We start from the raw sequence: 72,089 nt of genomic DNA on the forward strand, positions 1-72,089 counted from the left end.
AGATTCACTGACATTTCGTTCTGAATCGATTTCCGACGTTCGATTCGAGATCATTACACGTCGGAAAGCGATTAATACCGGAATGTCAGGGAACCTTGTTAATTTGTATCGATTCGAACAAAAGTGTATCGGTGATCACAAATTTTCATGTTTATGAACGTTCGGAAACGACATCACTCGATTGTAACTTATGATTTCAAATCGCACGTTGGAAAGCTGTTCTGTTCGAAATATCAGCGAATGTTGCTAAATTGTATCGATTCACACAAAAGTGTATCGGTGATCACCAATTTTTACGTTTATGAACGTTCGGAAACGACATCATTCGATTGTAATGTATGATCTCGGATCGCACGTCGAAAAGCTGTTCAGTTCGAAATGTCATTGAATCTTGTTAATTTTTATCGATTCACACAAAAGTGTATCGGTGATCACCAATTTTCATGTTTATGAACGTTCGGAAATGACATCACTCGATTGTAAGTTATGATCTCGGATCGCACGTCGGAAAGCTGTTCTGTTCGAAATGTCAGTGAATCTTCTTGATTTGTTGCGATTCTCACAAAATTGTATTGGTGAGCACCAAGTTTCACGTTTATGAACGTTCGGAAATGACATCACTCGATTGTAAGGTATGATCTCGAATCGCACGTCGGAAAGCTGTTCTGTTCGAAATGTGAGTGAATGTTGTTAAATTTATCGATTCACACAAAAGTTTATCGGTGATCACCAATTGTCAACTTTATGAACGTTCGGAAACGACATCACTCGATTGTAAGGTATGATCTCGAATCGCACGTCGGAAAGCTGTTCTGTTCGAAATGTCAGTGAATGTTTTAAATTGTATCGATTCACACAAAAGTGTATCGGTGATCACCAATAATCATGTTTATGAACGTTCGGAAACGACATCACTCGATTGTAACGTATGATCTCGAATCGCACGTCGGAAAGCTGTTCAGTTCGAAATGTCAGTGAATCTTGTTAATTTTTATCGATTCACACAAAAGTGTATCGGTGATCACCAATGTGCATCTTTATGCACGTTCGGAAACGACATCACTCGATTGTAAGGTATGATGTCGATTCGCACATCGGAAAGCGATTCAGAACGAAATGTCAGTGAATCTTGTTAATTTGTGTCGATTCACACAAAAGTGTATCGGTGATCACCAATTTTCATGTTTATGAACGTTCGGAAACGACATCACTCGATTGTATGGTATGATCTCGAATCGCACGTCGGAAAGCTGTTCTGTTCGAAATGTGAGTGAATGTTGTTAAATTGTATCGATTCACACAAAAGTTTATCGGTGATCACCAATTTTCACGTTTATGATGGTTCGGAAACGACATCACTCGATTGTAAGGTATGATGTCGATTCGCACATCGGAAAGCGCTTCAGAACGAAATGTCAGTGAATCTTGTTAATTTGTGTCGATTCACACAAAAGTGTATCGGTGATCACCAATTTTCATGTTTATGAACGTTCGGAAACGACATCACTCGATTGTAAGGTATGATCTCGAATCGCATGTCGGAAAGCTGTTCAGTTCGAAATGTCAGTAAATCTCGTTAATTTTTATCGATTTACACAAAAGTTTATCGGTGATCACCAATTTTCACGTTTATGATGGTTCGGAAACGACATCACTCGATTGTAATGTATGATCTCGATTTGCACATCGGAAAGCGATTCAGAACGAAATGTCAGTGAATCTTGTTAATTTGTGTCGATTCACACAAAAGTGTATCGGTGATCACCAATTTTCGTGTTTATGAACGTTCGGAAACGACATCACTCGATTGTAATTTATGATCTCGAATCGAAATGTCATTGAATATTGTTAATTTGTCATGAATTGAACAAAAATTTTATTGGTGATCAACAATCTTCATGTTTATGAACGTTCGGAAACGTTTTCATCGCTCGATTGTCAGTTCAGATCTCAAATGGCCCTTCGGATTGCGATACTAAATGTCTGTAAAATTGTTGATATGTGACGTTAATCGGTGAACGTTTCCAATCTTTCATAAACATGAAAATAGGTAATCAGCGATAATCTTTTGTGTTAATTGTTTCAAATCAACAATTTTTTCCGACATTGCTATCAGAATCGCAATCCGAAATGCGATTCGAGAGCGGAACTGACAATCGAACGATGTCGTTTCTGTACGTTTACAAATATGACAATTGGTGATCACAAATAAACTTTTGTGAGAATCGTTACAAATTATCAAGATTCACTGACAATTCGAACAGAATCGGTTTCCAACGTGCGATTCGAGATCATAACTAACAATCGAGTTATGTCGTATCCGAACGTTCATAAACGTGAAAATGACAAGATTCACTGACATTTCGTTCTGAATCGCTTTCCGATGTGCGAATCGAGATCATACATTACAGTCGAGTGATGTCGTTTCCGAACGTTCATAAACGTGAAAATTGGAGATCACCGATATACTTTTGTGTGAATCGACACAAATTAACCAGATTCACTGACATTTCGAACTGAACCGCTTTCCGACGTTCGATTCGAGATCATACCTTACAATCGAGTGATGTCGTTTCCGAACGTTCATAAAGTTGAAAATTGGTGATCACCGATAAACTTTTGTGTGAATCGATACAATTTAACAACATTCACTCACATTTCGAACAGAACAGCCTTCCGACGTGCGATTCGAGATCATACCTTACAATCGAGTGATGTCATTTCCGAACGTTCATAAACGTGAAACTTGGTGCTCACCGATATACTTTTGTGAGAATCGCAACAAATCAAGAAGATTCACTGACATTTCGAACAGAACAGCTTTCCGACGTGCGATCCGAGATCATAACTTACAATCGAGTGATGTCATTTCCGAACGTTCATAAACATGAAAATTGGTGATCACCAACACACTTTTGTGTGATTCGATAAAAATTAACAAGATTCACTGACAATTCGAACTGAACAGCTTTCCGACGTGCGATTCGAGATCATAACTTACAATCGAGTGATGTAGTTTGAGAACGTTCATAAACGTGAAAATTGGAGATCACCGATACATTTTTGTGTGAATCGACACAAATTAAAAAGATTCACTGACATTTCGTTCTGAAACGCTTTCCGATGTGCGAATCGCGATCACACCTTACAATCGAGTGATGTCGTTTCCGAACGTTCATAAACGTGAAAATTGGAGATCACCGATATACTTTTGTGTGAATCGACACAAATTAACCAGATTCACTGACATTTCGTTCTGAATCGCTTTCCGATGTGCGAATCGCGATCACACCTTACAATCGAGTGATGTCGTTTCCGAACGTGAATAAACATGAAAATTGGTGATCACCGATTCACTTTTGTGTGAATCGACACAAATTGACAAGATTCACTGACATTTCGTTGGAAATCGCTTTCCGATGTGCGAATCGCGATCACACCTTACAATCGAGTGATGTCGTTTCCGAACCATCATAAACATGAACATTGGTGATCACCGACACACTTTTGTGTGATTCGATACAAATTAACCAGATTCACTGACATTTCGTTCTGAAACGCTTTCCGATGTGCGAATCGCGATCACACCTTACAATCGAGTGATGTCGTTTCCGAACGTGAATAAACATGAAAATTGGTTATCACCGATTCACTTTGGTGTGAATCGACACAAATTGACAAGATTCACTGACATTTCGTTGGAAATCGCTTTCCGATGTGCGAATCGCGATCACACCTTACAATCGAGTGATGTCGTTTCCGAACCATCATAAACATGAACATTGGTGATCAACGATACACTTTTGTGTGAATCGACACAAATTGACAAGATTCACTGAAATTTCGTTCTGAATCGCTTTTCCGATGTGCGAATCGAGATCATCATACATTACAATCGAGTGATGTCGTTTCCGAACGTTCATAAACGTGAAAATTGGAGATCACCGATATACTTTTGTGTGAATCGACACAAATTAACCAGATTCACTGACATTTCGTTCTGAATCGCTTTCCGATGTGCGAATCGCGATCCTATCTTACAATCGAGTGATGTCGTTTCCGAACCATCATAAACGTGAAAATTGGTGATCACCGATACACTTTTGTGTGAATCGACACAAATTGACAAGATTCACTGACATTTCGTTCTGAATCGCTTTCCGATGTGCGAATCGAGATCATACATTACAATCGAGTGATGTCGTTTCCGAACGTTCATAAACGTGAAAATTGGAGATCACCGATATACTTTTGTGTGAATCGACACAAATTAACCAGATTCACTGACATTTCGTTCTGAATCGCTTTCCGATGTGCGAATCGCGATCACACCTTACAATCGAGTGATGTCGTTTCCGAACCATCATAAACGTGAAAATTGGTGATCACCGATAAACTTTTGTGCAAATCGATAAAAATTAACAAGATTTACTGACATTTCGAACAGAACAGCTTTTCGACGTGCAATCCGAGATCATAACTTACGATCGAGTAACGTCATTTCCGAACGTTCATAATCGTGAAAATTGGTGATCACCGATACACTTTTGTGTGAATCGACACAAATTAATCAGATTCACTGACATTTCGTTCTGAATCGATTTCCGACGTTCGATTCGAGATCATTACACGTCGGAAAGCGATTAAGACCGGAATGTCAGGGAACCTTGTTAATTTGTATCGATTCGAACAAAAGTGTATCGGTGATCACAAATTTTCATGTTTATGAACGTTCGGAAACGACATCACTCGATTGTAACTTATGATTTCAAATCGCACGTTGGAAAGCTGTTCTGTTCGAAATATCAGCGAATGTTGCTAAATTGTATCGATTCACACAAAAGTGTATCGGTGATCACCAATTTTTACGTTTATGAACGTTCGGAAACGACATCATTCGATTGTAATGTATGATCTCGGATCGCACGTCGAAAAGCTGTTCAGTTCGAAATGTCATTGAATCTTGTTAATTTTTATCGATTCACACAAAAGTGTATCGGTGATCACCAATTTTCATGTTTATGAACGTTCGGAAATGACATCACTCGATTGTAAGTTATGATCTCGGATCGCACGTCGGAAAGCTGTTCTGTTCGAAATGTCAGTGAATCTTCTTGATTTGTTGCGATTCTCACAAAAGTGTATTGGTGAGCACCAAGTTTCACGTTTATGAACGTTCGGAAATGACATCACTCGATTGTAAGGTATGATCTCGAATCGCACGTCGGAAAGCTGTTCTGTTCGAAATGTGAGTGAATGTTGTTAAATTGTATCGATTCACACAAAAGTTTATCGGTGATCACCAATTTTCACGTTTATGATGGTTCGGAAACGACATCACTCGATTGTAAGGTATGATGTCGATTCGCACATCGGAAAGCGCTACAGAACGAAATGTCAGTGAATCTTGTTAATTTGTGTCGATTCACACAAAAGTGTATCGGTGATCACCAATTTTCATGTTTATGAACGTTCGGAAACGACATCACTCGATTGTAAGGTATGATCTCGAATCGCATGTCGGAAAGCTGTTCAGTTCGAAATGTCAGTAAATCTCGTTAATTTTTATCGATTTACACAAAAGTTTATCGGTGATCACCAATTTTCACGTTTATGATGGTTCGGAAACGACATCACTCGATTGTAATGTATGATCTCGATTTGCACATCGGAAAGCGATTCAGAACGAAATGTCAGTGAATCTTGTTAATTTGTGTCGATTCACACAAAAGTGTATCGGTGATCACCAATTTTCATGTTTATGAACGTTCGGAAACGACATCACTCGATTGTAAGGTATGATCTCGAATCGCATGTCGGAAAGCTGTTCTGTTCGAAATGTGAGTGAATGTTGTTAAATTGTATCGATTCACACAAAAGTTTATCGGTGATCACCAATTTTCACGTTTATGATGGTTCGGAAACGACATCACTCGATTGTAAGGTATGATGTCGATTCGCACATCGGAAAGCGCTACAGAACGAAATGTCAGTGAATCTTGTTAATTTGTGTCGATTCACACAAAAGTGTATCGGTGATCACCAATTTTCATGTTTATGAACGTTCGGAAACGACATCACTCGATTGTAAGGTATGATCTCGAATCGCATGTCGGAAAGCTGTTCAGTTCGAAATGTCAGTAAATCTCGTTAATTTTTATCGATTTACACAAAAGTTTATCGGTGATCACCAATTTTCACGTTTATGATGGTTCGGAAACGACATCACTCGATTGTAATGTATGATCTCGATTTGCACATCGGAAAGCGATTCAGAACGAAATGTCAGTGAATCTTGTTAATTTGTGTCGATTCACACAAAAGTGTATCGGTGATCACCAATTTTCGTGTTTATGAACGTTCGGAAAGGACATCACTCGATTGTAATTTATGATCTCGAATCGAAATGTCATTGAATATTGTTAATTTGTCATGAATTGAACAAAAATTTTATTGGTGATCAACAATCTTCATGTTTATGAACGTTCGGAAACGTTTTCATCGCTCGATTGTCAGTTCAGATCTCAAATGGCCCTTCGGATTGCGATACTAAATGTCTGTAAAATTGTTGATATGTGACGTTAATCGGTGAACGTTTCCAATCTTTCATAAACATGAAAATAGGTAATCAGCGATAATCTTTTGTGTTAATTGTTTCAAATCAACAATTTTTTCCGACATTGCTATCAGAATCGCAATCCGAAATGCGATTCGAGAGCGGAACTGACAATCGAACGATGTCGTTTCTGTACGTTTACAAATATGACAATTGGTGATCACAAATAAACTTTTGTGAGAATCGTTACAAATTATCAAGATTCACTGACAATTCGAACAGAATCGGTTTCCAACGTGCGATTCGAGATCATAACTAACAATCGAGTTATGTCGTATCCGAACGTTCATAAACGTGAAAATGACAAGATTCACTGACATTTCGTTCTGAATCGCTTTCCGATGTGCGAATCGAGATCATACATTACAGTCGAGTGATGTCGTTTCCGAACGTTCATAAACGTGAAAATTGGAGATCACCGATATACTTTTGTGTGAATCGACACAAATTAACCAGATTCACTGACATTTCGAACTGAACCGCTTTCCGACGTTCGATTCGAGATCATACCTTACAATCGAGTGATGTCGTTTCCGAACGTTCATAAAGTTGAAAATTGGTGATCACCGATAAACTTTTGTGTGAATCGATACAATTTAACAACATTCACTCACATTTCGAACAGAACAGCCTTCCGACGTGCGATTCGAGATCATACCTTACAATCGAGTGATGTCATTTCCGAACGTTCATAAACGTGAAACTTGGTGCTCACCGATATACTTTTGTGAGAATCGCAACAAATCAAGAAGATTCACTGACATTTCGAACAGAACAGCTTTCCGACGTGCGATCCGAGATCATAACTTACAATCGAGTGATGTCATTTCCGAACGTTCATAAACATGAAAATTGGTGATCACCAACACACTTTTGTGTGATTCGATAAAAATTAACAAGATTCACTGACAATTCGAACTGAACAGCTTTCCGATATGCGATTCGAGATCATAACTTACAATCGAGTGATGTAGTTTGAGAACGTTCATAAACGTGAAAATTGGAGATCACCGATACATTTTTGTGTGAATCGACACAAATTAAAAAGATTCACTGACATTTCGTTCTGAAACGCTTTCCGATGTGCGAATCGCGATCACACCTTACAATCGAGTGATGTCGTTTCCGAACGTTCATAAACGTGAAAATTGGAGATCACCGATATACTTTTGTGTGAATCGACACAAATTAACCAGATTCACTGACATTTCGTTCTGAATCGCTTTCCGATGTGCGAATCGCGATCACACCTTACAATCGAGTGATGTCGTTTCCGAACGTGAATAAACATGAAAATTGGTGATCACCGATTCACTTTTGTGTGAATCGACACAAATTGACAAGATTCACTGACATTTCGTTGGAAATCGCTTTCCGATGTGCGAATCGCGATCACACCTTACAATCGAGTGATGTCGTTTCCGAACCATCATAAACATGAACATTGGTGATCACCGACACACTTTTGTGTGATTCGATACAAATTAACCAGATTCACTGACATTTCGTTCTGAAACGCTTTCCGATGTGCGAATCGCGATCACACCTTACAATCGAGTGATGTCGTTTCCGAACCATCATAAACGTGAAAATTGGTGATCACCGATAAACTTTTGTGCAAATCGATAAAAATTAACAAGATTTACTGACATTTCGAACAGAACAGCTTTTCGACGTGCAATCCGAGATCATAACTTACGATCGAGTAACGTCATTTCCGAACGTTCATAATCGTGAAAATTGGTGATCACCGATACACTTTTGTGTGAATCGACACAAATTAATCAGATTCACTGACATTTCGTTCTGAATCGATTTCCGACGTTCGATTCGAGATCATTACACGTCGGAAAGCGATTAAGACCGGAATGTCAGGGAACCTTGTTAATTTGTATCGATTCGAACAAAAGTGTATCGGTGATCACAAATTTTCATGTTTATGAACGTTCGGAAACGACATCACTCGATTGTAACTTATGATTTCAAATCGCACGTTGGAAAGCTGTTCTGTTCGAAATATCAGCGAATGTTGCTAAATTGTATCGATTCACACAAAAGTGTATCGGTGATCACCAATTTTTACGTTTATGAACGTTCGGAAACGACATCATTCGATTGTAATGTATGATCTCGGATCGCACGTCGAAAAGCTGTTCAGTTCGAAATGTCATTGAATCTTGTTAATTTTTATCGATTCACACAAAAGTGTATCGGTGATCACCAATTTTCATGTTTATGAACGTTCGGAAATGACATCACTCGATTGTAAGTTATGATCTCGGATCGCACGTCGGAAAGCTGTTCTGTTCGAAATGTCAGTGAATCTTCTTGATTTGTTGCGATTCTCACAAAAGTGTATTGGTGAGCACCAAGTTTCACGTTTATGAACGTTCGGAAATGACATCACTCGATTGTAAGGTATGATCTCGAATCGCACGTCGGAAAGCTGTTCTGTTCGAAATGTGAGTGAATGTTGTTAAATTTATCGATTCACACAAAAGTTTATCGGTGATCACCAATTGTCAACTTTATGAACGTTCGGAAACGACATCACTCGATTGTAAGGTATGATCTCGAATCGCACGTCGGAAAGCTGTTCTGTTCGAAATGTCAGTGAATGTTTTAAATTGTATCGATTCACACAAAAGTGTATCGGTGATCACCAATAATCATGTTTATGAACGTTCGGAAACGACATCACTCGATTGTAACGTATGATCTCGAATCGCACGTCGGAAAGCTGTTCAGTTCGAAATGTCAGTGAATCTTGTTAATTTTTATCGATTCACACAAAAGTGTATCGGTGATCACCAATGTCCATGTTTATGCACGTTCGGAAACGACATCACTCGATTGTAAGGTATGATGTCGATTCGCACATCGGAAAGCGATTCAGAACGAAATGTCAGTGAATCTTGTTAATTTGTGTCGATTCACACAAAAGTGTATCGGTGATCACCAATTTTCATGTTTATGAACGTTCGGAAACGACATCACTCGATTGTATGGTATGATCTCGAATCGCACGTCGGAAAGCTGTTCTGTTCGAAATGTGAGTGAATGTTGTTAAATTGTATCGATTCACACAAAAGTTTATCGGTGATCACCAATTTTCACGTTTATGATGGTTCGGAAACGACATCACTCGATTGTAATGTATGATCTCGATTTGCACATCGGAAAGCGATTCAGAACGAAATGTCAGTGAATCTTGTTAATTTGTGTCGATTCACACAAAAGTGTATCGGTGATCACCAATTTTCGTGTTTATGAACGTTCGGAAACGACATCACTCGATTGTAATGTATGATCTCGAATCGCACGTCGGAAAGCTGTTCAGTTCGAAATGTCAGTGAATCTTGTTAATTTTTATCGATTCACACAAAAGTGTATCGGTGATCACCAATGTGCATGTTTATGCACGTTCGGAAACGACATCACTCGATTGTAAGGTATGATGTCGATTCGCACATCGGAAAGCGATTCAGAACGAAATGTCAGTGAATCTTGTTAATTTGTGTCGATTCACACAAAAGTGTATCGGTGATCACCAATTTTCATGTTTATGAACGTTCGGAAACGACATCACTCGATTGTAAGGTATGATCTCGAATCGCATGTCGGAAAGCTGTTCAGTTCGAAATGTCAGTAAATCTCGTTAATTTTTATCGATTTACACAAAAGTTTATCGGTGATCACCAATTTTCACGTTTATGATGGTTCGGAAACGACATCACTCGATTGTAATGTATGATCTCGATTTGCACATCGGAAAGCGATTCAGAACGAAATGTCAGTGAATCTTGTTAATTTGTGTCGATTCACACAAAAGTGTATCGGTGATCACCAATTTTCGTGTTTATGAACGTTCGGAAACGACATCACTCGATTGTAATTTATGATCTCGAATCGAAATGTCATTGAATATTGTTAATTTGTCATGAATTGAACAAAAATTTTATTGGTGATCAACAATCTTCATGTTTATGAACGCTCGGAAACGTTTTCATCGCTCGATTGTCAGTTCAGATCTCAAATGGCCCTTCGGATTGCGATACTAAATGTCTGTAAAATTGTTGATATGTGACGTTAATCGGTGAACGTTTCCAATCTTTCATAAACATGAAAATAGGTAATCAGCGATAATCTTTTGGGTTAATCGTTTCAAATCAACAATTTTTTCCGACATTGCTATCAGAATCGCAATCCGAAATGCGATTCGAGAGCGGAACTGACAATCGAACGATGTCGTTTCTGTACGTTTACAAATATGACAATTGGTGATCACAAATAAACTTTTGTGAGAATCGTTACAAATTATCAAGATTCACTGACAATTCGAACAGAATCGGTATCCAACGTGCGATTCGAGATCATAACTAACAATCGAGTTATGTCGTATCCGAACGTTCATAAACGTGAAAATGACAAGATTCACTGACATTTCGTTCTGAATCGCTTTCCGATGTGCGAATCGAGATCATACATTACAGTCGAGTGATGTCGTTTCCGAACGTTCATAAACGTGAAAATTGGAGATCACCGATATACTTTTGTGTGAATCGACACAAATTAACCAGATTCACTGACATTTCGAACTGAACCGCTTTCCGACGTTCGATTCGAGATCATACCTTACAATCGAGTGATGTCGTTTCCGAACGTTCATAAAGTTGAAAATTGGTGATCACCGATAAACTTTTGTGTGAATCGATACAATTTAACAACATTCACTCACATTTCGAACAGAACAGCCTTCCGACGTGCGATTCGAGATCATACCTTACAATCGAGTGATGTCATTTCCGAACGTTCATAAACGTGAAACTTGGTGCTCACCGATATACTTTTGTGAGAATCGCAACAAATCAAGAAGATTCACTGACATTTCGAACAGAACAGCTTTCCGACGTGCGATCCGAGATCATAACTTACAATCGAGTGATGTCATTTCCGAACGTTCATAAACATGAAAATTGGTGATCACCAACACACTTTTGTGTGATTCGATAAAAATTAACAAGATTCACTGACAATTCGAACTGAACAGCTTTCCGACGTGCGATTCGAGATCATAACTTACAATCGAGTGATGTAGTTTGAGAACGTTCATAAACGTGAAAATTGGAGATCACCGATACATTTTTGTGTGAATCGACACAAATTAAAAAGATTCACTGACATTTCGTTCTGAAACGCTTTCCGATGTGCGAATCGCGATCACACCTTACAATCGAGTGATGTCGTTTCCGAACGTTCATAAACGTGAAAATTGGAGATCACCGATATACTCTTGTGTGAATCGACACAAATTAACCAGATTCACTGACATTTCGTTCTGAATCGCTTTCCGATGTGCGAATCGCGATCACACCTTACAATCGAGTGATGTCGTTTCCGAACGTGATTAAACATGAAAATTGGTGATCACCGATTCACTTTTGTGTGAATCGACACAAATTGACAAGATTCACTGACATTTCGTTGGAAATCGCTTTCCGATGTGCGAATCGCGATCACACCTTACAATCGAGTGATGTCGTTTCCGAACCATCATAAACATGAACATTGGTGATCACCGACACACTTTTGTGTGATTCGATACAAATTAACCAGATTCACTGACATTTCGTTCTGAAACGCTTTCCGATGTGCGAATCGCGATCACACCTTACAATCGAGTGATGTCGTTTCCGAACGTGAATAAACATGAAAATTGGTTATCACCGATTCACTTTGGTGTGAATCGACACAAATTGACAAGATTCACTGACATTTCGTTGGAAATCGCTTTCCGATGTGCGAATCGCGATCACACCTTACAATCGAGTGATGTCGTTTCCGAACCATCATAAACATGAACATTGGTGATCACCGACACACTTTTGTGTGATTCGATAAAAATTAACAAGATTCACTGACATTTCGAACTGAACAGCTTTCCGACGTGCGATTCGAGATCATACCTTACAATCGAGTAATGTCGTTTCCGAACGTTCATAAACATGAAAATTGGTGATCAACGATACACTTTTGTGTGAATCGACACAAATTGACAAGATTCACTGAAATTTCGTTCTGAATCGCTTTTCCGATGTGCGAATCGAGATCATCATACATTACAATCGAGTGATGTCGTTTCCGAACGTTCATAAACGTGAAAATTGGAGATCACCGATATACTTTTGTGTGAATCGACACAAATTAACCAGATTCACTGACATTTCGTTCTGAATCGCTTTCCGATGTGCGAATCGCGATCACATCTTACAATCGAGTGATGTCGTTTCCGAACGTTCATAAACGTGAAAATTGGAGATCACCGATATACTTTTGTGTGAATCGACACAAATTAACCAGATTCACTGACATTTCGTTCTGAATCGCTTTCCGATGTGCGAATCGCGATCACACCTTACAATCGAGTGATGTCGTTTCCGAACCATCATAAACGTGAAAATTGGTGATCACCGATAAACTTTTGTGCAAATCGATAAAAATTAACAAGATTTACTGAAATTTCGAACAGAACAGCTTTTCGACGTGCAATCCGAGATCATAACTTACGATCGAGTAACGTCATTTCCGAACGTTCATAATCGTGAAAATTGGTGATCACCGATACACTTTTGTGTGAATCGACACAAATTAATCAGATTCACTGACATTTCGTTCTGAATCGATTTCCGACGTTCGATTCGAGATCATTACACGTCGGAAAGCGATTAAGACCGGAATGTCAGGGAACCTTGTTAATTTGTATCGATTCGAACAAAAGTGTATCGGTGATCACAAATTTTCATGTTTATGAACGTTCGGAAACGACATCACTCGATTGTAACTTATGATTTCAAATCGCACGTTGGAAAGCTGTTCTGTTCGAAATATCAGCGAATGTTGCTAAATTGTATCGATTCACACAAAAGTGTATCGGTGATCACCAATTTTTACGTTTATGAACGTTCGGAAACGACATCATTCGATTGTAATGTATGATCTCGGATCGCACGTCGAAAAGCTGTTCAGTTCGAAATGTCATTGAATCTTGTTAATTTTTATCGATTCACACAAAAGTGTATCGGTGATCACCAATTTTCATGTTTATGAACGTTCGGAAATGACATCACTCGATTGTAAGTTATGATCTCGGATCGCACGTCGGAAAGCTGTTCTGTTCGAAATGTCAGTGAATCTTCTTGATTTGTTGCGATTCTCACAAAAGTGTATTGGTGAGCACCAAGTTTCACGTTTATGAACGTTCGGAAATGACATCACTCGATTGTAAGGTATGATCTCGAATCGCACGTCGGAAAGCTGTTCTGTTCGAAATGTGAGTGAATGTTGTTAAATTTATCGATTCACACAAAAGTTTATCGGTGATCACCAATTGTCAACTTTATGAACGTTCGGAAACGACATCACTCGATTGTAAGGTATGATCTCGAATCGCACGTCGGAAAGCTGTTCTGTTCGAAATGTCAGTGAATGTTTTAAATTGTATCGATTCACACAAAAGTGTATCGGTGATCACCAATAATCATGTTTATGAACGTTCGGAAACGACATCACTCGATTGTAACGTATGATCTCGAATCGCACGTCGGAAAGCTGTTCAGTTCGAAATGTCAGTGAATCTTGTTAATTTTTATCGATTCACACAAAAGTGTATCGGTGATCACCAATGTGCATGTTTATGCACGTTCGGAAACGACATCACTCGATTGTAAGGTATGATGTCGATTCGCACATCGGAAAGCGATTCAGAACGAAATGTCAGTGAATCTTGTTAATTTGTGTCGATTCACACAAAAGTGTATCGGTGATCACCAATTTTCATGTTTATGAACGTTCGGAAACGACATCACTCGATTGTATGGTATGATCTCGAATCGCACGTCGGAAAGCTGCTCTGTTCGAAATGTGAGTGAATGTTGTTAAATTGTATCGATTCACACAAAAGTTTATCGGTGATCACCAATTTTCACGTTTATGATGGTTCGGAAACGACATCACTCGATTGTAATGTATGATCTCGATTTGCACATCGGAAAGCGATTCAGAACGAAATGTCAGTGAATCTTGTTAATTTGTGTCGATTCACACAAAAGTGTATCGGTGATCACCAATTTTCGTGTTTATGAACGTTCGGAAACGACATCACTCGATTGTAATGTATGATCTCGAATCGCACGTCGGAAAGCTGTTCAGATCGAAATGTCAGTGAATCTTGTTAATTTTTATCGATTCACACAAAAGTGTATCGGTGATCACCAATGTGCATGTTTATGCACGTTCGGAAACGACATCACTCGATTGTAATTTATGATCTCGAATCGAAATGTCATTGAATATTGTTAATTTGTCATGAATTGAACAAAAATTTTATTGGTGATCAACAATCTTCATGTTTATGAACGCTCGGAAACGGTTTCATCGCTCGATTGTCAGTTCAGATCTCAAATGGCCCTTCGGATTGCGATACTAAATGTCTGTAAAATTGTTGATATGTGACGTTAATCGGTGAACGTTTCCAATCTTTCATAAACATGAAAATAGGTAATCAGCGATAATCTTTTGTGTTAATCGTTTCAAATCAACAATTTTTTCCGACATTGCTATCAGAATCGCAATCCGAAATGCGATTCGAGAGCGGAACTGACAATCGAACGATGTCGTTTCTGTACGTTTACAAATATGACAATTGGTGATCACAAATAAACTTTTGTGAGAATCGTTACAAATTATCAAGATTCACTGACAATTCGAACAGAATCGGTTTCCAACGTGCGATTCGAGATCATAACTAACAATCGAGTTATGTCGTATCCGAACGTTCATAAACGTGAAAATGACAAGATTCACTGACATTTCGTTCTGAATCGCTTTCCGATGTGCGAATCGAGATCATACATTACAGTCGAGTGATGTCGTTTCCGAACGTTCATAAACGTGAAAATTGGAGATCACCGATATACTTTTGTGTGAATCGACACAAATTAAACAGATTCACTGACATTTCGAACTGAACCGCTTTCCGACGTTCGATTCGAGATCATACCTTACAATCGAGTGATGTCGTTTCCGAACGTTCATAAAGTTGAAAATTGGTGATCACCGATAAACTTTTGTGTGAATCGATACAATTTAACAACATTCACTCACATTTCGAACAGAACAGCCTTCCGACGTGCGATTCGAGATCATACCTTACAATCGAGTGATGTCATTTCCGAACGTTCATAAACGTGAAACTTGGTGCTCACCGATATACTTTTGTGAGAATCGCAACAAATCAAGAAGATTCACTGACATTTCGAACAGAACAGCTTTCCGACGTGCGATCCGAGATCATAACTTACAATCGAGTGATGTCATTTCCGAACGTTCATAAACATGAAAATTGGTGATCACCAACACACTTTTGTGTGATTCGATAAAAATTAACAAGATTCACTGACAATTCGAACTGAACAGCTTTCCGACGTGCGATTCGAGATCATAACTTACAATCGAGTGATGTAGTTTGAGAACGTTCATAAACGTGAAAATTGGAGATCACCGATACATTTTTGTGTGAATCGACACAAATTAAAAAGATTCACTGACATTTCGTTCTGAAACGCTTTCCGATGTGCGAATCGCGATCACACCTTACAATCGAGTGATGTCGTTTCCGAACGTTCATAAACGTGAAAATTGGAGATCACCGATATACTCTTGTGTGAATCGACACAAATTAACCAGATTCACTGACATTTCGTTCTGAATCGCTTTCCGATGTGCGAATCGCGATCACACCTTACAATCGAGTGATGTCGTTTCCGAACGTGAATAAACATGAAAATTGGTGATCACCGATTCACTTTTGTGTGAATCGACACAAATTGACAAGATTCACTGACATTTCGTTGGAAATCGCTTTCCGATGTGCGAATCGCGATCACACCTTACAATCGAGTGATGTCGTTTCCGAACGTTCATAAACGTGAAAATTGGAGATCACCGATATACTCTTGTGTGAATCGACACAAATTAACCAGATTCACTGACATTTCGTTCTGAAACGCTTTCCGATGTGCGAATCGCGATCACACCTTACAATCGAGTGATGTCGTTTCCGAACGTGAATAAACATGAAAATTGGTTATCACCGATTCACTTTGGTGTGAATCGACACAAATTGACAAGATTCACTGACATTTCGTTGGAAATCGCTTTCCGATGTGCGAATCGCGATCACACCTTACAATCGAGTGATGTCGTTTCCGAACCATCATAAACATGAACATTGGTGATCACCGACACACTTTTGTGTGATTCGATAAAAATTAACAAGATTCACTGTCATTTCGAACTGAACAGCTTTCCGACGTGCGATTCGAGATCATACCTTACAATCGAGTAATGTCGTTTCCGAACGTTCATAAACATGAAAATTGGTGATCAACGATACACTTTTGTGTGAATCGACACAAATTGACAAGATTCACTGAAATTTCGTTCTGAATCGCTTTTCCGATGTGCGAATCGAGATCATCATACATTACAATCGAGTGATGTCGTTTCCGAACGTTCATAAACGTGAAAATTGGAGATCACCGATATACTTTTGTGTGAATCGACACAAATTAACCAGATTCACTGACATTTCGTTCTGAATCGCTTTCCGATGTGCGAATCGCGATCACATCTTACAATCGAGTGATGTCGTTTCCGAACCATCATAAACGTGAAAATTGGTGATCACCGATACACTTTTGTGTGAATCGACACAAATTGACAAGATTCACTGACATTTCGTTCTGAATCGCTTTCCGATGTGCGAATCGAGATCATACATTACAATCGAGTGATGTCGTTTCCGAACGTTCCATAAACGTGAAAATTGGAGATCACCGATATACTTTTGTGTGAATCGACACAAATTAACCAGATTCACTGACATTTCGTTCTGAATCGCTTTCCGATGTGCGAATCGCGATCACACCTTACAATCGAGTGATGTCGTTTCCGAACCATCATAAACGTGAAAATTGGTGATCACCGATAAACTTTTGTGCAAATCGATAAAAATTAACAAGATTTACTGACATTTCGAACAGAACAGCTTTTCGACGTGCAATCCGAGATCATAACTTACGATCGAGTAACGTCATTTCCGAACGTTCATAATCGTGAAAATTGGTGATCACCGATAAACTTTTGTGTGAATCGATACAATTTAACAACATTCACTCACATTTCGAACAGAACAGCCTTCCGACGTGCGATTCGAGATCATACCTTACAATCGAGTAATGTCATTTCCGAACGTTCATAAACGTGAAACTTGGTGCTCACCGATATACTTTTGTGAGAATCGCAACAAATCAAGAAGATTCACTGACATTTCGAACAGAACAGCTTTCCGACGTGCGATCCGAGATCATAACTTACAATCGAGTGATGTCATTTCCGAACGTTCATAAACATGAAAATTGGTGATCACCAACACACTTTTGTGTGATTCGATAGAAATTAACAAGATTCACTGACAATTCGAACTGAACAGCTTTCCGACGTGCGATTCGAGATCATAACTTACAATCGAGTGATGTAGTTTGAGAACGTTCATAAACGTGAAAATTGGAGATCACCGATACATTTTTTGTGAATCGACACAAATTAAAAAGATTCACTGACATTTCGTTCTGAAACGCTTTCCGATGTGCGAATCGCGATCACACCTTACAATCGAGTGATGTCGTTTCCGAACGTTCATAAACGTGAAAATTGGAGATCACCGATATACTCTTGTGTGAATCGTCACAAATTAACCAGATTCACTGACATTTCGTTCTGAATCGCTTTCCGATGTGCGAATCGCGATCACACCTTACAATCGAGTGATGTCGTTTCCGAACGTGAATAAACATGAAAATTGGTGATCACCGATTCACTTTTGTGTGAATCGACACAAATTGACAAGATTCACTGACATTTCGTTGGAAATCGCTTTCCGATGTGCGAATCGCGATCACACCTTACAATCGAGTGATGTCGTTTCCGAACCATCATAAACATGAACATTGGTGATCACCGACACACTTTTGTGTGATTCGATACAAATTAACCAGATTCACTGACATTTCGTTCTGAAACGCTTTCCGATGTGCGAATCGCGATCACACCTTACAATCGAGTGATGTCGTTTCCGAACGTGAATAAACATGAAAATTGGTTATCACCGATTCACTTTGGTGTGAATCGACACAAATTGACAAGATTCACTGACATTTCGTTGGAAATCGCTTTCCGATGTGCGAATCGCGATCACACCTTACAATCGAGTGATGTCGTTTCCGAACCATCATAAACATGAACATTGGTGATCACCGACACACTTTTGTGTGATTCGATAAAAATTAACAAGATTCACTGTCATTTCGAACTGAACAGCTTTCCGACGTGCGATTCGAGATCATACCTTACAATCGAGTAATGTCGTTTCCGAACGTTCATAAACATGAAAATTGGTGATCAACGATACACTTTTGTGTGAATCGACACAAATTGACAAGATTCACTGAAATTTCGTTCTGAATCGCTTTTCCGATGTGCGAATCGAGATCATCATACATTACAATCGAGTGATGTCGTTTCCGAACGTTCATAAACGTGAAAATTGGAGATCACCGATATACTTTTGTGTGAATCGACACAAATTAACCAGATTCACTGACATTTCGTTCTGAATCGCTTTCCGATGTGCGAATCGCGATCACATCTTACAATCGAGTGATGTCGTTTCCGAAACATCATAAACGTGAAAATTGGTGATCACCGATACACTTTTGTGTGAATCGACACAAATTGACAAGATTCACTGACATTTCGTTCTGAATCGCTTTCCGATGTGCGAATCGAGATCATACATTACAATCGAGTGATGTCGTTTCCGAACGTTCCATAAACGTGAAAATTGGAGATCACCGATATACTTTTGTGTGAATCGACACAAATTAACCAGATTCACTGACATTTCGTTCTGAATCGCTTTCCGATGTGCGAATCGCGATCACACCTTACAATCGAGTGATGTCGTTTCCGAACCATCATAAACGTGAAAATTGGTGATCACCGATAAACTTTTGTGCAAATCGATAAAAATTAACAAGATTTACTGACATTTCGAACAGAACAGCTTTTCGACGTGCAATCCGAGATCATAACTTACGATCGAGTAACGTCATTTCCGAACGTTCATAATCGTGAAAATTGGTGATCACCGATAAACTTTTGTGTGAATCGATACAATTTAACAACATTCACTCACATTTCGAACAGAACAGCCTTCCGACGTGCGATTCGAGATCATACCTTACAATCGAGTAATGTCATTTCCGAACGTTCATAAACGTGAAACTTGGTGCTCACCGATATACTTTTGTGAGAATCGCAACAAATCAAGAAGATTCACTGACATTTCGAACAGAACAGCTTTCCGACGTGCGATCCGAGATCATAACTTACAATCGAGTGATGTCATTTCCGAACGTTCATAAACATGAAAATTGGTGATCACCAACACACTTTTGTGTGATTCGATAAAAATTAACAAGATTCACTGACAATTCGAACTGAACAGCTTTCCGACGTGCGATTCGAGATCATAACTTACAATCGAGTGATGTAGTTTGAGAACGTTCATAAACGTGAAAATTGGAGATCACCGATACATTTTTGTGTGAATCGACACAAATTAAAAAGATTCACTGACATTTCGTTCTGAAACGCTTTCCGATGTGCGAATCGCGATCACACCTTACAATCGAGTGATGTCGTTTCCGAACGTTCATAAACGTGAAAATTGGAGATCACCGATATACTCTTGTGTGAATCGACACAAATTAACCAGATTCACTGACATTTCGTTCTGAATCGCTTTCCGATGTGCGAATCGCGATCACACCTTACAATCGAGTGATGTCGTTTCCGAACGTGAATAAACATGAAAATTGGTGATCACCGATTCACTTTTGTGTGAATCGACACAAATTGACAAGATTCACTGACATTTCGTTGGAAATCGCTTTCCGATGTGCGAATCGCGATCACACCTTACAATCGAGTGATGTCGTTTCCGAACCATCATAAACATGAACATTGGTGATCACCGACACACTTTTGTGTGATTCGATACAAATTAACCAGATTCATTGACAATTCGTTCTGAAACGCTTTCCGATGTGCGAATCGCGATCACACCTTACAATCGAGTGATGTCGTTTCCGAACGTGAATAAACATGAAAATTGGTTATCACCGATTCACTTTGGTGTGAATCGACACAAATTGACAAGATTCACTGACATTTCGTTGGAAATCGCTTTCCGATGTGCGAATCGCGATCACACCTTACAATCGAGTGATGTCGTTTCCGAACCATCATAAACATGAACATTGGTGATCACCGACACACTTTTGTGTGATTCGATAAAAATTAACAAGATTCACTGTCATTTCGAACTGAACAGCTTTCCGACGTGCGATTCGAGATCATACCTTACAATCGAGTAATGTCGTTTCCGAACGTTCATAAACATGAAAATTGGTGATCAACGATACACTTTTGTGTGAATCGACACAAATTGACAAGATTCACTGAAATTTCGTTCTGAATCGCTTTTCCGATGTGCGAATCGAGATCATCATACATTACAATCGAGTGATGTCGTTTCCGAACGTTCATAAACGTGAAAATTGGAGATCACCGATATACTTTTGTGTGAATCGACACAAATTAACCAGATTCACTGACATTTCGTTCTGAATCGCTTTCCGATGTGCGAATCGCGATCACACCTTACAATCGAGTGATGTCGTTTCCGAACCATCATAAACGTGAAAATTGGTGATCACCGATAAACTTTTGTGCAAATCGATAAAAATTAACAAGATTTACTGACATTTCGAACAGAACAGCTTTTCGACGTGCAATCCGAGATCATAACTTACGATCGAGTAACGTCATTTCCGAACGTTCATAATCGTGAAAATTGGTGATCACCGATACACTTTTGTGTGAATCGACACAAATTAATCAGATTCACTGACATTTCGTTCTGAATCGATTTCCGACGTTCGATTCGAGATCATTACACGTCGGAAAGCGATTAATACCGGAATGTCAGGGAACCTTGTTAATTTGTATCGATTCGAACAAAAGTGTATCGGTGATCACAAATTTTCATGTTTATGAACGTTCGGAAACGACATCACTCGATTGTAACTTATGATTTCAAATCGCACGTTGGAAAGCTGTTCTGTTCGAAATATCAGCGAATGTTGCTAAATTGTATCGATTCACACAAAAGTGTATCGGTGATCACCAATTTTTACGTTTATGAACGTTCGGAAACGACATCATTCGATTGTAATGTATGATCTCGGATCGCACGTCGAAAAGCTGTTCAGTTCGAAATGTCATTGAATCTTGTTAATTTTTATCGATTCACACAAAAGTGTATCGGTGATCACCAATTTTCATGTTTATGAACGTTCGGAAATGACATCACTCGATTGTAAGTTATGATCTCGGATCGCACGTCGGAAAGCTGTTCTGTTCGAAATGTCAGTGAATCTTCTTGATTTGTTGCGATTCTCACAAAATTGTATTGGTGAGCACCAAGTTTCACGTTTATGAACGTTCGGAAATGACATCACTCGATTGTAAGGTATGATCTCGAATCGCACGTCGGAAAGCTGTTCTGTTCGAAATGTGAGTGAATGTTGTTAAATTTATCGATTCACACAAAAGTTTATCGGTGATCACCAATTGTCAACTTTATGAACGTTCGGAAACGACATCACTCGATTGTAAGGTATGATCTCGAATCGCACGTCGGAAAGCTGTTCTGTTCGAAATGTCAGTGAATGTTTTAAATTGTATCGATTCACACAAAAGTGTATCGGTGATCACCAATAATCATGTTTATGAACGTTCGGAAACGACATCACTCGATTGTAACGTATGATCTCGAATCGCACGTCGGAAAGCTGTTCAGTTCGAAATGTCAGTGAATCTTGTTAATTTTTATCGATTCACACAAAAGTGTATCGGTGATCACCAATGTGCATCTTTATGCACGTTCGGAAACGACATCACTCGATTGTAAGGTATGATGTCGATTCGCACATCGGAAAGCGATTCAGAACGAAATGTCAGTGAATCTTGTTAATTTGTGTCGATTCACACAAAAGTGTATCGGTGATCACCAATTTTCATGTTTATGAACGTTCGGAAACGACATCACTCGATTGTATGGTATGATCTCGAATCGCACGTCGGAAAGCTGTTCTGTTCGAAATGTGAGTGAATGTTGTTAAATTGTATCGATTCACACAAAAGTTTATCGGTGATCACCAATTTTCACGTTTATGATGGTTCGGAAACGACATCACTCGATTGTAAGGTATGATGTCGATTCGCACATCGGAAAGCGCTTCAGAACGAAATGTCAGTGAATCTTGTTAATTTGTGTCGATTCACACAAAAGTGTATCGGTGATCACCAATTTTCATGTTTATGAACGTTCGGAAACGACATCACTCGATTGTAAGGTATGATCTCGAATCGCATGTCGGAAAGCTGTTCAGTTCGAAATGTCAGTAAATCTCGTTAATTTTTATCGATTTACACAAAAGTTTATCGGTGATCACCAATTTTCACGTTTATGATGGTTCGGAAACGACATCACTCGATTGTAATGTATGATCTCGATTTGCACATCGGAAAGCGATTCAGAACGAAATGTCAGTGAATCTTGTTAATTTGTGTCGATTCACACAAAAGTGTATCGGTGATCACCAATTTTCGTGTTTATGAACGTTCGGAAACGACATCACTCGATTGTAATTTATGATCTCGAATCGAAATGTCATTGAATATTGTTAATTTGTCATGAATTGAACAAAAATTTTATTGGTGATCAACAATCTTCATGTTTATGAACGTTCGGAAACGTTTTCATCGCTCGATTGTCAGTTCAGATCTCAAATGGCCCTTCGGATTGCGATACTAAATGTCTGTAAAATTGTTGATATGTGACGTTAATCGGTGAACGTTTCCAATCTTTCATAAACATGAAAATAGGTAATCAGCGATAATCTTTTGTGTTAATTGTTTCAAATCAACAATTTTTTCCGACATTGCTATCAGAATCGCAATCCGAAATGCGATTCGAGAGCGGAACTGACAATCGAACGATGTCGTTTCTGTACGTTTACAAATATGACAATTGGTGATCACAAATAAACTTTTGTGAGAATCGTTACAAATTATCAAGATTCACTGACAATTCGAACAGAATCGGTTTCCAACGTGCGATTCGAGATCATAACTAACAATCGAGTTATGTCGTATCCGAACGTTCATAAACGTGAAAATGACAAGATTCACTGACATTTCGTTCTGAATCGCTTTCCGATGTGCGAATCGAGATCATACATTACAGTCGAGTGATGTCGTTTCCGAACGTTCATAAACGTGAAAATTGGAGATCACCGATATACTTTTGTGTGAATCGACACAAATTAACCAGATTCACTGACATTTCGAACTGAACCGCTTTCCGACGTTCGATTCGAGATCATACCTTACAATCGAGTGATGTCGTTTCCGAACGTTCATAAAGTTGAAAATTGGTGATCACCGATAAACTTTTGTGTGAATCGATACAATTTAACAACATTCACTCACATTTCGAACAGAACAGCCTTCCGACGTGCGATTCGAGATCATACCTTACAATCGAGTGATGTCATTTCCGAACGTTCATAAACGTGAAACTTGGTGCTCACCGATATACTTTTGTGAGAATCGCAACAAATCAAGAAGATTCACTGACATTTCGAACAGAACAGCTTTCCGACGTGCGATCCGAGATCATAACTTACAATCGAGTGATGTCATTTCCGAACGTTCATAAACATGAAAATTGGTGATCACCAACACACTTTTGTGTGATTCGATAAAAATTAACAAGATTCACTGACAATTCGAACTGAACAGCTTTCCGACGTGCGATTCGAGATCATAACTTACAATCGAGTGATGTAGTTTGAGAACGTTCATAAACGTGAAAATTGGAGATCACCGATACATTTTTGTGTGAATCGACACAAATTAAAAAGATTCACTGACATTTCGTTCTGAAACGCTTTCCGATGTGCGAATCGCGATCACACCTTACAATCGAGTGATGTCGTTTCCGAACGTTCATAAACGTGAAAATTGGAGATCACCGATATACTTTTGTGTGAATCGACACAAATTAACTAGATTCACTGACATTTCGTTCTGAATCGCTTTCCGATGTGCGAATCGCGATCACACCTTACAATCGAGTGATGTCGTTTCCGAACCATCATAAACATGAACATTGGTGATCACCGACACACTTTTGTGTGATTCGATACAAATTAACCAGATTCACTGACATTTCGTTCTGAAACGCTTTCCGATGTGCGAATCGCGATCACACCTTACAATCGAGTGATGTCGTTTCCGAACGTGAATAAACATGAAAATTGGTTATCACCGATTCACTTTGGTGTGAATCGACACAAATTGACAAGATTCACTGACATTTCGTTGGAAATCGCTTTCCGATGTGCGAATCGCGATCACACCTTACAATCGAGTGATGTCGTTTCCGAACCATCATAAACATGAACATTGGTGATCACCGACACACTTTTGTGTGATTCGATAAAAATTAACAAGATTCACTGACATTTCGAACTGAACAGTTTTCCGACGTGCGATTCGAGATCATACCTTACGATCGAGTAATGTCGTTTCCGAACGTTCATAAACATGAAAATAGGTGATCAACGATACACTTTTGTGTGAATCGACACAAATTGACAAGATTCACTGAAATTTCGTTCTGAATCGCTTTTCCGATGTGCGAATCGAGATCATCATACATTACAATCGAGTGATGTCGTTTCCGAACGTTCATAAACGTGAAAATTGGAGATCACCGATATACTTTTGTGTGAATCGACACAAATTAACCAGATTCACTGACATTTCGTTCTGAATCGCTTTCCGATGTGCGAATCGCGATCCTATCTTACAATCGAGTGATGTCGTTTCCGAACCATCATAAACGTGAAAATTGGTGATCACCGATACACTTTTGTGTGAATCGACACAAATTGACAAGATTCACTGACATTTCGTTCTGAATCGCTTTCCGATGTGCGAATCGAGATCATACATTACAATCGAGTGATGTCGTTTCCGAACGTTCATAAACGTGAAAATTGGAGATCACCGATATACTTTTGTGTGAATCGACACAAATTAACCAGATTCACTGACATTTCGTTCTGAATCGCTTTCCGATGTGCGAATCGCGATCACACCTTACAATCGAGTGATGTCGTTTCCGAACCATCATAAACGTGAAAATTGGTGATCACCGATAAACTTTTGTGCAAATCGATAAAAATTAACAAGATTTACTGACATTTCGAACAGAACAGCTTTTCGACGTGCAATCCGAGATCATAACTTACGATCGAGTAACGTCATTTCCGAACGTTCATAATCGTGAAAATTGGTGATCACCGATACACTTTTGTGTGAATCGACACAAATTAATCAGATTCACTGACATTTCGTTCTGAATCGATTTCCGACGTTCGATTCGAGATCATTACACGTCGGAAAGCGATTAAGACCGGAATGTCAGGGAACCTTGTTAATTTGTATCGATTCGAACAAAAGTGTATCGGTGATCACAAATTTTCATGTTTATGAACGTTCGGAAACGACATCACTCGATTGTAACTTATGATTTCAAATCGCACGTTGGAAAGCTGTTCTGTTCGAAATATCAGCGAATGTTGCTAAATTGTATCGATTCACACAAAAGTGTATCGGTGATCACCAATTTTTACGTTTATGAACGTTCGGAAACGACATCATTCGATTGTAATGTATGATCTCGGATCGCACGTCGAAAAGCTGTTCAGTTCGAAATGTCATTGAATCTTGTTAATTTTTATCGATTCACACAAAAGTGTATCGGTGATCACCAATTTTCATGTTTATGAACGTTCGGAAATGACATCACTCGATTGTAAGTTATGATCTCGGATCGCACGTCGGAAAGCTGTTCTGTTCGAAATGTCAGTGAATCTTCTTGATTTGTTGCGATTCTCACAAAAGTGTATTGGTGAGCACCAAGTTTCACGTTTATGAACGTTCGGAAATGACATCACTCGATTGTAAGGTATGATCTCGAATCGCACGTCGGAAAGCTGTTCTGTTCGAAATGTGAGTGAATGTTGTTAAATTTATCGATTCACACAAAAGTTTATCGGTGATCACCAATTTTCGTGTTTATGAACGTTCGGAAACGACATCACTCGATTGTAATGTATGATCTCGAATCGCACGTCGGAAAGCTGTTCTGTTCGAAATGTGAGTGAATGTTGTTAAATTGTATCGATTCACACAAAAGTTTATCGGTGATCACCAATTTTCACGTTTATGATGGTTCGGAAACGACATCACTCGATTGTAAGGTATGATGTCGATTCGCACATCGGAAAGCGCTACAGAACGAAATGTCAGTGAATCTTGTTAATTTGTGTCGATTCACACAAAAGTGTATCGGTGATCACCAATTTTCATGTTTATGAACGTTCGGAAACGACATCACTCGATTGTAAGGTATGATCTCGAATCGCATGTCGGAAAGCTGTTCAGTTCGAAATGTCAGTAAATCTCGTTAATTTTTATCGATTTACACAAAAGTTTATCGGTGATCACCAATTTTCACGTTTATGATGGTTCGGAAACGACATCACTCGATTGTAATGTATGATCTCGATTTGCACATCGGAAAGCGATTCAGAACGAAATGTCAGTGAATCTTGTTAATTTGTGTCGATTCACACAAAAGTGTATCGGTGATCACCAATTTTCGTGTTTATGAACGTTCGGAAACGACATCACTCGATTGTAATTTATGATCTCGAATCGAAATGTCATTGAATATTGTTAATTTGTCATGAATTGAACAAAAATTTTATTGGTGATCAACAATCTTCATGTTTATGAACGTTCGGAAACGTTTTCATCGCTCGATTGTCAGTTCAGATCTCAAATGGCCCTTCGGATTGCGATACTAAATGTCTGTAAAATTGTTGATATGTGACGTTAATCGGTGAACGTTTCCAATCTTTCATAAACATGAAAATAGGTAATCAGCGATAATCTTTTGTGTTAATTGTTTCAAATCAACAATTTTTTCCGACATTGCTATCAGAATCGCAATCCGAAATGCGATTCGAGAGCGGAACTGACAATCGAACGATGTCGTTTCTGTACGTTTACAAATATGACAATTGGTGATCACAAATAAACTTTTGTGAGAATCGTTACAAATTATCAAGATTCACTGACAATTCGAACAGAATCGGTTTCCAACGTGCGATTCGAGATCATAACTAACAATCGAGTTATGTCGTATCCGAACGTTCATAAACGTGAAAATGACAAGATTCACTGACATTTCGTTCTGAATCGCTTTCCGATGTGCGAATCGAGATCATACATTACAGTCGAGTGATGTCGTTTCCGAACGTTCATAAACGTGAAAATTGGAGATCACCGATATACTTTTGTGTGAATCGACACAAATTAACCAGATTCACTGACATTTCGAACTGAACCGCTTTCCGACGTTCGATTCGAGATCATACCTTACAATCGAGTGATGTCGTTTCCGAACGTTCATAAAGTTGAAAATTGGTGATCACCGATAAACTTTTGTGTGAATCGATACAATTTAACAACATTCACTCACATTTCGAACAGAACAGCCTTCCGACGTGCGATTCGAGATCATACCTTACAATCGAGTGATGTCATTTCCGAACGTTCATAAACGTGAAACTTGGTGCTCACCGATATACTTTTGTGAGAATCGCAACAAATCAAGAAGATTCACTGACATTTCGAACAGAACAGCTTTCCGACGTGCGATCCGAGATCATAACTTACAATCGAGTGATGTCATTTCCGAACGTTCATAAACATGAAAATTGGTGATCACCAACACACTTTTGTGTGATTCGATAAAAATTAACAAGATTCACTGACAATTCGAACTGAACAGCTTTCCGATATGCGATTCGAGATCATAACTTACAATCGAGTGATGTAGTTTGAGAACGTTCATAAACGTGAAAATTGGAGATCACCGATACATTTTTGTGTGAATCGACACAAATTAAAAAGATTCACTGACATTTCGTTCTGAAACGCTTTCCGATGTGCGAATCGCGATCACACCTTACAATCGAGTGATGTCGTTTCCGAACGTTCATAAACGTGAAAATTGGAGATCACCGATATACTTTTGTGTGAATCGACACAAATTAACAAGATTCACTGACATTTCGTTCTGAATCGCTTTCCGATGTGCGAATCGCGATCACACCTTACAATCGAGTGATGTCGTTTCCGAACGTGAATAAACATGAAAATTGGTGATCACCGATTCACTTTTGTGTGAATCGACACAAATTGACAAGATTCACTGACATTTCGTTGGAAATCGCTTTCCGATGTGCGAATCGCGATCACACCTTACAATCGAGTGATGTCGTTTCCGAACCATCATAAACATGAACATTGGTGATCACCGACACACTTTTGTGTGATTCGATACAAATTAACCAGATTCACTGACATTTCGTTCTGAAACGCTTTCCGATGTGCGAATCGCGATCACACCTTACAATCGAGTGATGTCGTTTCCGAACCATCATAAACGTGAAAATTGGTGATCACCGATAAACTTTTGTGCAAATCGATAAAAATTAACAAGATTTACTGACATTTCGAACAGAACAGCTTTTCGACGTGCAATCCGAGATCATAACTTACGATCGAGTAACGTCATTTCCGAACGTTCATAATCGTGAAAATTGGTGATCACCGATACACTTTTGTGTGAATCGACACAAATTAATCAGATTCACTGACATTTCGTTCTGAATCGATTTCCGACGTTCGATTCGAGATCATTACACGTCGGAAAGCGATTAAGACCGGAATGTCAGGGAACCTTGTTAATTTGTATCGATTCGAACAAAAGTGTATCGGTGATCACAAATTTTCATGTTTATGAACGTTCGGAAACGACATCACTCGATTGTAACTTATGATTTCAAATCGCACGTTGGAAAGCTGTTCTGTTCGAAATATCAGCGAATGTTGCTAAATTGTATCGATTCACACAAAAGTGTATCGGTGATCACCAATTTTTACGTTTATGAACGTTCGGAAACGACATCATTCGATTGTAATGTATGATCTCGGATCGCACGTCGAAAAGCTGTTCAGTTCGAAATGTCATTGAATCTTGTTAATTTTTATCGATTCACACAAAAGTGTATCGGTGATCACCAATTTTCATGTTTATGAACGTTCGGAAATGACATCACTCGATTGTAAGTTATGATCTCGGATCGCACGTCGGAAAGCTGTTCTGTTCGAAATGTCAGTGAATCTTCTTGATTTGTTGCGATTCTCACAAAAGTGTATTGGTGAGCACCAAGTTTCACGTTTATGAACGTTCGGAAATGACATCACTCGATTGTAAGGTATGATCTCGAATCGCACGTCGGAAAGCTGTTCTGTTCGAAATGTGAGTGAATGTTGTTAAATTTATCGATTCACACAAAAGTTTATCGGTGATCACCAATTGTCAACTTTATGAACGTTCGGAAACGACATCACTCGATTGTAAGGTATGATCTCGAATCGCACGTCGGAAAGCTGTTCTGTTCGAAATGTCAGTGAATGTTTTAAATTGTATCGATTCACACAAAAGTGTATCGGTGATCACCAATAATCATGTTTATGAACGTTCGGAAACGACATCACTCGATTGTAACGTATGATCTCGAATCGCACGTCGGAAAGCTGTTCAGTTCGAAATGTCAGTGAATCTTGTTAATTTTTATCGATTCACACAAAAGTGTATCGGTGATCACCAATGTCCATGTTTATGCACGTTCGGAAACGACATCACTCGATTGTAAGGTATGATGTCGATTCGCACATCGGAAAGCGATTCAGAACGAAATGTCAGTGAATCTTGTTAATTTGTGTCGATTCACACAAAAGTGTATCGGTGATCACCAATTTTCATGTTTATGAACGTTCGGAAACGACATCACTCGATTGTATGGTATGATCTCGAATCGCACGTCGGAAAGCTGCTCTGTTCGAAATGTGAGTGAATGTTGTTAAATTGTATCGATTCACACAAAAGTTTATCGGTGATCACCAATTTTCACGTTTATGATGGTTCGGAAACGACATCACTCGATTGTAATGTATGATCTCGATTTGCACATCGGAAAGCGATTCAGAACGAAATGTCAGTGAATCTTGTTAATTTGTGTCGATTCACACAAAAGTGTATCGGTGATCACCAATTTTCGTGTTTATGAACGTTCGGAAACGACATCACTCGATTGTAATGTATGATCTCGAATCGCACGTCGGAAAGCTGTTCAGATCGAAATGTCAGTGAATCTTGTTAATTTTTATCGATTCACACAAAAGTGTATCGGTGATCACCAATGTGCATGTTTATGCACGTTCGGAAACGACATCACTCGATTGTAATTTATGATCTCGAATCGAAATGTCATTGAATATTGTTAATTTGTCATGAATTGAACAAAAATTTTATTGGTGATCAACAATCTTCATGTTTATGAACGCTCGGAAACGGTTTCATCGCTCGATTGTCAGTTCAGATCTCAAATGGCCCTTCGGATTGCGATACTAAATGTCTGTAAAATTGTTGATATGTGACGTTAATCGGTGAACGTTTCCAATCTTTCATAAACATGAAAATAGGTAATCAGCGATAATCTTTTGTGTTAATCGTTTCAAATCAACAATTTTTTCCGACATTGCTATCAGAATCGCAATCCGAAATGCGATTCGAGAGCGGAACTGACAATCGAACGATGTCGTTTCTGTACGTTTACAAATATGACAATTGGTGATCACAAATAAACTTTTGTGAGAATCGTTACAAATTATCAAGATTCACTGACAATTCGAACAGAATCGGTTTCCAACGTGCGATTCGAGATCATAACTAACAATCGAGTTATGTCGTATCCGAACGTTCATAAACGTGAAAATGACAAGATTCACTGACATTTCGTTCTGAATCGCTTTCCGATGTGCGAATCGAGATCATACATTACAGTCGAGTGATGTCGTTTCCGAACGTTCATAAACGTGAAAATTGGAGATCACCGATATACTTTTGTGTGAATCGACACAAATTAAACAGATTCACTGACATTTCGAACTGAACCGCTTTCCGACGTTCGATTCGAGATCATACCTTACAATCGAGTGATGTCGTTTCCGAACGTTCATAAAGTTGAAAATTGGTGATCACCGATAAACTTTTGTGTGAATCGATACAATTTAACAACATTCACTCACATTTCGAACAGAACAGCCTTCCGACGTGCGATTCGAGATCATACCTTACAATCGAGTGATGTCATTTCCGAACGTTCATAAACGTGAAACTTGGTGCTCACCGATATACTTTTGTGAGAATCGCAACAAATCAAGAAGATTCACTGACATTTCGAACAGAACAGCTTTCCGACGTGCGATCCGAGATCATAACTTACAATCGAGTGATGTCATTTCCGAACGTTCATAAACATGAAAATTGGTGATCACCAACACACTTTTGTGTGATTCGATAAAAATTAACAAGATTCACTGACAATTCGAACTGAACAGCTTTCCGACGTGCGATTCGAGATCATAACTTACAATCGAGTGATGTAGTTTGAGAACGTTCATAAACGTGAAAATTGGAGATCACCGATACATTTTTGTGTGAATCGACACAAATTAAAAAGATTCACTGACATTTCGTTCTGAAACGCTTTCCGATGTGCGAATCGCGATCACACCTTACAATCGAGTGATGTCGTTTCCGAACGTTCATAAACGTGAAAATTGGAGATCACCGATATACTCTTGTGTGAATCGACACAAATTAACCAGATTCACTGACATTTCGTTCTGAATCGCTTTCCGATGTGCGAATCGCGATCACACCTTACAATCGAGTGATGTCGTTTCCGAACGTGAATAAACATGAAAATTGGTGATCACCGATTCACTTTTGTGTGAATCGACACAAATTGACAAGATTCACTGACATTTCGTTGGAAATCGCTTTCCGATGTGCGAATCGCGATCACACCTTACAATCGAGTGATGTCGTTTCCGAACGTTCATAAACGTGAAAATTGGAGATCACCGATATACTCTTGTGTGAATCGACACAAATTAACCAGATTCACTGACATTTCGTTCTGAAACGCTTTCCGATGTGCGAATCGCGATCACACCTTACAATCGAGTGATGTCGTTTCCGAACGTGAATAAACATGAAAATTGGTTATCACCGATTCACTTTGGTGTGAATCGACACAAATTGACAAGATTCACTGACATTTCGTTGGAAATCGCTTTCCGATGTGCGAATCGCGATCACACCTTACAATCGAGTGATGTCGTTTCCGAACCATCATAAACATGAACATTGGTGATCACCGACACACTTTTGTGTGATTCGATAAAAATTAACAAGATTCACTGTCATTTCGAACTGAACAGCTTTCCGACGTGCGATTCGAGATCATACCTTACAATCGAGTAATGTCGTTTCCGAACGTTCATAAACATGAAAATTGGTGATCAACGATACACTTTTGTGTGAATCGACACAAATTGACAAGATTCACTGAAATTTCGTTCTGAATCGCTTTTCCGATGTGCGAATCGAGATCATCATACATTACAATCGAGTGATGTCGTTTCCGAACGTTCATAAACGTGAAAATTGGAGATCACCGATATACTTTTGTGTGAATCGACACAAATTAACCAGATTCACTGACATTTCGTTCTGAATCGCTTTCCGATGTGCGAATCGCGATCACATCTTACAATCGAGTGATGTCGTTTCCGAACCATCATAAACGTGAAAATTGGTGATCACCGATACACTTTTGTGTGAATCGACACAAATTGACAAGATTCACTGACATTTCGTTCTGAATCGCTTTCCGATGTGCGAATCGAGATCATACATTACAATCGAGTGATGTCGTTTCCGAACGTTCCATAAACGTGAAAATTGGAGATCACCGATATACTTTTGTGTGAATCGACACAAATTAACCAGATTCACTGACATTTCGTTCTGAATCGCTTTCCGATGTGCGAATCGCGATCACACCTTACAATCGAGTGATGTCGTTTCCGAACCATCATAAACGTGAAAATTGGTGATCACCGATAAACTTTTGTGCAAATCGATAAAAATTAACAAGATTTACTGACATTTCGAACAGAACAGCTTTTCGACGTGCAATCCGAGATCATAACTTACGATCGAGTAACGTCATTTCCGAACGTTCATAATCGTGAAAATTGGTGATCACCGATAAACTTTTGTGTGAATCGATACAATTTAACAGCATTCACTCACATTTCGAACAGAACAGCCTTCCGACGTGCGATTCGAGATCATACCTTACAATCGAGTAATGTCATTTCCGAACGTTCATAAACGTGAAACTTGGTGCTCACCGATATACTTTTGTGAGAATCGCAACAAATCAAGAAGATTCACTGACATTTCGAACAGAACAGCTTTCCGACGTGCGATCCGAGATCATAACTTACAATCGAGTGATGTCATTTCCGAACGTTCATAAACATGAAAATTGGTGATCACCAACACACTTTTGTGTGATTCGATAGAAATTAACAAGATTCACTGACAATTCGAACTGAACAGCTTTCCGACGTGCGATTCGAGATCATAACTTACAATCGAGTGATGTAGTTTGAGAACGTTCATAAACGTGAAAATTGGAGATCACCGATACATTTTTTGTGAATCGACACAAATTAAAAAGATTCACTGACATTTCGTTCTGAAACGCTTTCCGATGTGCGAATCGCGATCACACCTTACAATCGAGTGATGTCGTTTCCGAACGTTCATAAACGTGAAAATTGGAGATCACCGATATACTCTTGTGTGAATCGACACAAATTAACCAGATTCACTGACATTTCGTTTTGAATCGCTTTCCGATGTGCGAATCGCGATCACACCTTACAATCGAGTGATGTCGTTTCCGAACGTGAATAAACATGAAAATTGGTGATCACCGATTCACTTTTGTGTGAATCGACACAAATTGACAAGATTCACTGACATTTCGTTGGAAATCGCTTTCCGATGTGCGAATCGCGATCACACCTTACAATCGAGTGATGTCGTTTCCGAACCATCATAAACATGAACATTGGTGATCACCGACACACTTTTGTGTGATTCGATACAAATTAACCAGATTCACTGACATTTCGTTCTGAAACGCTTTCCGATGTGCGAATCGCGATCACACCTTACAATCGAGTGATGTCGTTTCCGAACGTGAATAAACATGAAAATTGGTTATCACCGATTCACTTTGGTGTGAATCGACACAAATTGACAAGATTCACTGACATTTCGTTGGAAATCGCTTTCCGATGTGCGAATCGCGATCACACCTTACAATCGAGTGATGTCGTTTCCGAACCATCATAAACATGAACATTGGTGATCACCGACACACTTTTGTGTGATTCGATAAAAATTAACAAGATTCACTGTCATTTCGAACTGAACAGCTTTCCGACGTGCGATTCGAGATCATACCTTACAATCGAGTAATGTCGTTTCCGAACGTTCATAAACATGAAAATTGGTGATCAACGATACACTTTTGTGTGAATCGACACAAATTGACAAGATTCACTGAAATTTCGTTCTGAATCGCTTTTCCGATGTGCGAATCGAGATCATCATACATTACAATCGAGTGATGTCGTTTCCGAACGTTCATAAACGTGAAAATTGGAGATCACCGATATACTTTTGTGTGAATCGACACAAATTAACCAGATTCACTGACATTTCGTTCTGAATCGCTTTCCGATGTGCGAATCGCGATCACATCTTACAATCGAGTGATGTCGTTTCCGAACCATCATAAACGTGAAAATTGGTGATCACCGATACACTTTTGTGTGAATCGACACAAATTGACAAGATTCACTGACATTTCGTTCTGAATCGCTTTCCGATGTGCGAATCGAGATCATACATTACAATCGAGTGATGTCGTTTCCGAACGTTCCATAAACGTGAAAATTGGAGATCACCGATATACTTTTGTGTGAATCGACACAAATTAACCAGATTCACTGACATTTCGTTCTGAATCGCTTTCCGATGTGCGAATCGCGATCACACCTTACAATCGAGTGATGTCGTTTCCGAACCATCATAAACGTGAAAATTGGTGATCACCGATAAACTTTTGTGCAAATCGATAAAAATTAACAAGATTTACTGACATTTCGAACAGAACAGCTTTTCGACGTGCAATCCGAGATCATAACTTACGATCGAGTAACGTCATTTCCGAACGTTCATAATCGTGAAAATTGGTGATCACCGATAAACTTTTGTGTGAATCGATACAATTTAACAACATTCACTCACATTTCGAACAGAACAGCCTTCCGACGTGCGATTCGAGATCATACCTTACAATCGAGTAATGTCATTTCCGAACGTTCATAAACGTGAAACTTGGTGCTCACCGATATACTTTTGTGAGAATCGCAACAAATCAAGAAGATTCACTGACATTTCGAACAGAACAGCTTTCCGACGTGCGATCCGAGATCATAACTTACAATCGAGTGATGTCATTTCCGAACGTTCATAAACATGAAAATTGGTGATCACCAACACACTTTTGTGTGATTCGATAAAAATTAACAAGATTCACTGACAATTCGAACTGAACAGCTTTCCGACGTGCGATTCGAGATCATAACTTACAATCGAGTGATGTAGTTTGAGAACGTTCATAAACGTGAAAATTGGAGATCACCGATACATTTTTGTGTGAATCGACACAAATTAAAAAGATTCACTGACATTTCGTTCTGAAACGCTTTCCGATGTGCGAATCGCGATCACACCTTACAATCGAGTGATGTCGTTTCCGAACGTTCATAAACGTGAAAATTGGAGATCACCGATATACTCTTGTGTGAATCGACACAAATTGACAAGATTCACTGACATTTCGTTGGAAATCGCTTTCCGATGTGCGAATCGCGATCACACCTTACAATCGAGTGATGTCGTTTCCGAACCATCATAAACATGAACATTGGTGATCACCGACACACTTTTGTGTGATTCGATAAAAATTAACAAGATTCACTGTCATTTCGAACTGAACAGCTTTCCGACGTGCGATTCGAGATCATACCTTACAATCGAGTAATGTCGTTTCCGAACGTTCATAAACATGAAAATTGGTGATCAACGATACACTTTTGTGTGAATCGACACAAATTGACAAGATTCACTGAAATTTCGTTCTGAATCGCTTTTCCGATGTGCGAATCGAGATCATCATACATTACAATCGAGTGATGTCGTTTCCGAACGTTCATAAACGTGAAAATTGGAGATCACCGATATACTTTTGTGTGAATCGACACAAATTAACCAGATTCACTGACATTTCGTTCTGAATCGCTTTCCGATGTGCGAATCGCGATCACATCTTACAATCGAGTGATGTCGTTTCCGAACCATCATAAACGTGAAAATTGGTGATCACCGATACACTTTTGTGTGAATCGACACAAATTGACAAGATTCACTGACATTTCGTTCTGAATCGCTTTCCGATGTGCGAATCGAGATCATACATTACAATCGAGTGATGTCGTTTCCGAACGTTCCATAAACGTGAAAATTGGAGATCACCGATATACTTTTGTGTGAATCGACACAAATTAACCAGATTCACTGACATTTCGTTCTGAAACGCTTTCCGATGTGCGAATCGCGATCACACCTTACAATCGAGTGATGTCGTTTCCGAACGTGAATAAACATGAAAATTGGTTATCACCGATTCACTTTGGTGTGAATCGACACAAATTGACAAGATTCACTGACATTTCGTTGGAAATCGCTTTCCGATGTGCGAATCGCGATCACACCTTACAATCGAGTGATGTCGTTTCCGAACCATCATAAACATGAACATTGGTGATCACCGACACACTTTTGTGTGATTCGATAAAAATTAACAAGATTCACTGTCATTTCGAACTGAACAGCTTTCCGACGTGCGATTCGAGATCATACCTTACAATCGAGTAATGTCGTTTCCGAACGTTCATAAACATGAAAATTGGTGATCAACGATACACTTTTGTGTGAATCGACACAAATTGACAAGATTCACTGAAATTTCGTTCTGAATCGCTTTTCCGATGTGCGAATCGAGATCATCATACATTACAATCGAGTGATGTCGTTTCCGAACGTTCATAAACGTGAAAATTGGAGATCACCGATATACTTTTGTGTGAATCGACACAAATTAACCAGATTCACTGACATTTCGTTCTGAATCGCTTTCCGATGTGCGAATCGCGATCACATCTTACAATCGAGTGATGTCGTTTCCGAACCATCATAAACGTGAAAATTGGTGATCACCGATACACTTTTGTGTGAATCGACACAAATTGACAAGATTCACTGACATTTCGTTCTGAATCGCTTTCCGATGTGCGAATCGAGATCATACATTACAATCGAGTGATGTCGTTTCCGAACGTTCCATAAACGTGAAAATTGGAGATCACCGATATACTTTTGTGTGAATCGACACAAATTAACCAGATTCACTGACATTTCGTTCTGAATCGCTTTCCGATGTGCGAATCGCGATCACACCTTACAATCGAGTGATGTCGTTTCCGAACCATCATAAACGTGAAAATTGGTGATCACCGATAAACTTTTGTGCAAATCGATAAAAATTAACAAGATTTACTGACATTTCGAACAGAACAGCTTTTCGACGTGCAATCCGAGATCATAACTTACGATCGAGTAACGTCATTTCCGAACGTTCATAATCGTGAAAATTGGTGATCACCGATAAACTTTTGTGTGAATCGATACAATTTAACAGCATTCACTCACATTTCGAACAGAACAGCCTTCCGACGTGCGATTCGAGATCATACCTTACAATCGAGTAATGTCATTTCCGAACGTTCATAAACGTGAAACTTGGTGCTCACCGATATACTTTTGTGAGAATCGCAACAAATCAAGAAGATTCACTGACATTTCGAACAGAACAGCTTTCCGACGTGCGATCCGAGATCATAACTTACAATCGAGTGATGTCATTTCCGAACGTTCATAAACATGAAAATTGGTGATCACCAACACACTTTTGTGTGATTCGATAGAAATTAACAAGATTCACTGACAATTCGAACTGAACAGCTTTCCGACGTGCGATTCGAGATCATAACTTACAATCGAGTGATGTAGTTTGAGAACGTTCATAAACGTGAAAATTGGAGATCACCGATACATTTTTTGTGAATCGACACAAATTAAAAAGATTCACTGACATTTCGTTCTGAAACGCTTTCCGATGTGCGAATCGCGATCACACCTTACAATCGAGTGATGTCGTTTCCGAACGTTCATAAACGTGAAAATTGGAGATCACCGATATACTCTTGTGTGAATCGACACAAATTAACCAGATTCACTGACATTTCGTTTTGAATCGCTTTCCGATGTGCGAATCGCGATCACACCTTACAATCGAGTGATGTCGTTTCCGAACGTGAATAAACATGAAAATTGGTGATCACCGATTCACTTTTGTGTGAATCGACACAAATTGACAAGATTCACTGACATTTCGTTGGAAATCGCTTTCCGATGTGCGAATCGCGATCACACCTTACAATCGAGTGATGTCGTTTCCGAACCATCATAAACATGAACATTGGTGATCACCGACACACTTTTGTGTGATTCGATACAAATTAACCAGATTCACTGACATTTCGTTCTGAAACGCTTTCCGATGTGCGAATCGCGATCACACCTTACAATCGAGTGATGTCGTTTCCGAACGTGAATAAACATGAAAATTGGTTATCACCGATTCACTTTGGTGTGAATCGACACAAATTGACAAGATTCACTGACATTTCGTTGGAAATCGCTTTCCGATGTGCGAATCGCGATCACACCTTACAATCGAGTGATGTCGTTTCCGAACCATCATAAACATGAACATTGGTGATCACCGACACACTTTTGTGTGATTCGATAAAAATTAACAAGATTCACTGTCATTTCGAACTGAACAGCTTTCCGACGTGCGATTCGAGATCATACCTTACAATCGAGTAATGTCGTTTCCGAACGTTCATAAACATGAAAATTGGTGATCAACGATACACTTTTGTGTGAATCGACACAAATTGACAAGATTCACTGAAATTTCGTTCTGAATCGCTTTTCCGATGTGCGAATCGAGATCATCATACATTACAATCGAGTGATGTCGTTTCCGAACGTTCATAAACGTGAAAATTGGAGATCACCGATATACTTTTGTGTGAATCGACACAAATTAACCAGATTCACTGACATTTCGTTCTGAATCGCTTTCCGATGTGCGAATCGCGATCACATCTTACAATCGAGTGATGTCGTTTCCGAACCATCATAAACGTGAAAATTGGTGATCACCGATACACTTTTGTGTGAATCGACACAAATTGACAAGATTCACTGACATTTCGTTCTGAATCGCTTTCCGATGTGCGAATCGAGATCATACATTACAATCGAGTGATGTCGTTTCCGAACGTTCCATAAACGTGAAAATTGGAGATCACCGATATACTTTTGTGTGAATCGACACAAATTAACCAGATTCACTGACATTTCGTTCTGAATCGCTTTCCGATGTGCGAATCGCGATCACACCTTACAATCGAGTGATGTCGTTTCCGAACCATCATAAACGTGAAAATTGGTGATCACCGATAAACTTTTGTGCAAATCGATAAAAATTAACAAGATTTACTGACATTTCGAACAGAACAGCTTTTCGACGTGCAATCCGAGATCATAACTTACGATCGAGTAACGTCATTTCCGAACGTTCATAATCGTGAAAATTGGTGATCACCGATAAACTTTTGTGTGAATCGATACAATTTAACAACATTCACTCACATTTCGAACAGAACAGCCTTCCGACGTGCGATTCGAGATCATACCTTACAATCGAGTAATGTCATTTCCGAACGTTCATAAACGTGAAACTTGGTGCTCACCGATATACTTTTGTGAGAATCGCAACAAATCAAGAAGATTCACTGACATTTCGAACAGAACAGCTTTCCGACGTGCGATCCGAGATCATAACTTACAATCGAGTGATGTCATTTCCGAACGTTCATAAACATGAAAATTGGTGATCACCAACACACTTTTGTGTGATTCGATAAAAATTAACAAGATTCACTGACAATTCGAACTGAACAGCTTTCCGACGTGCGATTCGAGATCATAACTTACAATCGAGTGATGTAGTTTGAGAACGTTCATAAACGTGAAAATTGGAGATCACCGATACATTTTTGTGTGAATCGACACAAATTAAAAAGATTCACTGACATTTCGTTCTGAAACGCTTTCCGATGTGCGAATCGCGATCACACCTTACAATCGAGTGATGTCGTTTCCGAACGTTCATAAACGTGAAAATTGGAGATCACCGATATACTCTTGTGTGAATCGACACAAATTAACCAGATTCACTGACATTTCGTTCTGAATCGCTTTCCGATGTGCGAATCGCGATCACACCTTACAATCGAGTGATGTCGTTTCCGAACGTGAATAAACATGAAAATTGGTGATCACCGATTCACTTTTGTGTGAATCGACACAAATTGACAAGATTCACTGACATTTCGTTGGAAATCGCTTTCCGATGTGCGAATCGCGATCACACCTTACAATCGAGTGATGTCGTTTCCGAACCATCATAAACATGAACATTGGTGATCACCGACACACTTTTGTGTGATTCGATACAAATTAACCAGATTCATTGACATTTCGTTCTGAAACGCTTTCCGATGTGCGAATCGCGATCACACCTTACAATCGAGTGATGTCGTTTCCGAACGTGAATAAACATGAAAATTGGTTATCACCGATTCACTTTGGTGTGAATCGACACAAATTGACAAGATTCACTGACATTTCGTTGGAAATCGCTTTCCGATGTGCGAATCGCGATCACACCTTACAATCGAGTGATGTCGTTTCCGAACCATCATAAACATGAACATTGGTGATCACCGACACACTTTTGTGTGATTCGATAAAAATTAACAAGATTCACTGTCATTTCGAACTGAACAGCTTTCCGACGTGCGATTCGAGATCATACCTTACAATCGAGTAATGTCGTTTCCGAACGTTCATAAACATGAAAATTGGTGATCAACGATACACTTTTGTGTGAATCGACACAAATTGACAAGATTCACTGAAATTTCGTTCTGAATCGCTTTTCCGATGTGCGAATCGAGATCATCATACATTACAATCGAGTGATGTCGTTTCCGAACGTTCATAAACGTGAAAATTGGAGATCACCGATATACTTTTGTGTGAATCGACACAAATTAACCAGATTCACTGACATTTCGTTCTGAATCGCTTTCCGATGTGCGAATCGCGATCACATCTTACAATCGAGTGATGTCGTTTCCGAACCATCATAAACGTGAAAATTGGTGATCACCGATACACTTTTGTGTGAATCGACACAAATTGACAAGATTCACTGACATTTCGTTCTGAATCGCTTTCCGATGTGCGAATCGAGATCATACATTACAATCGAGTGATGTCGTTTCGGAACGTTCCATAAACGTGAAAATTGGAGATCACCGATATACTTTTGTGTGAATCGACACAAATTAACCAGATTCACTGACATTTCGTTCTGAATCGCTTTCCGATGTGCGAATCGCGATCACACCTTACAATCGAGTGATGTCGTTTCCGAACCATCATAAACGTGAAAATTGGTGATCACCGATAAACTTTTGTGCAAATCGATAAAAATTAACAAGATTTACTGACATTTCGAACAGAACAGCTTTTCGACGTGCAATCCGAGATCATAACTTACGATCGAGTAACGTCATTTCCGAACGTTCATAATCGTGAAAATTGGTGATCACCGATACACTTTTGTGTGAATCGACACAAATTAATCAGATCACTGACATTTCGTTCTGAATCGATTTCCGACGTTCGATTCGAGATCATTACACGTCGGAAAGCGATTAAGACCGGAATGTCAGGGAACCTTGTTAATTTGTGTCGATTCGAACAAAAGTGTATCGGTGATCACAAACTTTCATGTTTATGAACGTTCGGAAACGACATCACTCGATTGTAACTTATGATTTCAAATCGCACGTTGGAAAGCTGTTCTGTTCGAACTATCAGCGAATGATGCTAAATTGTATCGATTCACACAAAAGTGTATCGGTGATCACCAATTTTTACGTTTATGAACGTTCGGAAACGACATCATTCGATTGTAATGTATGATCTCGGATCGAACGTCGAAAAGCTGTTCAGTTCGAAATGTCATTGAATCTTGTTAATTTTTATTGATTCACACAAAAGTGTATCGGTGATCACCAATTTTCATGTTTATGAACGTTCGGAAATGACATCACTCGATTGTAAGTTATGATCTCGGATCGCACGTCGGAAAGCTGTTCTGTTCGAAATGTCAGTGAATCTTCTTGATTTGTTGCGATTCTCACAAAAGTGTATTGGTGAGCACCAAGTTTCACGTTTATGAACGTTCGGAAATGACATCACTCGATTGTAAGGTATGATCTCGAATCGCACGTCGGAAAGCTGTTCTGTTCGAAATGTGAGTGAATGTTGTTAAATTTATCGATTCACACAAAAGTTTATCGGTGATCACCAATTGTCAACTTTATGAACGTTCGGAAACGACATCACTCGATTGTAAGGTATGATCTCGAATCGCACGTCGGAAAGCTGTTCTGTTCGAAATGTCAGTGAATGTTTTAAATTGTATCGATTCACACAAAAGTGTATCGGTGATCACCAATAATCATGTTTATGAACGTTCGGAAACGACATCACTCGATTGTAATGTATGATCTCGAATCGCACGTCGGAAAGCTGTTCAGTTCGAAATGTCAGTGAATCTTGTTAATTTTTATCGATTCACACAAAAGTGTATCGGTGATCACCAATGTGCATGTTTATGCACGTTCGGAAACGACATCACTCGATTGTAAGGTATGATGTCGATTCGCACATCGGAAAGCGATTCAGAACGAAATGTCAGTGAATCTTGTTAATTTGTGTCGATTCACACAAAAGTGTATCGGTGATCACCAATTTTCATGTTTATGAACGTTCGGAAACGACATCACTCGATTGTATGGTATGATCTCGAATCGCACGTCGGAAAGCTGTACTGTTCGAAATGTGAGTGAATGTTGTTAAATTGTATCGATTCACACAAAAGTTTATCGGTGATCACCAATTTTCACGTTTATGATGGTTCGGAAACGACATCACTCGATTGTAATGTATGATCTCGATTTGCACATCGGAAAGCGATTCAGAACGAAATGTTAGTGAATCTTGTTAATTTGTGTCGATTCACACAAAAGTGTATCGGTGATCACCAATTTTCGTGTTTATGAACGTTCGGAAACGACATCACTCGATTGTAATGTATGATCTCGAATCGCACCTCGGAAAGCTGTTCAGTTCGAAATGTCAGTGAATCTTGTTAATTTTTATCGATTCACACAAAAGTGTATCGGTGATCACCAATGTGCATGTTTATGCACGTTCGGAAACGACATCACTCGATTGTAATGTATGATCTCGATTCGCACATCGGAAAGCGCTTCAGAACGAAATGTCAGTGAATCTTGTTAATTTGTGTCGATTCACACAAAAGTGTATCGGTGATCACCAATTTTCATGTTTATGAACGTTCGGAAACGACATCACTCGATTGTAAGGTATGATCTCGAATCGCATGTCGGAAAGCTATGCAGTTCGAAATGTCAGTAAATCTCGTTAATTTTTATCGATTTACACAAAAGTATATCGGTGATCACCAATTTTCACGTTTATGATGGTTCGGAAACGACATCACTCGATTGTAATGTATGATCTCGATTTGCACATCGGAAAGCGATTCAGAACGAAATGTCAGTGAATCTTGTTAATTTGTGTCGATTCACACAAAAGTGTATCGGTGATCACCAATTTTCGTGTTTATGAACGTTCGGAAACGACATCACTCGATTGTAATTTATGATCTCGAATCGAAATGTCATTGAATATTGTTAATTTGTCATGAATTGAACAAAAATTTTATTGGTGATCAACAATCTTCATGTTTATGAACGCTCGGAAACGTTTTCATCGCTCGATTGTCAGTTCAGATCTCAAATGGCCCTTCGGATTGCGATACTAAATGTCTGTAAAATTGTTGATATGTGACGTTAATCGGTGAACGTTTCCAATCTTTCATAAACATGAAAATAGGTAATCAGCGATAATCTTTTGTGTTAATCGTTTCAAATCAACAATTTTTTCCGACATTGCTATCAGAATCGCAATCCGAAATGCGATTCGAGAGCGGAACTGACAATCGAACGATGTCGTTTCTGTACGTTTACAAATATGACAATTGGTGATCACAAATAAACTTTTGTGAGAATCGTTACAAATTATCAAGATTCACTGACAATTCGAACAGAATCGGTTTCCAACGTGCGATTCGAGATCATAACTAACAATCGAGTTATGTCGTATCCGAACGTTCATAAACGTGAAAATGACAAGATTCACTGACATTTCGTTCTGAATCGCTTTCCGATGTGCGAATCGAGATCATACATTACAGTCGAGTGATGTCGTTTCCGAACGTTCATAAACGTGAAAATTGGAGATCACCGATATACTTTTGTGTGAATCGACACAAATTAACCAGATTCACTGACATTTCGAACTGAACCGCTTTCCGACGTTCGATTCGAGATCATACCTTACAATCGAGTGATGTCGTTTCCGAACGTTCATAAAGTTGAAAATTGGTGATCACCGATAAACTTTTGTGTGAATCGATACAATTTAACAACATTCACTCACATTTCGAACAGAACAGCCTTCCGACGTGCGATTCGAGATCATACCTTACAATCGAGTGATGTCATTTCCGAACGTTCATAAACGTGAAACTTGGTGCTCACCGATATACTTTTGTGAGAATCGCAACAAATCAAGAAGATTCACTGACATTTCGAACAGAACAGCTTTCCGACGTGCGATCCGAGATCATAACTTACAATCGAGTGATGTCATTTCCGAACGTTCATAAACATGAAAATTGGTGATCACCAACACACTTTTGTGTGATTCGATAAAAATTAACAAGATTCACTGACAATTCGAACTGAACAGCTTTCCGATATGCGATTCGAGATCATAACTTACAATCGAATGATGTAGTTTGAGAACGTTCATAAACGTGAAAATTGGAGATCACCGATACATTTTTGTGTGAATCGACACAAATTAAAAAGATTCACTGACATTTCGTTCTGAAACGCTTTCCGATGTGCGAATCGCGATCACACCTTACAATCGAGTGATGTCGTTTCCGAACGTTCATAAACGTGAAAATTGGAGATCACCGATATACTTTTGTGTGAATCGACACAAATTAACCAGATTCACTGACATTTCGTTCTGAATCGCTTTCCGATGTGCGAATCGCGATCACACCTTACAATCGAGTGATGTCGTTTCCGAACGTGAATAAACATGAAAATTGGTGATCACCGATTCACTTTTGTGTGAATCGACACAAATTGACAAGATTCACTGACATTTCGTTGGAAATCGCTTTCCGATGTGCGAATCGCGATCACACCTTACAATCGAGTGATGTCGTTTCCGAACCATCATAAACATGAACATTGGTGATCACCGACACACTTTTGTGTGATTCGATACAAATTAACCAGATTCACTGACATTTCGTTCTGAAACGCTTTCCGATGTGCGAATCGCGATCACACCTTACAATCGAGTGATGTCGTTTCCGAACCATCATAAACGTGAAAATTGGTGATCACCGATAAACTTTTGTGCAAATCGATAAAAATTAACAAGATTTACTGACATTTCGAACAGAACAGCTTTTCGACGTGCAATCCGAGATCATAACTTACGATCGAGTAACGTCATTTCCGAACGTTCATAATCGTGAAAATTGGTGATCACCGATACACTTTTGTGTGAATCGACACAAATTAATCAGATTCACTGACATTTCGTTCTGAATCGATTTCCGACGTTCGATTCGAGATCATTACACGTCGGAAAGCGATTAAGACCGGAATGTCAGGGAACCTTGTTAATTTGTATCGATTCGAACAAAAGTGTATCGGTGATCACAAATTTTCATGTTTATGAACGTTCGGAAACGACATCACTCGATTGTAACTTATGATTTCAAATCGCACGTTGGAAAGCTGTTCTGTTCGAAATATCAGCGAATGTTGCTAAATTGTATCGATTCACACAAAAGTGTATCGGTGATCACCAATTTTTACGTTTATGAACGTTCGGAAACGACATCATTCGATTGTAATGTATGATCTCGGATCGCACGTCGAAAAGCTGTTCAGTTCGAAATGTCATTGAATCTTGTTAATTTTTATCGATTCACACAAAAGTGTATCGGTGATCACCAATTTTCATGTTTATGAACGTTCGGAAATGACATCACTCGATTGTAAGTTATGATCTCGGATCGCACGTCGGAAAGCTGTTCTGTTCGAAATGTCAGTGAATCTTCTTGATTTGTTGCGATTCTCACAAAAGTGTATTGGTGAGCACCAAGTTTCACGTTTATGAACGTTCGGAAATGACATCACTCGATTGTAAGGTATGATCTCGAATCGCACGTCGGAAAGCTGTTCTGTTCGAAATGTGAGTGAATGTTGTTAAATTTATCGATTCACACAAAAGTTTATCGGTGATCACCAATTGTCAACTTTATGAACGTTCGGAAACGACATCACTCGATTGTAAGGTATGATCTCGAATCGCACGTCGGAAAGCTGTTCTGTTCGAAATGTCAGTGAATGTTTTAAATTGTATCGATTCACACAAAAGTGTATCGGTGATCACCAATAATCATGTTTATGAACGTTCGGAAACGACATCACTCGATTGTAACGTATGATCTCGAATCGCACGTCGGAAAGCTGTTCAGTTCGAAATGTCAGTGAATCTTGTTAATTTTTATCGATTCACACAAAAGTGTATCGGTGATCACCAATGTCCATGTTTATGCACGTTCGGAAACGACATCACTCGATTGTAAGGTATGATGTCGATTCGCACATCGGATAGCGATTCAGAACGAAATGTCAGTGAATCTTGTTAATTTGTGTCGATTCACACAAAAGTGTATCGGTGATCACCAATTTTCATGTTTATGAACGTTCGGAAACGACATCACTCGATTGTATGGTATGATCTCGAATCGCACGTCGGAAAGCTGTTCTGTTCGAAATGTGAGTGAATGTTGTTAAATTGTATCGATTCACACAAAAGTTTATCGGTGATCACCAATTTTCACGTTTATGATGGTTCGGAAACGACATCACTCGATTGTAATGTATGATCTCGATTTGCACATCGGAAAGCGATTCAGAACGAAATGTCAGTGAATCTTGTTAATTTGTGTCGATTCACACAAAAGTGTATCGGTGATCACCAATTTTCGTGTTTATGAACGTTCGGAAACGACATCACTCGATTGTAATGTATGATCTCGAATCGCACGTCGGAAAGCTGTTCAGTTCGAAATGTCAGTGAATCTTGTTAATTTTTATCGATTCACACAAAAGTGTATCGGTGATCACCAATGTGCATGTTTATGCACGTTCGGAAACGACATCACTCGATTGTAAGGTATGATGTCGATTCGCACATCGGAAAGCGATTCAGAACGAAATGTCAGTGAATCTTGTTAATTTGTGTCGATTCACACAAAAGTGTATCGGTGATCACCAATTTTCATGTTTATGAACGTTCGGAAACGACATCACTCGATTGTAAGGTATGATCTCGAATCGCATGTCGGAAAGCTGTTCAGTTCGAAATGTCAGTAAATCTCGTTAATTTTTATCGATTTACACAAAAGTTTATCGGTGATCACCAATTTTCACGTTTATGATGGTTCGGAAACGACATCACTCGATTGTAATGTATGATCTCGATTTGCACATCGGAAAGCGATTCAGAACGAAATGTCAGTGAATCTTGTTAATTTGTGTCGATTCACACAAAAGTGTATCGGTGATCACCAATTTTCGTGTTTATGAACGTTCGGAAACGACATCACTCGATTGTAATTTATGATCTCGAATCGAAATGTCATTGAATATTGTTAATTTGTCATGAATTGAACAAAAATTTTATTGGTGATCAACAATCTTCATGTTTATGAACGCTCGGAAACGTTTTCATCGCTCGATTGTCAGTTCAGATCTCAAATGGCCCTTCGGATTGCGATACTAAATGTCTGTAAAATTGTTGATATGTGACGTTAATCGGTGAACGTTTCCAATCTTTCATAAACATGAAAATAGGTAATCAGCGATAATCTTTTGTGTTAATCGTTTCAAATCAACAATTTTTTCCGACATTGCTATCAGAATCGCAATCCGAAATGCGATTCGAGAGCGGAACTGACAATCGAACGATGTCGTTTCTGTACGTTTACAAATATGACAATTGGTGATCACAAATAAACTTTTGTGAGAATCGTTACAAATTATCAAGATTCACTGACAATTCGAACAGAATCGGTATCCAACGTGCGATTCGAGATCATAACTAACAATCAAGTTATGTCGTATCCGAACGTTCATAAACGTGAAAATGACAAGATTCACTGACATTTCGTTCTGAATCGCTTTCCGATGTGCGAATCGAGATCATACATTACAGTCGAGTGATGTCGTTTCCGAACGTTCATAAACGTGAAAATTGGAGATCACCGATATACTTTTGTGTGAATCGACACAAATTAACCAGATTCACTGACATTTCGAACTGAACCGCTTTCCGACGTTCGATTCGAGATCATACCTTACAATCGAGTGATGTCGTTTCCGAACGTTCATAAAGTTGAAAATTGGTGATCACCGATAAACTTTTGTGTGAATCGATACAATTTAACAACATTCACTCACATTTCGAACAGAACAGCCTTCCGACGTGCGATTCGAGATCATACCTTACAATCGAGTGATGTCATTTCCGAACGTTCATAAACGTGAAACTTGGTGCTCACCGATATACTTTTGTGAGAATCGCAACAAATCAAGAAGATTCACTGACATTTCGAACAGAACAGCTTTCCGACGTGCGATCCGAGATCATAACTTACAATCGAGTGATGTCATTTCCGAACGTTCATAAACATGAAAATTGGTGATCACCAACACACTTTTGTGTGATTCGATAAAAATTAACAAGATTCACTGACAATTCGAACTGAACAGCTTTCCGACGTGCGATTCGAGATCATAACTTACAATCGAGTGATGTAGTTTGAGAACGTTCATAAACGTGAAAATTGGAGATCACCGATACATTTTTGTGTGAATCGACACAAATTAAAAAGATTCACTGACATTTCGTTCTGAAACGCTTTCCGATGTGCGAATCGCGATCACACCTTACAATCGAGTGATGTCGTTTCCGAACGTTCATAAACGTGAAAATTGGAGATCACCGATATACTCTTGTGTGAATCGACACAAATTAACCAGATTCACTGACATTTCGTTCTGAATCGCTTTCCGATGTGCGAATCGCGATCACACCTTACAATCGAGTGATGTCGTTTCCGAACGTGAATAAACATGAAAATTGGTGATCACCGATTCACTTTTGTGTGAATCGACACAAATTGACAAGATTCACTGACATTTCGTTGGAAATCGCTTTCCGATGTGCGAATCGCGATCACACCTTACAATCGAGTGATGTCGTTTCCGAACCATCATAAACATGAACATTGGTGATCACCGACACACTTTTGTGTGATTCGATACAAATTAACCAGATTCACTGACATTTCGTTCTGAAACGCTTTCCGATGTGCGAATCGCGATCACACCTTACAATCGAGTGATGTCGTTTCCGAACGTGAATAAACATGAAAATTGGTTATCACCGATTCACTTTGGTGTGAATCGACACAAATTGACAAGATTCACTGACATTTCGTTGGAAATCGCTTTCCGATGTGCGAATCGCGATCACACCTTACAATCGAGTGATGTCGTTTCCGAACCATCATAAACATGAACATTGGTGATCACCGACACACTTTTGTGTGATTCGATACAAATTAACCAGATTCACTGACATTTCGTTCTGAAACGCTTTCCGATGTGCGAATCGCGATCACACCTTACAATCGAGTGATGTCGTTTCCGAACGTGAATAAACATGAAAATTGGTTATCACCGATTCACTTTGGTGTGAATCGACACAAATTGACAAGATTCACTGACATTTCGTTGGAAATCGCTTTCCGATGTGCGAATCGCGATCACACCTTACAATCGAGTGATGTCGTTTCCGAACCATCATAAACATGAACATTGGTGATCACCGACACACTTTTGTGTGATTCGATAAAAATTAACAAGATTCACTGACATTTCGAACTGAACAGCTTTCCGACGTGCGATTCGAGATCATACCTTACAATCGAGTAATGTCGTTTCCGAACGTTCATAAACATGAAAATTGGTGATCAACGATACACTTTTGTGTGAATCGACACAAATTGACAAGATTCACTGAAATTTCGTTCTGAATCGCTTTTCCGATGTGCGAATCGAGATCATCATACATTACAATCGAGTGATGTCGTTTCCGAACGTTCATAAACGTGAAAATTGGAGATCACCGATATACTTTTGTGTGAATCGACACAAATTAACCAGATTCACTGACATTTCGTTCTGAATCGCTTTCCGATGTGCGAATCGCGATCACATCTTACAATCGAGTGATGTCGTTTCCGAACCATCATAAACGTGAAAATTGGTGATCACCGATACACTTTTGTGTGAATCGACACAAATTGACAAGATTCACTGACATTTCGTTCTGAATCGCTTTCCGATGTGCGAATCGAGATCATACATTACAATCGAGTGATGTCGTTTCCGAACGTTCATAAACGTGAAAATTGGAGATCACCGATATACTTTTGTGTGAATCGACACAAATTAACCAGATTCACTGACATTTCGTTCTGAATCGCTTTCCGATGTGCGAATCGCGATCACACCTTACAATCGAGTGATGTCGTTTCCGAACCATCATAAACGTGAAAATTGGTGATCACCGATAAACTTTTGTGCAAATCGATAAAAATTAACAAGATTTACTGAAATTTCGAACAGAACAGCTTTTCGACGTGCAATCCGAGATCATAACTTACGATCGAGTAACGTCATTTCCGAACGTTCATAATCGTGAAAATTGGTGATCACCGATACACTTTTGTGTGAATCGACACAAATTAATCAGATTCACTGACATTTCGTTCTGAATCGATTTCCGACGTTCGATTCGAGATCATTACACGTCGGAAAGCGATTAAGACCGGAATGTCAGGGAACCTTGTTAATTTGTATCGATTCGAACAAAAGTGTATCGGTGATCACAAATTTTCATGTTTATGAACGTTCGGAAACGACATCACTCGATTGTAACTTATGATTTCAAATCGCACGTTGGAAAGCTGTTCTGTTCGAAATATCAGCGAATGTTGCTAAATTGTATCGATTCACACAAAAGTGTATCGGTGATCACCAATTTTTACGTTTATGAACGTTCGGAAACGACATCATTCGATTGTAATGTATGATCTCGGATCGCACGTCGAAAAGCTGTTCAGTTCGAAATGTCATTGAATCTTGTTAATTTTTATCGATTCACACAAAAGTGTATCGGTGATCACCAATTTTCATGTTTATGAACGTTCGGAAATGACATCACTCGATTGTAAGTTATGATCTCGGATCGCACGTCGGAAAGCTGTTCTGTTCGAAATGTCAGTGAATCTTCTTGATTTGTTGCGATTCTCACAAAAGTGTATTGGTGAGCACCAAGTTTCACGTTTATGAACGTTCGGAAATGACATCACTCGATTGTAAGGTATGATCTCGAATCGCACGTCGGAAAGCTGTTCTGTTCGAAATGTGAGTGAATGTTGTTAAATTTATCGATTCACACAAAAGTTTATCGGTGATCACCAATTGTCAACTTTATGAACGTTCGGAAACGACATCACTCGATTGTAAGGTATGATCTCGAATCGCACGTCGGAAAGCTGTTCTGTTCGAAATGTCAGTGAATGTTTTAAATTGTATCGATTCACACAAAAGTGTATCGGTGATCACCAATAATCATGTTTATGAACGTTCGGAAACGACATCACTCGATTGTAACGTATGATCTCGAATCGCACGTCGGAAAGCTGTTCAGTTCGAAATGTCAGTGAATCTTGTTAATTTTTATCGATTCACACAAAAGTGTATCGGTGATCACCAATGTGCATGTTTATGCACGTTCGGAAACGACATCACTCGATTGTAAGGTATGATGTCGATTCGCACATCGGAAAGCGATTCAGAACGAAATGTCAGTGAATCTTGTTAATTTGTGTCGATTCACACAAAAGTGTATCGGTGATCACCAATTTTCATGTTTATGAACGTTCGGAAACGACATCACTCGATTGTATGGTATGATCTCGAATCGCACGTCGGAAAGCTGCTCTGTTCGAAATGTGAGTGAATGTTGTTAAATTGTATCGATTCACACAAAAGTTTATCGGTGATCACCAATTTTCACGTTTATGATGGTTCGGAAACGACATCACTCGATTGTAATGTATGATCTCGATTTGCACATCGGAAAGCGATTCAGAACGAAATGTCAGTGAATCTTGTTAATTTGTGTCGATTCACACAAAAGTGTATCGGTGATCACCAATTTTCGTGTTTATGAACGTTCGGAAACGACATCACTCGATTGTAATGTATGATCTCGAATCGCACGTCGGAAAGCTGTTCAGATCGAAATGTCAGTGAATCTTGTTAATTTTTATCGATTCACACAAAAGTGTATCGGTGATCACCAATGTGCATGTTTATGCACGTTCGGAAACGACATCACTCGATTGTAATTTATGATCTCGAATCGAAATGTCATTGAATATTGTTAATTTGTCATGAATTGAACAAAAATTTTATTGGTGATCAACAATCTTCATGTTTATGAACGCTCGGAAACGGTTTCATCGCTCGATTGTCAGTTCAGATCTCAAATGGCCCTTCGGATTGCGATACTAAATGTCTGTAAAATTGTTGATATGTGACGTTAATCGGTGAACGTTTCCAATCTTTCATAAACATGAAAATAGGTAATCAGCGATAATCTTTTGTGTTAATCGTTTCAAATCAACAATTTTTTCCGACATTGCTATCAGAATCGCAATCCGAAATGCGATTCGAGAGCGGAACTGACAATCGAACGATGTCGTTTCTGTACGTTTACAAATATGACAATTGGTGATCACAAATAAACTTTTGTGAGAATCGTTACAAATTATCAAGATTCACTGACAATTCGAACAGAATCGGTTTCCAACGTGCGATTCGAGATCATAACTAACAATCGAGTTATGTCGTATCCGAACGTTCATAAACGTGAAAATGACAAGATTCACTGACATTTCGTTCTGAATCGCTTTCCGATGTGCGAATCGAGATCATACATTACAGTCGAGTGATGTCGTTTCCGAACGTTCATAAACGTGAAAATTGGAGATCACCGATATACTTTTGTGTGAATCGACACAAATTAAACAGATTCACTGACATTTCGAACTGAACCGCTTTCCGACGTTCGATTCGAGATCATACCTTACAATCGAGTGATGTCGTTTCCGAACGTTCATAAAGTTGAAAATTGGTGATCACCGATAAACTTTTGTGTGAATCGATACAATTTAACAACATTCACTCACATTTCGAACAGAACAGCCTTCCGACGTGCGATTCGAGATCATACCTTACAATCGAGTGATGTCATTTCCGAACGTTCATAAACGTGAAACTTGGTGCTCACCGATATACTTTTGTGAGAATCGCAACAAATCAAGAAGATTCACTGACATTTCGAACAGAACAGCTTTCCGACGTGCGATCCGAGATCATAACTTACAATCGAGTGATGTCATTTCCGAACGTTCATAAACATGAAAATTGGTGATCACCAACACACTTTTGTGTGATTCGATAAAAATTAACAAGATTCACTGACAATTCGAACTGAACAGCTTTCCGACGTGCGATTCGAGATCATAACTTACAATCGAGTGATGTAGTTTGAGAACGTTCATAAACGTGAAAATTGGAAATCACCGATACATTTTTGTGTGAATCGACACAAATTAAAAAGATTCACTGACATTTCGTTCTGAAACGCTTTCCGATGTGCGAATCGCGATCACACCTTACAATCGAGTGATGTCGTTTCCGAACGTTCATAAACGTGAAAATTGGAGATCACCGATATACTCTTGTGTGAATCGACACAAATTAACCAGATTCACTGACATTTCGTTCTGAATCGCTTTCCGATGTGCGAATCGCGATCACACCTTACAATCGAGTGATGTCGTTTCCGAACGTGAATAAACATGAAAATTGGTGATCACCGATTCACTTTTGTGTGAATCGACACAAATTGACAAGATTCACTGACATTTCGTTGGAAATCGCTTTCCGATGTGCGAATCGCGATCACACCTTACAATCGAGTGATGTCGTTTCCGAACGTTCATAAACGTGAAAATTGGAGATCACCGATAAACTTTTGTGCAAATCGATAAAAATTAACAAGATTTACTGACATTTCGAACAGAACAGCTTTTCGACGTGCAATCCGAGATCATAACTTACGATCGAGTAACGTCATTTCCGAACGTTCATAATCGTGAAAATTGGTGATCACCGATAAACTTTTGTGTGAATCGATACAATTTAACAACATTCACTCACATTTCGAACAGAACAGCCTTCCGACGTGCGATTCGAGATCATACCTTACAATCGAGTAATGTCATTTCCGAACGTTCATAAACGTGAAACTTGGTGCTCACCGATATACTTTTGTGAGAATCGCAACAAATCAAGAAGATTCACTGACATTTCGAACAGAACAGCTTTCCGACGTGCGATCCGAGATCATAACTTACAATCGAGTGATGTCATTTCCGAACGTTCATAAACATGAAAATTGGTGATCACCAACACACTTTTGTGTGATTCGATAGAAATTAACAAGATTCACTGACAATTCGAACTGAACAGCTTTCCGACGTGCGATTCGAGATCATAACTTACAATCGAGTGATGTAGTTTGAGAACGTTCATAAACGTGAAAATTGGAGATCACCGATACATTTTTTGTGAATCGACACAAATTAAAAAGATTCACTGACATTTCGTTCTGAAACGCTTTCCGATGTGCGAATCGCGATCACACCTTACAATCGAGTGATGTCGTTTCCGAACGTTCATAAACGTGAAAATTGGAGATCACCGATATACTCTTGTGTGAATCGACACAAATTAACCAGATTCACTGACATTTCGTTCTGAATCGCTTTCCGATGTGCGAATCGCGATCACACCTTACAATCGAGTGATGTCGTTTCCGAACGTGAATAAACATGAAAATTGGTGATCACCGATTCACTTTTGTGTGAATCGACACAAATTGACAAGATTCACTGACATTTCGTTGGAAATCGCTTTCCGATGTGCGAATCGCGATCACACCTTACAATCGAGTGATGTCGTTTCCGAACCATCATAAACATGAACATTGGTGATCACCGACACACTTTTGTGTGATTCGATACAAATTAACCAGATTCACTGACATTTCGTTCTGAAACGCTTTCCGATGTGCGAATCGCGATCACACCTTACAATCGAGTGATGTCGTTTCCGAACGTGAATAAACATGAAAATTGGTTATCACCGATTCACTTTGGTGTGAATCGACACAAATTGACAAGATTCACTGACATTTCGTTGGAAATCGCTTTCCGATGTGCGAATCGCGATCACACCTTACAATCGAGTGATGTCGTTTCCGAACCATCATAAACATGAACATTGGTGATCACCGACACACTTTTGTGTGATTCGATAAAAATTAACAAGATTCACTGTCATTTCGAACTGAACAGCTTTCCGACGTGCGATTCGAGATCATACCTTACAATCGAGTAATGTCGTTTCCGAACGTTCATAAACATGAAAATTGGTGATCAACGATACACTTTTGTGTGAATCGACACAAATTGACAAGATTCACTGAAATTTCGTTCTGAATCGCTTTTCCGATGTGCGAATCGAGATCATCATACATTACAATCGAGTGATGTCGTTTCCGAACGTTCATAAACGTGAAAATTGGAGATCACCGATATACTTTTGTGTGAATCGACACAAATTAACCAGATTCACTGACATTTCGTTCTGAATCGCTTTCCGATGTGCGAATCGCGATCACATCTTACAATCGAGTGATGTCGTTTCCGAACCATCATAAACGTGAAAATTGGTGATCACCGATACACTTTTGTGTGAATCGACACAAATTGACAAGATTCACTGACATTTCGTTCTGAATCGCTTTCCGATGTGCGAATCGAGATCATACATTACAATCGAGTGATGTCGTTTCCGAACGTTCCATAAACGTGAAAATTGGAGATCACCGATATACTTTTGTGTGAATCGACACAAATTAACCAGATTCACTGACATTTCGTTCTGAATCGCTTTCCGATGTGCGAATCGCGATCACACCTTACAATCGAGTGATGTCGTTTCCGAACCATCATAAACGTGAAAATTGGTGATCACCGATAAACTTTTGTGCAAATCGATAAAAATTAACAAGATTTACTGACATTTCGAACAGAACAGCTTTTCGACGTGCAATCCGAGATCATAACTTACGATCGAGTAACGTCATTTCCGAACGTTCATAATCGTGAAAATTGGTGATCACCGATAAACTTTTGTGTGAATCGATACAATTTAACAACATTCACTCACATTTCGAACAGAACAGCCTTCCGACGTGCGATTCGAGATCATACCTTACAATCGAGTAATGTCATTTCCGAACGTTCATAAACGTGAAACTTGGTGCTCACCGATATACTTTTGTGAGAATCGCAACAAATCAAGAAGATTCACTGACATTTCGAACAGAACAGCTTTCCGACGTGCGATCCGAGATCATAACTTACAATCGAGTGATGTCATTTCCGAACGTTCATAAACATGAAAATTGGTGATCACCAACACACTTTTGTGTGATTCGATAAAAATTAACAAGATTCACTGACAATTCGAACTGAACAGCTTTCCGACGTGCGATTCGAGATCATAACTTACAATCGAGTGATGTAGTTTGAGAACGTTCATAAACGTGAAAATTGGAGATCACCGATACATTTTTGTGTGAATCGACACAAATTAAAAAGATTCACTGACATTTCGTTCTGAAACGCTTTCCGATGTGCGAATCGCGATCACACCTTACAATCGAGTGATGTCGTTTCCGAACGTTCATAAACGTGAAAATTGGAGATCACCGATATACTCTTGTGTGAATCGACACAAATTAACCAGATTCACTGACATTTCGTTCTGAATCGCTTTCCGATGTGCGAATCGCGATCACACCTTACAATCGAGTGATGTCGTTTCCGAACGTGAATAAACATGAAAATTGGTGATCACCGATTCACTTTTGTGTGAATCGACACAAATTGACAAGATTCACTGACATTTCGTTGGAAATCGCTTTCCGATGTGCGAATCGCGATCACACCTTACAATCGAGTGATGTCGTTTCCGAACCATCATAAACATGAACATTGGTGATCACCGACACACTTTTGTGTGATTCGATACAAATTAACCAGATTCATTGACATTTCGTTCTGAAACGCTTTCCGATGTGCGAATCGCGATCACACCTTACAATCGAGTGATGTCGTTTCCGAACGTGAATAAACATGAAAATTGGTTATCACCGATTCACTTTGGTGTGAATCGACACAAATTGACAAGATTCACTGACATTTCGTTGGAAATCGCTTTCCGATGTGCGAATCGCGATCACACCTTACAATCGAGTGATGTCGTTTCCGAACCATCATAAACATGAACATTGGTGATCACCGACACACTTTTGTGTGATTCGATAAAAATTAACAAGATTCACTGTCATTTCGAACTGAACAGCTTTCCGACGTGCGATTCGAGATCATACCTTACAATCGAGTAATGTCGTTTCCGAACGTTCATAAACATGAAAATTGGTGATCAACGATACACTTTTGTGTGAATCGACACAAATTGACAAGATTCACTGAAATTTCGTTCTGAATCGCTTTTCCGATGTGCGAATCGAGATCATCATACATTACAATCGAGTGATGTCGTTTCCGAACGTTCATAAACGTGAAAATTGGAGATCACCGATATACTTTTGTGTGAATCGACACAAATTAACCAGATTCACTGACATTTCGTTCTGAATCGCTTTCCGATGTGCGAATCGCGATCACATCTTACAATCGAGTGATGTCGTTTCCGAACCATCATAAACGTGAAAATTGGTGATCACCGATACACTTTTGTGTGAATCGACACAAATTGACAAGATTCACTGACATTTCGTTCTGAATCGCTTTCCGATGTGCGAATCGAGATCATACATTACAATCGAGTGATGTCGTTTCCGAACGTTCCATAAACGTGAAAATTGGAGATCACCGATATACTTTTGTGTGAATCGACACAAATTAACCAGATTCACTGACATTTCGTTCTGAATCGCTTTCCGATGTGCGAATCGCGATCACACCTTACAATCGAGTGATGTCGTTTCCGAACCATCATAAACGTGAAAATTGGTGATCACCGATAAACTTTTGTGCAAATCGATAAAAATTAACAAGATTTACTGACATTTCGAACAGAACAGCTTTTCGACGTGCAATCCGAGATCATAACTTACGATCGAGTAACGTCATTTCCGAACGTTCATAATCGTGAAAATTGGTGATCACCGATACACTTTTGTGTGAATCGACACAAATTAATCAGATCACTGACATTTCGTTCTGAATCGATTTCCGACGTTCGATTCGAGATCATTACACGTCGGAAAGCGATTAAGACCGGAATGTCAGGGAACCTTGTTAATTTGTGTCGATTCGAACAAAAGTGTATCGGTGATCACAAACTTTCATGTTTATGAACGTTCGGAAACGACATCACTCGATTGTAACTTATGATTTCAAATCGCACGTTGGAAAGCTGTTCTGTTCGAACTATCAGCGAATGATGCTAAATTGTATCGATTCACACAAAAGTGTATCGGTGATCACCAATTTTTACGTTTATGAACGTTCGGAAACGACATCATTCGATTGTAATGTATGATCTCGGATCGAACGTCGAAAAGCTGTTCAGTTCGAAATGTCATTGAATCTTGTTAATTTTTATTGATTCACACAAAAGTGTATCGGTGATCACCAATTTTCATGTTTATGAACGTTCGGAAATGACATCACTCGATTGTAAGTTATGATCTCGGATCGCACGTCGGAAAGCTGTTCTGTTCGAAATGTCAGTGAATCTTCTTGATTTGTTGCGATTCTCACAAAAGTGTATTGGTGAGCACCAAGTTTCACGTTTATGAACGTTCGGAAATGACATCACTCGATTGTAAGGTATGATCTCGAATCGCACGTCGGAAAGCTGTTCTGTTCGAAATGTGAGTGAATGTTGTTAAATTTATCGATTCACACAAAAGTTTATCGGTGATCACCAATTGTCAACTTTATGAACGTTCGGAAACGACATCACTCGATTGTAAGGTATGATCTCGAATCGCACGTCGGAAAGCTGTTCTGTTCGAAATGTCAGTGAATGTTTTAAATTGTATCGATTCACACAAAAGTGTATCGGTGATCACCAATAATCATGTTTATGAACGTTCGGAAACGACATCACTCGATTGTAATGTATGATCTCGAATCGCACGTCGGAAAGCTGTTCAGTTCGAAATGTCAGTGAATCTTGTTAATTTTTATCGATTCACACAAAAGTGTATCGGTGATCACCAATGTGCATGTTTATGCACGTTCGGAAACGACATCACTCGATTGTAAGGTATGATGTCGATTCGCACATCGGAAAGCGATTCAGAACGAAATGTCAGTGAATCTTGTTAATTTGTGTCGATTCACACAAAAGTGTATCGGTGATCACCAATTTTCATGTTTATGAACGTTCGGAAACGACATCACTCGATTGTATGGTATGATCTCGAATCGCACGTCGGAAAGCTGTACTGTTCGAAATGTGAGTGAATGTTGTTAAATTGTATCGATTCACACAAAAGTTTATCGGTGATCACCAATTTTCACGTTTATGATGGTTCGGAAACGACATCACTCGATTGTAATGTATGATCTCGATTTGCACATCGGAAAGCGATTCAGAACGAAATGTTAGTGAATCTTGTTAATTTGTGTCGATTCACACAAAAGTGTATCGGTGATCACCAATTTTCGTGTTTATGAACGTTCGGAAACGACATCACTCGATTGTAATGTATGATCTCGAATCGCACCTCGGAAAGCTGTTCAGTTCGAAATGTCAGTGAATCTTGTTAATTTTTATCGATTCACACAAAAGTGTATCGGTGATCACCAATGTGCATGTTTATGCACGTTCGGAAACGACATCACTCGATTGTAATGTATGATCTCGATTCGCACATCGGAAAGCGCTTCAGAACGAAATGTCAGTGAATCTTGTTAATTTGTGTCGATTCACACAAAAGTGTATCGGTGATCACCAATTTTCATGTTTATGAACGTTCGGAAACGACATCACTCGATTGTAAGGTATGATCTCGAATCGCATGTCGGAAAGCTGTGCAGTTCGAAATGTCAGTAAATCTCGTTAATTTTTATCGATTTACACAAAAGTATATCGGTGATCACCAATTTTCACGTTTATGATGGTTCGGAAACGACATCACTCGATTGTAATGTATGATCTCGATTTGCACATCGGAAAGCGATTCAGAACGAAATGTCAGTGAATCTTGTTAATTTGTGTCGATTCACACAAAAGTGTATCGGTGATCACCAATTTTCGTGTTTATGAACGTTCGGAAACGACATCACTCGATTGTAATTTATGATCTCGAATCGAAATGTCATTGAATATTGTTAATTTGTCATGAATTGAACAAAAATTTTATTGGTGATCAACAATCTTCATGTTTATGAACGCTCGGAAACGTTTTCATCGCTCGATTGTCAGTTCAGATCTCAAATGGCCCTTCGGATTGCGATACTAAATGTCTGTAAAATTGTTGATATGTGACGTTAATCGGTGAACGTTTCCAATCTTTCATAAACATGAAAATAGGTAATCAGCGATAATCTTTTGTGTTAATCGTTTCAAATCAACAATTTTTTCCGACATTGCTATCAGAATCGCAATCCGAAATGCGATTCGAGAGCGGAACTGACAATCGAACGATGTCGTTTCTGTACGTTTACAAATATGACAATTGGTGATCACAAATAAACTTTTGTGAGAATCGTTACAAATTATCAAGATTCACTGACAATTCGAACAGAATCGGTTTCCAACGTGCGATTCGAGATCATAACTAACAATCGAGTTATGTCGTATCCGAACGTTCATAAACGTGAAAATGACAAGATTCACTGACATTTCGTTCTGAATCGCTTTCCGATGTGCGAATCGAGATCATACATTACAGTCGAGTGATGTCGTTTCCGAACGTTCATAAACGTGAAAATTGGAGATCACCGATATACTTTTGTGTGAATCGACACAAATTAACCAGATTCACTGACATTTCGAACTGAACCGCTTTCCGACGTTCGATTCGAGATCATACCTTACAATCGAGTGATGTCGTTTCCGAACGTTCATAAAGTTGAAAATTGGTGATCACCGATAAACTTTTGTGTGAATCGATACAATTTAACAACATTCACTCACATTTCGAACAGAACAGCCTTCCGACGTGCGATTCGAGATCATACCTTACAATCGAGTGATGTCATTTCCGAACGTTCATAAACGTGAAACTTGGTGCTCACCGATATACTTTTGTGAGAATCGCAACAAATCAAGAAGATTCACTGACATTTCGAACAGAACAGCTTTCCGACGTGCGATCCGAGATCATAACTTACAATCGAGTGATGTCATTTCCGAACGTTCATAAACATGAAAATTGGTGATCACCAACACACTTTTGTGTGATTCGATAAAAATTAACAAGATTCACTGACAATTCGAACTGAACAGCTTTCCGATATGCGATTCGAGATCATAACTTACAATCGAGTGATGTAGTTTGAGAACGTTCATAAACGTGAAAATTGGAGATCACCGATACATTTTTGTGTGAATCGACACAAATTAAAAAGATTCACTGACATTTCGTTCTGAAACGCTTTCCGATGTGCGAATCGCGATCACACCTTACAATCGAGTGATGTCGTTTCCGAACGTTCATAAACGTGAAAATTGGAGATCACCGATATACTTTTGTGTGAATCGACACAAATTAACCAGATTCACTGACATTTCGTTCTGAATCGCTTTCCGATGTGCGAATCGCGATCACACCTTACAATCGAGTGATGTCGTTTCCGAACGTGAATAAACATGAAAATTGGTGATCACCGATTCACTTTTGTGTGAATCGACACAAATTGACAAGATTCACTGACATTTCGTTGGAAATCGCTTTCCGATGTGCGAATCGCGATCACACCTTACAATCGAGTGATGTCGTTTCCGAACCATCATAAACATGAACATTGGTGATCACCGACACACTTTTGTGTGATTCGATACAAATTAACCAGATTCACTGACATTTCGTTCTGAAACGCTTTCCGATGTGCGAATCGCGATCACACCTTACAATCGAGTGATGTCGTTTCCGAACCATCATAAACGTGAAAATTGGTGATCACCGATAAACTTTTGTGCAAATCGATAAAAATTAACAAGATTTACTGACATTTCGAACAGAACAGCTTTTCGACGTGCAATCCGAGATCATAACTTACGATCGAGTAACGTCATTTCCGAACGTTCATAATCGTGAAAATTGGTGATCACCGATACACTTTTGTGTGAATCGACACAAATTAATCAGATTCACTGACATTTCGTTCTGAATCGATTTCCGACGTTCGATTCGAGATCATTACACGTCGGAAAGCGATTAAGACCGGAATGTCAGGGAACCTTGTTAATTTGTATCGATTCGAACAAAAGTGTATCGGTGATCACAAATTTTCATGTTTATGAACGTTCGGAAACGACATCACTCGATTGTAACTTATGATTTCAAATCGCACGTTGGAAAGCTGTTCTGTTCGAAATATCAGCGAATGTTGCTAAATTGTATCGATTCACACAAAAGTGTATCGGTGATCACCAATTTTTACGTTTATGAACGTTCGGAAACGACATCATTCGATTGTAATGTATGATCTCGGATCGCACGTCGAAAAGCTGTTCAGTTCGAAATGTCATTGAATCTTGTTAATTTTTATCGATTCACACAAAAGTGTATCGGTGATCACCAATTTTCATGTTTATGAACGTTCGGAAATGACATCACTCGATTGTAAGTTATGATCTCGGATCGCACGTCGGAAAGCTGTTCTGTTCGAAATGTCAGTGAATCTTCTTGATTTGTTGCGATTCTCACAAAAGTGTATTGGTGAGCACCAAGTTTCACGTTTATGAACGTTCGGAAATGACATCACTCGATTGTAAGGTATGATCTCGAATCGCACGTCGGAAAGCTGTTCTGTTCGAAATGTGAGTGAATGTTGTTAAATTTATCGATTCACACAAAAGTTTATCGGTGATCACCAATTGTCAACTTTATGAACGTTCGGAAACGACATCACTCGATTGTAAGGTATGATCTCGAATCGCACGTCGGAAAGCTGTTCTGTTCGAAATGTCAGTGAATGTTTTAAATTGTATCGATTCACACAAAAGTGTATCGGTGATCACCAATAATCATGTTTATGAACGTTCGGAAACGACATCACTCGATTGTAACGTATGATCTCGAATCGCACGTCGGAAAGCTGTTCAGTTCGAAATGTCAGTGAATCTTGTTAATTTTTATCGATTCACACAAAAGTGTATCGGTGATCACCAATGTCCATGTTTATGCACGTTCGGAAACGACATCACTCGATTGTAAGGTATGATGTCGATTCGCACATCGGATAGCGATTCAGAACGAAATGTCAGTGAATCTTGTTAATTTGTGTCGATTCACACAAAAGTGTATCGGTGATCACCAATTTTCATGTTTATGAACGTTCGGAAACGACATCACTCGATTGTATGGTATGATCTCGAATCGCACGTCGGAAAGCTGTTCTGTTCGAAATGTGAGTGAATGTTGTTAAATTGTATCGATTCACACAAAAGTTTATCGGTGATCACCAATTTTCACGTTTATGATGGTTCGGAAACGACATCACTCGATTGTAATGTATGATCTCGATTTGCACATCGGAAAGCGATTCAGAACGAAATGTCAGTGAATCTTGTTAATTTGTGTCGATTCACACAAAAGTGTATCGGTGATCACCAATTTTCGTGTTTATGAACGTTCGGAAACGACATCACTCGATTGTAATGTATGATCTCGAATCGCACGTCGGAAAGCTGTTCAGTTCGAAATGTCAGTGAATCTTGTTAATTTTTATCGATTCACACAAAAGTGTATCGGTGATCACCAATGTGCATGTTTATGCACGTTCGGAAACGACATCACTCGATTGTAAGGTATGATGTCGATTCGCACATCGGAAAGCGATTCAGAACGAAATGTCAGTGAATCTTGTTAATTTGTGTCGATTCACACAAAAGTGTATCGGTGATCACCAATTTTCATGTTTATGAACGTTCGGAAACGACATCACTCGATTGTAAGGTATGATCTCGAATCGCATGTCGGAAAGCTGTTCAGTTCGAAATGTCAGTAAATCTCGTTAATTTTTATCGATTTACACAAAAGTTTATCGGTGATCACCAATTTTCACGTTTATGATGGTTCGGAAACGACATCACTCGATTGTAATGTATGATCTCGATTTGCACATCGGAAAGCGATTCAGAACGAAATGTCAGTGAATCTTGTTAATTTGTGTCGATTCACACAAAAGTGTATCGGTGATCACCAATTTTCGTGTTTATGAACGTTCGGAAACGACATCACTCGATTGTAATTTATGATCTCGAATCGAAATGTCATTGAATATTGTTAATTTGTCATGAATTGAACAAAAATTTTATTGGTGATCAACAATCTTCATGTTTATGAACGCTCGGAAACGTTTTCATCGCTCGATTGTCAGTTCAGATCTCAAATGGCCCTTCGGATTGCGATACTAAATGTCTGTAAAATTGTTGATATGTGACGTTAATCGGTGAACGTTTCCAATCTTTCATAAACATGAAAATAGGTAATCAGCGATAATCTTTTGTGTTAATCGTTTCAAATCAACAATTTTTTCCGACATTGCTATCAGAATCGCAATCCGAAATGCGATTCGAGAGCGGAACTGACAATCGAACGATGTCGTTTCTGTACGTTTACAAATATGACAATTGGTGATCACAAATAAACTTTTGTGAGAATCGTTACAAATTATCAAGATTCACTGACAATTCGAACAGAATCGGTATCCAACGTGCGATTCGAGATCATAACTAACAATCAAGTTATGTCGTATCCGAACGTTCATAAACGTGAAAATGACAAGATTCACTGACATTTCGTTCTGAATCGCTTTCCGATGTGCGAATCGAGATCATACATTACAGTCGAGTGATGTCGTTTCCGAACGTTCATAAACGTGAAAATTGGAGATCACCGATATACTTTTGTGTGAATCGACACAAATTAACCAGATTCACTGACATTTCGAACTGAACCGCTTTCCGACGTTCGATTCGAGATCATACCTTACAATCGAGTGATGTCGTTTCCGAACGTTCATAAAGTTGAAAATTGGTGATCACCGATAAACTTTTGTGTGAATCGATACAATTTAACAACATTCACTCACATTTCGAACAGAACAGCCTTCCGACGTGCGATTCGAGATCATACCTTACAATCGAGTGATGTCATTTCCGAACGTTCATAAACGTGAAACTTGGTGCTCACCGATATACTTTTGTGAGAATCGCAACAAATCAAGAAGATTCACTGACATTTCGAACAGAACAGCTTTCCGACGTGCGATCCGAGATCATAACTTACAATCGAGTGATGTCATTTCCGAACGTTCATAAACATGAAAATTGGTGATCACCAACACACTTTTGTGTGATTCGATAAAAATTAACAAGATTCACTGACAATTCGAACTGAACAGCTTTCCGACGTGCGATTCGAGATCATAACTTACAATCGAGTGATGTAGTTTGAGAACGTTCATAAACGTGAAAATTGGAGATCACCGATACATTTTTGTGTGAATCGACACAAATTAAAAAGATTCACTGACATTTCGTTCTGAAACGCTTTCCGATGTGCGAATCGCGATCACACCTTACAATCGAGTGATGTCGTTTCCGAACGTTCATAAACGTGAAAATTGGAGATCACCGATATACTCTTGTGTGAATCGACACAAATTAACCAGATTCACTGACATTTCGTTCTGAATCGCTTTCCGATGTGCGAATCGCGATCACACCTTACAATCGAGTGATGTCGTTTCCGAACGTGAATAAACATGAAAATTGGTGATCACCGATTCACTTTTGTGTGAATCGACACAAATTGACAAGATTCACTGACATTTCGTTGGAAATCGCTTTCCGATGTGCGAATCGCGATCACACCTTACAATCGAGTGATGTCGTTTCCGAACCATCATAAACATGAACATTGGTGATCACCGACACACTTTTGTGTGATTCGATACAAATTAACCAGATTCACTGACATTTCGTTCTGAAACGCTTTCCGATGTGCGAATCGCGATCACACCTTACAATCGAGTGATGTCGTTTCCGAACGTGAATAAACATGAAAATTGGTTATCACCGATTCACTTTGGTGTGAATCGACACAAATTGACAAGATTCACTGACATTTCGTTGGAAATCGCTTTCCGATGTGCGAATCGCGATCACACCTTACAATCGAGTGATGTCGTTTCCGAACCATCATAAACATGAACATTGGTGATCACCGACACACTTTTGTGTGATTCGATAAAAATTAACAAGATTCACTGACATTTCGAACTGAACAGCTTTCCGACGTGCGATTCGAGATCATACCTTACAATCGAGTAATGTCGTTTCCGAACGTTCATAAACATGAAAATTGGTGATCAACGATACACTTTTGTGTGAATCGACACAAATTGACAAGATTCACTGAAATTTCGTTCTGAATCGCTTTTCCGATGTGCGAATCGAGATCATCATACATTACAATCGAGTGATGTCGTTTCCGAACGTTCATAAACGTGAAAATTGGAGATCACCGATATACTTTTGTGTGAATCGACACAAATTAACCAGATTCACTGACATTTCGTTCTGAATCGCTTTCCGATGTGCGAATCGCGATCACATCTTACAATCGAGTGATGTCGTTTCCGAACCATCATAAACGTGAAAATTGGTGATCACCGATACACTTTTGTGTGAATCGACACAAATTGACAAGATTCACTGACATTTCGTTCTGAATCGCTTTCCGATGTGCGAATCGAGATCATACATTACAATCGAGTGATGTCGTTTCCGAACGTTCATAAACGTGAAAATTGGAGATCACCGATATACTTTTGTGTGAATCGACACAAATTAACCAGATTCACTGACATTTCGTTCTGAATCGCTTTCCGATGTGCGAATCGCGATCACACCTTACAATCGAGTGATGTCGTTTCCGAACCATCATAAACGTGAAAATTGGTGATCACCGATAAACTTTTGTGCAAATCGATAAAAATTAACAAGATTTACTGAAATTTCGAACAGAACAGCTTTTCGACGTGCAATCCGAGATCATAACTTACGATCGAGTAACGTCATTTCCGAACGTTCATAATCGTGAAAATTGGTGATCACCGATACACTTTTGTGTGAATCGACACAAATTAATCAGATTCACTGACATTTCGTTCTGAATCGATTTCCGACGTTCGATTCGAGATCATTACACGTCGGAAAGCGATTAAGACCGGAATGTCAGGGAACCTTGTTAATTTGTATCGATTCGAACAAAAGTGTATCGGTGATCACAAATTTTCATGTTTATGAACGTTCGGAAACGACATCACTCGATTGTAACTTATGATTTCAAATCGCACGTTGGAAAGCTGTTCTGTTCGAAATATCAGCGAATGTTGCTAAATTGTATCGATTCACACAAAAGTGTATCGGTGATCACCAATTTTTACGTTTATGAACGTTCGGAAACGACATCATTCGATTGTAATGTATGATCTCGGATCGCACGTCGAAAAGCTGTTCAGTTCGAAATGTCATTGAATCTTGTTAATTTTTATCGATTCACACAAAAGTGTATCGGTGATCACCAATTTTCATGTTTATGAACGTTCGGAAATGACATCACTCGATTGTAAGTTATGATCTCGGATCGCACGTCGGAAAGCTGTTCTGTTCGAAATGTCAGTGAATCTTCTTGATTTGTTGCGATTCTCACAAAAGTGTATTGGTGAGCACCAAGTTTCACGTTTATGAACGTTCGGAAATGACATCACTCGATTGTAAGGTATGATCTCGAATCGCACGTCGGAAAGCTGTTCTGTTCGAAATGTGAGTGAATGTTGTTAAATTTATCGATTCACACAAAAGTTTATCGGTGATCACCAATTGTCAACTTTATGAACGTTCGGAAACGACATCACTCGATTGTAAGGTATGATCTCGAATCGCACGTCGGAAAGCTGTTCTGTTCGAAATGTCAGTGAATGTTTTAAATTGTATCGATTCACACAAAAGTGTATCGGTGATCACCAATAATCATGTTTATGAACGTTCGGAAACGACATCACTCGATTGTAACGTATGATCTCGAATCGCACGTCGGAAAGCTGTTCAGTTCGAAATGTCAGTGAATCTTGTTAATTTTTATCGATTCACACAAAAGTGTATCGGTGATCACCAATGTGAATGTTTATGCACGTTCGGAAACGACATCACTCGATTGTAAGGTATGATGTCGATTCGCACATCGGAAAGCGATTCAGAACGAAATGTCAGTGAATCTTGTTAATTTGTGTCGATTCACACAAAAGTGTATCGGTGATCACCAATTTTCATGTTTATGAACGTTCGGAAACGACATCACTCGATTGTATGGTATGATCTCGAATCGCACGTCGGAAAGCTGCTCTGTTCGAAATGTGAGTGAATGTTGTTAAATTGTATCGATTCACACAAAAGTTTATCGGTGATCACCAATTTTCACGTTTATGATGGTTCGGAAACGACATCACTCGATTGTAATGTATGATCTCGATTTGCACATCGGAAAGCGATTCAGAACGAAATGTCAGTGAATCTTGTTAATTTGTGTCGATTCACACCAAAGTGTATCGGTGATCACCAATTTTCGTGTTTATGAACGTTCGGAAACGACATCACTCGATTGTAATGTATGATCTCGAATCGCACGTCGGAAAGCTGTTCAGATCGAAATGTCAGTGAATCTTGTTAATTTTTATCGATTCACACAAAAGTGTATCGGTGATCACCAATGTGCATGTTTATGCACGTTCGGAAACGACATCACTCGATTGTAATTTATGATCTCGAATCGAAATGTCATTGAATATTGTTAATTTGTCATGAATTGAACAAAAATTTTATTGGTGATCAACAATCTTCATGTTTATGAACGCTCGGAAACGGTTTCATCGCTCGATTGTCAGTTCAGATCTCAAATGGCCCTTCGGATTGCGATACTAAATGTCTGTAAAATTGTTGATATGTGACGTTAATCGGTGAACGTTTCCAATCTTTCATAAACATGAAAATAGGTAATCAGCGATAATCTTTTGTGTTAATCGTTTCAAATCAACAATTTTTTCCGACATTGCTATCAGAATCGCAATCCGAAATGCGATTCGAGAGCGGAACTGACAATCGAACGATGTCGTTTCTGTACGTTTACAAATATGACAATTGGTGATCACAAATAAACTTTTGTGAGAATCGTTACAAATTATCAAGATTCACTGACAATTCGAACAGAATCGGTTTCCAACGTGCGATTCGAGATCATAACTAACAATCGAGTTATGTCGTATCCGAACGTTCATAAACGTGAAAATGACAAGATTCACTGACATTTCGTTCTGAATCGCTTTCCGATGTGCGAATCGAGATCATACATTACAGTCGAGTGATGTCGTTTCCGAACGTTCATAAACGTGAAAATTGGAGATCACCGATATACTTTTGTGTGAATCGACACAAATTAAACAGATTCACTGACATTTCGAACTGAACCGCTTTCCGACGTTCGATTCGAGATCATACCTTACAATCGAGTGATGTCGTTTCCGAACGTTCATAAAGTTGAAAATTGGTGATCACCGATAAACTTTTGTGTGAATCGATACAATTTAACAACATTCACTCACATTTCGAACAGAACAGCCTTCCGACGTGCGATTCGAGATCATACCTTACAATCGAGTGATGTCATTTCCGAACGTTCATAAACGTGAAACTTGGTGCTCACCGATATACTTTTGTGAGAATCGCAACAAATCAAGAAGATTCACTGACATTTCGAACAGAACAGCTTTCCGACGTGCGATCCGAGATCATAACTTACAATCGAGTGATGTCATTTCCGAACGTTCATAAACATGAAAATTGGTGATCACCAACACACTTTTGTGTGATTCGATAAAAATTAACAAGATTCACTGACAATTCGAACTGAACAGCTTTCCGACGTGCGATTCGAGATCAT

This window comes from Venturia canescens, chromosome 8 (genome assembly GCF_019457755.1).
Source record: "Venturia canescens isolate UGA chromosome 8, ASM1945775v1, whole genome shotgun sequence".
Taxonomy (NCBI): domain Eukaryota; kingdom Metazoa; phylum Arthropoda; class Insecta; order Hymenoptera; family Ichneumonidae; genus Venturia; species Venturia canescens.